This window comes from Phycodurus eques, chromosome 9 (genome assembly GCF_024500275.1).
Source record: "Phycodurus eques isolate BA_2022a chromosome 9, UOR_Pequ_1.1, whole genome shotgun sequence".
Classification (NCBI taxonomy): domain Eukaryota; kingdom Metazoa; phylum Chordata; class Actinopteri; order Syngnathiformes; family Syngnathidae; genus Phycodurus; species Phycodurus eques.
In genome coordinates, this window is record NC_084533.1 from 22,750,429 (window position 1) to 22,822,517 (window position 72,089).

At 40.5% G+C, this 72,089-nt stretch overlaps 1 long non-coding RNA gene across 1 annotated transcript; it reads left to right on the top strand.

Moving 5' to 3' along the window:
* The first annotated feature begins 5,666 nt into the window (after positions 1-5,666).
* On the top strand, positions 5,667-40,395 carry LOC133407890 (uncharacterized). The gene is made up of 3 exons (XR_009769226.1): positions 5,667-6,001; positions 17,066-17,131; positions 40,035-40,395. It is a non-coding gene; the product is annotated as an uncharacterized LOC133407890 (long non-coding RNA).
* Positions 40,396-72,089: the final 31,694 nt, after the last annotated feature.

Here is a 72,089-nt window from a genome sequence, read left to right on the forward strand (position 1 = left end):
CTTTTAAAAATAAATCAGTTTTTCTCATAGAAATTAAAGCAGTCATGTTATGGGTTTGAGGTTTTATTTGTTTGCGAGGCCGCAGTGGTATGCCTGTGAGTGTGTGAAAAATTACTGACAACTCTTAAGTCACGCCTTCTGCCTCTGATTGGTTGTTTTTCCTCAGGCCTGATAGTTTCTTGTATGTCAATGAGAGGTACAAGATGGGGCCAGGGAGGGACGATTTTTTTTTTCACTGATCATTTTACGAAGGCACTACTGTCATGTCAGCCTGACTATTATAACAAATTTGACCAAACAAAAGTGATATTTTGTTTGAAAATTTTAAATTTCCCCTTGAATGTTTGCGCCACACAATTATCATGATTGTTTTGCTCAACACAAAATGACATGATCTCGATCCAACATTATTTCTTTTGAGTGTGTTCAAAACATGTTTAAAAAAAAAAATCTTTTTCTTTTCAAAATTAACCCTCCTGTTATGTTGTGGGTCAATGTGACCCATTTTACAAGTTATAAATAGCATTTCGGTGTAAAGTATAATCAGCATGTTCAATACAAAATGTCAAGTTCACATATTTGCTAAATGTGTTGACATTGAAATACAAGCAAAGTTTATTGGGATTTTAGTTGCCCCATGTTTGCAAAATTCATCCAAGGTATGTCACTATTATAAAAAGAAAAACTGTACAGGCTGTTATCCAATTTGCAAAAATGTCATTAACAACCATAGCTATTAAAAAAAAAAAAGAATAACAGGAGTACCATACAGTAGTATTTTTCAAAGTTGTTGGAGCTGCCAAAGGCACTGAGCAGTGAAAACACTTGAATTGGGCAAAGAGCTTGAGTGGAAAGTGCTTATTTTCCTTCACTGTGGGAAACATTGTTTCTGCCAACAGCCCCCAGGAAGTCACAGCCACTCCAGAATTATTATCCGTGCGGAATCCTGGACTAAATGATAAGTATAATCGATCATTCATAATATATCCAAAGTGTGGCCCGTGGGCCATCTGCAGCCCCCTACCTATTTATTTAGCAGCCCTTGGCTTTGACTAAAAATCACAGGGCCTGCGTTGTTTAACTGCCAAGGGCGTCTACTAATAATATTTACAATAAAATTGGTTTTACTGTATATAAAGCTTGAGCCCACCCAAAATAGGACTGACCTCGCTACTGCTTATCACCTTTAACAGAACGCTCCGTTGTAGCAATTACTTAAAGGTACGGTAAACCTATCAAAAAAAAAAGTCTTGTAAATTTGACATACCACAGAGAAGAGTATTGTTAACAAGGCTGCCAAATTTGAATGAATGTGAGGCTGATGGCCCTAACGCAGTTGCACCGGACCTCCGGCGACTACTCCACCCACCGGCGGGGTGGCAAGGGGCCATCCAGTTCGCCGCTGCCATGCTAACGCCGTGCTTGGCGGCAGACGGCAGAGACATTGCAGCCCAAATAACAGAAAACACCTCACACTTCAAGGAAGCAATTTATTTAATTTTTTTTTCTAGTTGTAGGCAGCCCGCCACCCTAGTGAGGAGAAGCGGCTCAGAAAATGGATGGATGGATGGATGGATAGTCGTAGGCATAGTTTGATAGCTAACTGCACGCTGTAGTGGTAAGTAGGGGCAATTATATAGAATCACCACTGCATGGAATAAGGGTGCTTGGTAGCTATGCAGACCCTTTCCAAAAAATTTGAATATCATGGAAAAGTTCATTTATTTCCTTAAGTCCATTCAAAAAGTAAAACTTTCATAGATTATAAATTCAGGGCCCACAATTTAAACTATTTCAAGTATTTATTTGTTTATCTTTACATAATTTAGGCTTCCAGCTCATAAATAGATAAATGTTTCCATGATATTCACATTTTTGGGAAAGGGTCTGTATAGTGGGGTAAGGCCGACTCATGCCAGAAAGTATATGCCCCAGCCTGCGTGCGTCATTGGGCGAAAATTTAATTTCTAAGAACAAAACATTGAACTCCGTATAAATCATGTGCACAAAGAAGTCATAAATACATTTCAGACATCGTTCACAGTAACAAAAGTGTCTTTAGTTTAACGTTACTTTCTGTCATTGATGTAAAATTCAAAGATATTATACAACAAAGGTCAAAGGTTTATAATTGCGACAACATTGATGTTATTTCCGTGGGTCCGTTTACAACTGTTTCCATTGTGTGTTAGCATTAAGCTAGTGGACTTTTGTAAGATGAGGTTTGAGTCAATACCTAACGTGTAATTCTGTTTCTTTTATTTTGTTTGACAGTAAACATCAACTGGGACTGACAATTAACAGCTTGAAGCTAGCAATTGGCCTAATTGTTCATTCTACATCTACCAAAGTGCTTGCTTTTTGTGAAGTTCGTTGCCGCTGGTCTAGCGCTTGTAACACATATTTCTGCTCATAACTCAAGACAAAAAAAATTGTACCACTATATTGACAGCTCAGCATATCTTAACAGTCTGATATATTTGGGTGTTTTTTATTACGGATGAAGACTGTCAAAGCGGTAAATTTGTTCAAGTTTAAACAATATGACGAACCGCTTACAGCTCATTAACGCTTGAGAGAAAAAAATAACTCAAAGACAGCCATAACTGGGAGAAGAAAGAAATACAAATCCCCAAATAAGTGTCTTTATTTGGGCTCAAATGTGAAATATTCCGTTGCTATGGTAATATGGCAACGGCTGCAGCCCTCCTCCCAGCTGTTGGTGGGTTTTGTGTGTGTGGAGAGCAGGCCGGCGAGCCGAGCGTGTGCGCGTTTGTGTGCGTGCACGCGTGCATTGATGCCGCCTCCGTGCTGTGTGCGCCCTTTCAGTCTTCAGAATAGTGTCTCTACTAATCCGTGAAAGTTGCGGCGCTCTGAACCGGCGGCCAAGCCTTTTCCCACTGAACCGACGGCCCGGGCTCCGCGTTCAGGCTTCACACTTGATTGGTCCCTCCCGTGGCAGTACTCCCCTACCCGCTGGGCGTGGGCCCACCCCACCCCCCGCCCTCGGCGGGGCTGCCTAATCGGCTTCTCCTTCACCGTAATTGCCAGTTCTGCCTGAGCCCGGGACTTGAACAAACACACTATTAAAGTCTGAGCAAGCCAGGCCCTCACACACCCACAACGGGCCCAGAAGCAGGCCTCCGTTCAGGCCCTGACTCCTTAGTAGTACACCTGTGGACCTACAGAGACTGTCAACTGTTGTGTCGTCACGCACCCTCCAGGAGGTGATGTGTTTATTTGGGTGGCGCCATTAGAAGAAGCTGTGAGTGGTAACTATCTTCTTGTTGGGCTTCACCACTGAATCCACCCTGCAGGGACACAAGCCTTTGATATGTGACCATTTGAAACACACAATGACATCAGTGTGCGTGTGTGTTTCTGCGTGTGTGTGTGTGTGTGTGTGTGTATAAAAGAGGAAAAACACCAAGCTGATGTTGTGCAAGAAATGTGAGACACATTTGCTTGGCAGTCTCCAAAACCACTTTATTTTTCCAAAATCGGACGCAATATTGCGTACACCAGCACAATACAATAGATCCTATTGACAAAGTTTTGACTTTACAAAAAATAGACTAGACCGGATGTGTTAAACTCTAGGACCGCCACATAATTCTTTTGTGACCCATTTAAGTAAATTAAGTTTGTCTAATTTATGTTTCATGCTTATTTTGCGAGCAAAAAAAAAAAAAAAAAAAGAGTTATGAGCGCTAAATGGTGGCAGCGACGCAAAAAGTGGAAGATAGTGAATAATTATAATAATAATAAAAAAGAGGCTAAATGCTTGCTTCAAACAGTTTAATGCTTCTCCCAGTTGAATTTTAAACATAAAACAAAGCGAATTACATGTAGTATAACAAAACAAAAAAACAAAAAACTGGTTTTGATATGACGTACAGGGCCACTTTTATGCGATGCTTCTACAAAACACTACAACATTTTAATTCTGTTTTGAAGGACAGCCAGTGGGGCAAAAAAAGATTGATTCTTTGGACGAAGCAATTGTTGTAAATTCCCTATAATTGCTGCATTTTGTGCATGCGGTTCTTGGACGTTGCTGAACTTTATTTTACTTTACGACAGGCACCTTGTTGAGCAGCTAAGGGGTCCTTGGGAAGATGTATGGATTTCGGTCGTGGCAGATGGCTGTTATTGTTTTCTTTTATCAGTTATCTGGTGATGATTTACTAGCCCCAAAGCGTAATCGTCGCCAGTGTCCTGACTATATATATTTTTTGGGGGGCTGGACATCGGTTTTAGGGGGGCTATGGCGATTTCTGTTAAACATTACCACATACAACCAAATATATTTTTTTAATGCTTTGGTTACCTTTTTAGCTACAGTATGTAAGAATGTAGAATCTTCAGCAGGCAACATCAACTCGCCAGCCACAACTTGAGGTACACCTGCACAATCGATAGTTCCGTTGTAACCCGCTGCAAACTACAGTCACAATAATAAACGTATTGTTCAATGAGTACCTCTTTGACAGTGTCAATCAAAAATTACCACTATTTTATTTATAAAGGCAACATTTTTGTATGTGCATGTGTAGCTAATGAAGTGTCTGGTGAATTTACTTACAGCAATGCACAAAAGTCCTATAAGTCACCATAGTAACGCTATAATGACCACAAACAGTGTTTTCATTAGCAGATAGGAAAACCTGCTTCAAAGTGCCCAGCAATAGCATGAGCCCGACTCTATGAAATGTAAATGGAACGGAGACCAAGCTAATGCTAACACCCGTATGTGTCCTATGACAGTATTTCCTGTTACACAGTGTGAGCACTTTTGATACCTCTGGTCAAATTCACCCTATAACATGACTTTTACTAGGAGATTAACATGTGTTTTTATTTATTTATTAATGTTTCTTACCAGAGTCTTTTGTTTCACACAAATATCAGTATTTCTACTTAAATATGGAGTGTGAGTAGAGTTGCCACCTCTGCTCAAATCTGCCCTACAACAAACAAAATCAAAAATGGAAGAATTCAATTGCGTTGTAGCCACCAGGTTGTTGAAATGCGACGCGGGCTCCATGCGCCAGCGGTGAGGGAGCATATGGGAGCGTCCACGCAGGTGAAAGCCAGTGACCTGGCAAAGAGCTCCAAAGGCGGCTACACGTCAGACAGCGCCAGGCGTCCTGGCACAGGCCCATCCCAGAACCCGGATCAGACAGACACCCGCCACTCGTTAGCTTATTACTCTCTTATTAGGGACATTTTTGCCTTGCACGGATTGGCAGAGCACCCGCCAGCCACCCTCTTCACATGGCCCGGCCTCTGTCAGAGCTGATCAAAAGACATTTCTTCACATCTCCAAACGGCAGGGAAAGAGGAGAAGAAAAGAGCAAGAGAAGAAAAGAGCCAGAAGGGGGCATACTGCTCTCTCTCTCTCTCTCTCTTTCTCTCCCTCACTCTCTCTTTCTCTCTACTCTGGTTCTTTTGGTGAATGACTACTTTTCACAATGCCCTCTCTCTTCCACGCCCCATTTTCTTTTAATTCCTGGCACAAAAACAAAAAAGCATAACAGCACGTCCCTTCCGGTTTTGGCCATATCAAAAACAATTATCCTCAGGTGAAGAATGTGCCTGCAGAATTACAACAATTCTGAGGGAAAGGGAGGCGGGTAGGGGGGGAGTGCCATGTCCTCACAAATGGGACCAGCTTCCCAAAAGCAGGCAGGACCCCCTCGGTAGTGTTAATGAAAAGTGTAACTTTAGCCTCCCAGCTGTATGTCTCAATCTATAATCCTTCCCCAAAATCCTGGACATAGAGCCGCCTCCCGCTCCCATGGCGCTCCCAAACCTGGGCCGGGCCGGGCCCGCTCTGGTTTAGTCCTGTGTGCACCTCGCAACCTGAACACCATTTCGGGCCCGCTTCCGTGGACTCCCGCCTCCCTTCTACATATACCGCCACAATGGCGTGGGTGCGGTGACCCTGTGTGACAAGAACAAGGACATTTTGGGTGAAGCCCGGGGTCTCTCTGTGGAGGTGAGTCTGTGGGCTCACATGTCCATATGCGTGTGCATGCGCGCGTGTATGTGTGTGTGTGTGTGTGTGTATGGAGGAGGTAGGTGGGGGCACCAAGTTGCTGATTCAGCATTTAAGTTTGACTATCCGGAATGAACATTGTAGGTATCAACAACGTCTTTCTGACTAGTCATAATTACATTTTGAATGGTTGGAATTTTCATTCATGATATGTCATTGTGACTGTTCGAAATGACAGACAGAGATTTCTGTAATTCACTTTTGCCTCGTAAAAATGGAATTGCAGATATCCCCAATGCCATTTTGCCTCAGACAAAGGATGTCAATTTTGCCATTCGTGTGTGTGCGATTTCTCATGACAGATATCGAGATTTCAGTCTCAGATATCTTATAGTGAATTTCAGGTATCTGCAACTGAACTGTAGATATTTGTAACTCCAGTTTGAGATATCTGAAACTTTATTGTGACTAGTCATAATACCAGTTACAGATATCTACAACATAATTTTAAATCAAGAGATCTATAAAGGATAACTACAACTAAAATTAGAACTAGTCAATATCTCAAACTGGAGTTACAGATATCTACAATTTAGTTTTCAAATTGTAGACATGAATGGCAAAGTGACATTTGTTCGAGGTGAAATGACGTCGCAGATATCGCACATCACAGTTGTGGTGTAGGACAAATGTAGTTGAGGATATCTGTAACACATGTCCAGTCTAGCTGTTAAATGTTAACAGGGTTTGCCGTAGGGTAGCTGAATATATCACAATAGTTTTATGGAGTTGTAAGGGTCGTACCTGGGAAGTGACGAGGAGTTTGTGAGGCACTGTAGAGAAAAAAAAAAAATTAAAAAATCACACTGACAATCTGTGTGTGTGTTTGTTGACCAGCTCGTAGTCACGTGAGACACTACTGTACTGAGAGAGCGAGAGAGAGAGAGAGAGAGAGAGAGAGAGAGAGAGAGAGAGGAAAAAAGTATCATCCTGGCATCCCATGCCAACTGTGTAAGCGCGATTAAAAATATATTGATTTCCCCTAAATTATTCCAGCCATGTGGGAAAGGCGCAGGCGGTAATTGGAGGAATTATAACTAATTGATGGTGTCAGAGTGAATTTACACATTTGAAAGAGAGCGAGAGTATTGAGCTGTCTCCGTCGAGGAGGCCCGCCGTGCTTATGCCCGCGCGGCGTGACCCCGGAACCAGGGAGAGTCGGTCGGGTACGCCCTGCTCGAGTAAACGAGGCGAGCCGACCTGCGGCCGGCTGAATTTCAGCTGTGCTCGGCTTTCTCTGCACTCGAGTGGCAGCGAGCAGGTGCTTGACGGGCACGCTAGGCACACTATGTGAGAGCACCTCCCCTGTACTAATGTAGACAAAAGGGGAGGGGCGGGGGAACAGTCCACACATATATTTCAACATTTTACATCAACTCGAGAATTCCTGCAAAAAAATGACTAAAAAAAAAAAAAAAAAAAGCTGCCTGCAATCATAAAGATGAATACGGTATAAATCAATAAGTACTGAATAGTACTGAGTATGCATGATCATAGAATGCTATTTGGACCAATGCAAATGCAGACAAAATGGCCGCTGTTGCTAAGCAAACAGGAAAGAAGATGGAGCTAATGCTCTTTGAAGATTTACACCAAAAAGCGCCCCACCCCATGCCCTACGCTGCAAATAAAATAAATAAACAAAACACACACATGCGCACGCACACACACACACTCGCACAAAGTTTGTGTTAGCTATTAAATCGTCTCAATTATGTCCGCCGCCCACTATGGACCTTTATTAAATTTTCCTGCAGTGTGAATTTGGAAAACGGGCGTAAATAAAATAACACAAACTTCTCTATTAGAATGAGTGATTACATAAACAATCTGAGGCAGCCTCTTCAGTTAGGAGATGACTGTGATGTGACAGCTTCATAAGAAAGTCTGTTTGACTTGTCGCAGTTGAAAGCGCTTGGTAGCATGACACAAGGAAAGTCTTCAAACGCCTTTTCTCTCCTCCCTCCCCATGCGTAAGGTTAACTTTGAGTAATCATATGAGAGAGTTTTCTTTGTAAGCCTCATGGAAAGACGGAGGACTGCTAACTTTCTTCCTCGCTATACTTTAACTTTCCTCACATTGCAAGTGTGGAGGTAAATAGATTTTTAAAAAAAATATATTTTTTTTTAGGGGCTGCGTAGTTTGTTTCAAGTTCCAAAGAAACAAAGACGAGAAACATGTCACTTTTATTTATTGTCTCCTTTTGAGATGACTAACACAAATGGATGACAGTACTTGAAGTTGCTATTACATGATCTGTTTTCGTAATTAAATCACTGACTTTTAAATACTGTTTTTCACTTGTTGCACACTCATTATAGAGCAAAAAGATGTTTTATGTTGAGCAACTGTGCTAATAAGAAGATGGAAGAGCGCTGATGCTTGACTATCTCAACAGTCCAACAGATGGTGGAGGACTTTCATTGTTGCACACTGAGACGGGTTTCACATAAGCAAAACATCTGACTTGACTCACAATTGTTTTAGTTTTACTTTTGATCAGCGTCTGCGGCTCGCGTTTATGCTTGCGTACTAATAATTGTTGATGATGGGAGCGGCCAGACAAAAGTCTCTTGAAGAAGCAAATGAAAGAATCGTCCACCTTCAACGAGAGAGCTCATGAATTTCTTTGCTTTTATTTCAAGTTTTACAAAAAAAAAAAAAAAAAAACAGCAATTAAATTAATACAACTTGAAAAGAGATTGCAACTTCAACAAACTGTTACACAATCTACACTAATTTACACTGGATTTTTTTTTAAAAATGTAAACGGGACAAATAATTCCTTAATTAATGTGAAAATCCCAATTTGTCCATCTTTTGGAATTAAGAATTATATTTCAAATATGACACTTTTTTTTAACATTACAGACTTGATTTGAGTTCAAGTTCATGTGGTCTAAATTAAAAGTAAAATAAAAATTGTAATTCAGATAATGTTGCTTGCTCCGTAGATTTTATTCTAATGTTATCGCATTTAATAACATATACTCTTAATAGAAAATAAGCAGAATGGTTTCTTAATTAGAATAATGCATTTCATAATTTAATGACAACAACTTACTGTAAGTAGTAAATATTTGACACAATTCAAATATTTATATTTCTTAGGTATAGTATTTTTTGCATTTTGTCAAAATGTCTTGCTTTGTAAAAAGGTTCATTACAATGATGCACATACACTACGAAGTATTAGTAATAATCATAATAATAAAAATAATAATAATTTTGGTAGGACAAAATGAGTGTACAATTAACCAAAATCACTGCGCATAAGGAAAAAAATCAGTATTTAATTCCACGCTATTATTATTGTGTTGTGTTTGTAATTATGAGAGCGACAGACAAGATAATCAGTTTGAGCGAGCACATACTCTAATTGTTCATTACCTTTCGAGTTCTTTTATTTGAATCTCAACTTTTTCATTTAGAATGTGAACGTTTGGAATATAAACATTGAAAAAAAACTATGATCATTTGTCTCATCACTAGTGATGTTTAAAAAGAAAAAAACAGCTCTTTTGTAATAAAAGGGCTCCATGTTGGTCCAGCACAATTGCCTAACCTGAAGGATTTCAAATTTCGCCTTAATGAGCCCATCGCCATTTCACTGTAAAAAAAAAAAAAAAAAAAAAAAGAAGATTTATGAGACAAGTGTGAGATACTGATAATGAGAAAAATAGCAAAGATGTCCTCTATAGGTGTTCCAATTTCACACTGTCAAATTAAAGTCCCCTCATATTACAGGCCTATCGTGATGAAGCCTGCATTTTGCTCTCCAGGCTACTTTCTATGACATTCTTATAATTTAGGTCATCTCTATTTGTCAGATGAATTTCATCAAGGTGATTTGAATGAATTTGTTAAATACAATACAATTCAATGGAAATGCTCCTTCATTATGGGCTGTGTTATGACTGGCTGTGTTGAAATGAGTGAGTGCCGGCTGCTCGACTTTGTTGCCTTTTTGCTTTGTGTGTTTAGCATTAAAATGTGTTTGTCAAGCGAACGCTGTTGAACACATCACAACACTTGTCTGAGCCCCGGCGCTGTCACGCATCACATCACGCCGCTCGCTCCTGGAATGTCTGCTGCACGTCACTCAGCATTTGCTTGGGTGACAACAGGACTCGCACGCGTCCTTGCTGGAGGTGCTCGCTTGATGGACTTTGACGCATACACTTGCAAAGCCGGGAGATTCTGACGCTTTTAGCCCAAAATAAGTTTGCAGAAAGACTAAATTAGTTGTTGTTGTCCTGCAAAACCAGTTCGACAGCATAGTAACATGGCAAGTAGAGTTGAGTTTTGCATACTGTGAGAAATGTAAGTATCATATAAGCAGGAAGTTAAGTGCAAACAGGCCGTTTATAAGAAAATAATCAATGCTTAAGGTCAAATGTAAGTAAAAGTTTATGTTTAAGGTGAAAGCTTTAAACTTTGGGTTGGGTTCTTTTTATGTTCTTATCTCGCAATGCTATGGCCTGATATTGTGGAGGTTACAATTTTCTAATCTGGGAATTTAAAAAGTGTGGGGAAACCCTGCTTTAGACATTAAACATTACAATCCATGGCACAAAAATCTATGCTCCATATTTAGAAAACCATAGATATACTAGCGTTTATATTGTCCTGGAAATGTAAAACTTTTTTGTAAAAGTATAGAAGAAATCTACCTGGGTTAATTCAATTAGAACACTTAGGACTTGTGTTTACCAATAAGGAATAAAATAAAGGAAGACATACCTAGGCTATGCTATTTGCTGTGCTATACTATGCTATGCTAAATGCTATTCGAGGAAGACATACCTAGTCTATGCTATTTGCCGTGCTATACTATGCTAATGCTATATGCTATTCTATGTTATGCACAAATAAATTCATTTTGGACTGCTTTTTTTCTAAACATAGCCTGCAAATGTGCATTTAAAGTTAACTCAGTCTGTCATGACGCAAATTCACAGGGGAATTTGGTACAAAATCACCCAAACATTAAATGAAATGAAAATGCTACTACGCTAAGAGCATATAAATTATTTCTTAACTGTTTTTTTTTTTTTGGGGGGGGGGGGGGTTTACATGCTGCAAATATGCATTTTATTTAACTCGGAAACATCCAAATGAAATATAAATCCAAAAGATTTTCGAATAATTTTATTGACGGCTTTAACATGGATATTTGACTTCAACAGCCGTCAATGGCAATGAATGAATTGATATGAAGTTGTACAAAACATTTGGCTTTGGCTCATAAAATGGAATTGAGTCATTTGTTCTTTGTTAAAGAGAATGAAAGGGAATGGGCGTTTCTTTCGTCATGTGATGTGACTACTTTTGAATTAACTTCAGAATACTGGAGTTGAAATTAACACTTTTGCAGGGGGACTACTGTAGCAGACTATTCCCGAACTGGGCCGCCGACGGCGAGAGGAGGCCCGAACTCAAAGCGTTCGCTGAAGGGACAAGATCTTTTTCGGTCGTCCCGGCGAGGTGCGAAACCTCACCCTGACTTTGTAACACTTGCGAGTCAAGCACCGCTGCCAAGCTAGAACGTTAGCTCAACCCAATCTGTCACCAAATGGAGTGAAAAAAGAAATGGCGTGCCAAGAGCTAAAGTCTAACATCCCCACTAACACACACACGCCAACAAGCATCCACACACACACACACACACACCTCCTTATCTCCATTTCATTACACTTAGAAAATGGCTCATAAAAAAAATTTATTCATGAAGTTCTCTTAACACATTAACAGAATGGCTTTTTTTTTTTTTTTTTTTTTAAAAAGGGTCACTTAAGCTCTTTAAAGCAAAGTATCAATGCCGTTCTGTTAACTGCCTTAATATTTTAGACGTTGGAGAACTTTTTTTACGATTTATACAGCGCTGTAGTTTCTCAGTGGTTTTTCGGACCGCTCCTTTTCACGAGGAGGACCCGAGCCTTCTCACGTCTGCCACCCTTTTGCACCGCTCTGACAGTGACAGACAAGCCATCTCCGGCGTGTTGCTGACATGTTGCTTGGAGGCATGTGGCGGAGGAAGTTAAGTTGAGTTAAACCATCTTGTCCGAGAAGTACTAGCAGTGGGAAATTGCTTTTATAAATGTTTGTTACCCCCCACCTCCAGAAATAATAATAATAATAATAATAACTCAACTTTGTGCTTTATTATGCAACAATGACTCATTAGTCTAGACTTGCAATTTTACTTTGCATGGAGTACACTACAAAATATTGATTTACGATGCATCGCATCATTTCAGTATTCATACAACAGCATTACATTTAATGTGATTATTGTCTGATATGTATACCAATTTGTGTAGTTCTGCACTTCATTAATATTATTGACGTTTTGTTTTTTTTCCCCCAGAGGAAATCAATATTCCCCTCTCATGTACAAAATCTACTTTACCTTTCCAAAATGCTTTCAGTTCGTTTCTCACTCCTGACAAAAGTTAATTCAACTTTTCGTCGGATGCTTAAATTATATATTTCTATAATTAAAGACTTCATATTGTGTCTTCTATTTTTTGTAAGTTTAACACACAATTCTATAAAAAGTTATCTTCTTCGGATACAGTGATTGATATAAAGTATCACTGATAAGATTTCTTCCACGATATTGATTATTGTATGAATGATTATTGCATTGCTATCGGAATTGTAGGCAAAATATCATGAAATTATCTTACTGTTAACCTAATAGCAGAATTGCCCAAGTCATTTTAAACTTGCATGCAAATGTTTTTTTTTCTTCTTTATGTCTGTGCGGCTTGTCAGGTCTTGGAAATCCGTAAAGGTTGAATCGAAGCAAGTAAATTTCTTTTTTTGTTGTTGATTTTTTTTTTTTTTTTTTTTCTGGGTATTCCAAAAACATTCAGAAATGACGCTATAAAATAGGCTACCAATGTAAGAGTGCCTCTTTGACTCCAAAGTGGACATCTGATGTGTCATTGGAATACATTTTTGAGTGGCATAATAACCAGTTAGTTAATTCGTTAGTACTAATTGTAACTTTGCAAAATATAACAATTGTAATCTTAAAAAAAACCATTTGCGCTATACATAAACAATATCAAACTTTCCCTTCACCTGTTGAAAACATTTGTTAATTCTCCATCAAATAAAAGAAAAAATCATCTCCCGAAAGAACCCAGATGTGACCCTTTTATTAATATTTGAAATTGAGTAAACGTGGTGGATTTCATAGCATATCTGTGACAAACTACCTGCTGTGGTAGATAAAAGTAGCTAAAAAGGGGTGGGGGCGCAGTTTGGGATCAAGAGGCAGACTCCTCACTGGGATTCTCAACCCAGTTTAACACCATTTTGGGACATTTTGAACTGGTTGCCTGAAACTTCCGAACACTTGATATTGACTTACCAAGTTAGCTTTTTTGTTTTTTTTTTCACCTTCAATGTATCACTGCATTGATTTACAACTGAGCTTTGGTGATGTAGGCTGTTCTTGTGGTGATTTAGTAAACATTTTGGACATATTTTGTAGTAGTATTCGACGATAAATGACATTTTCGAGATGGGGATATTTTCGCAAATATAATAATATGATCTAACTCACACACTATAGGCGTAGTGAGTCTGAAAAATGTAGTGTTTTGTAAAAAGAAAAGAAAAAGTATCTCGCTGAGGAACAGTGATGCACATTGTGGGGGCTGATGAACACAAAACAGCACCTAACACTTTCAAATAATGAATTGTTACGACTCTTTCTTATCAATTTGTGTTACGTGAAAATGCAACTTTGCTTACTTGAGTATTTCTTCAGTCCTTTTGTGATGGTTTAATTGAAGCGATCCCAGCACGGGGATCAGTTGGTTTGACTTCACTTTTACAAAGGACGGGGGATTTCATTGACTTGCTTGGGTTTGTTTAAATCAGCTCTCGTGCGGTACAATGGGACGGACAACCTGCGTCCATTGAGCCGTGGGGATTCCGAGCGCCGACTTAAGCAGCAACCTGAGGTCGCGTTCAGGAGCAGCAAATAAATGCGTCTTCTTGTCCGTTTGGCTTGGAAGAGGAAAAATAATCTTTGGGAAGGGGGAGGGAAAAAAAAGAATTATCCATGGCCAAAATGAAACTGGCAAAGAATGTGAGGAGTGCATGTGGCAGCGGACTGCTTTATAAAGACATCTGCTGATTGCACAGTTTGGGGAGAGGCCTGCTACAGAGACCAGCCTGGCAGGGAAACGTGCAAAAGCGAGACTGCTGGAACAAGAGACGCTCACAGCCAGTCACCTTGAACATGAGGACGTATGTAAACCCACTGGACGCAACATTAGGCACGCCTGCACAATCCAAGCTGTAAAATCAATCCCAAATTTTGCCTTTACAAATACAATGTTTAGTTTGTCTGATGGGGTATTATAATTTGCAGCTCATTCTGAAAGTTAACAAGAAGATTTGAAACCGTTCTCAGGGTGAGTATGGTTGTGATACAGTAGACAGCTCGCGAAAGTTAATATTTAACCATATTTCATTTCCCCGTGCTTCATGTTTAGTTAAAGTAGATAGAGATTGTGATGGATAGATGTTTTTCCTCCAATAGATCATTTATTGCTAAAATAAGAAGATAATTCCTGAAAATGTGCAAAGATTGACAACTATGTAGTACTCAATTGTGAAGATATGATCAACTGTTTTTCACCATTTCAGTTTTCGTGATTTTTGGGGGGGTAAAATCGCTCAAACGGCAACCGGTGAGGCACTTCAGCGTTCGGCATGAGTCTCCTCTTCCCCGCATTATAAGAATTAAGCTATTATTTACAAGTCTGTTAGCTGGCGAGCTAGCTGGTTGCTAGCGCCACCGGCTCGTCGCTGTAACGACCTGCACGGGAGACAAAAGGCCATGCTCCACCCATTGCTAGGTAAAATGCATAATTTCCGTCATTTTTGGTGCGCCAGCAAACGCGGAGCGCAGGAACGTCGCCGGTCGACACAAAATATAAAAGATCAAATACTGAAAAATGCTGGATGAAATCGCATCCATTTTCCAGCGAGGCGTGGTTTCACACACTCAGCGGACACGGCCACAGCTTTCCAGAGACCGGTCGGAGTTTGTCAAAGTACAAACCGGAAATGCCTCCTGTAGATTTTTTAAGGAGTTTTTTTAGTGTAAACGTTTGAGAACCAACACACTAGATCCCATAGGTCCAGCCACATCACTCCCGTGATGTCGTCCTTGAACTACCTCCTATTTTAGAATTACAGTGGCATCGCTAGGCCTATTTTAGGGGAGGCTGAAGCCCCCCTAAAACTGTTCAAGCCCCCCCCCAAAATTATTTGTCAGGATGTGACTATTTTATCATCTTAGCCCCTCTAAAACCGATCTTCAGCCCCGCTAAAATAAATTGTGGTTTCCCCAGAATGCAGTAGAGGACTTGATTGTTTTGATTAGTTATTATTTTGGTTCTTGTATTCACTGCATCATATTTGTGACTCTATATTTTAACCATGTACAGCACTTTATAAATGCTCTCTTTGAAAAGCGCTATGTAAATAAAATGTACTTACTTCCAAATAATAACATAGCGCCAAAGGGGGCAGTGGCTGACAGTGGTTGCATATAGGTTGGTTGCGAGCGTGGCTGCATTGTACATATTTGAGTGTGGCTCTGTCGGAGAGTGGCCATACGTGGCATCCTAGTTATGGCAGATAATAGTGTGACAACACGGGAGCCGCAATCATGCAGCACTTCACGTAGACAACACCCACACCCTTCTGCCACGCTCCTTATACATTTGAATCACTGTTGACTGCACTTGCTGCCATCATGGACCTCCAGAGTTCCAAGAAGCAAACATTTCGGATTTAACTTTTTTCATTTAAGTTTTTACATGTGGGAAAAATGAATGGGACAATCACAAGCACTGGAGAATGACTTCAGTATGCTTGCACATCCATTCACCCATTTCCCCCTGCATAGTGTTAAGGGTGGGAGGTGAGATGAAGCCTATCTCAGCTGACTTTGGGCGAAAGGAGGGCTACATCCTGGATACTTGCGCAATCTTAAGAAAAGAAAAAAAAAATCAGTTTTTTTCAGAGAGAGTAGACACTGGCTGAAAGGTATTACTTTAACAGGTTTATGGTTGTGATTTTAACATACAGTGGAGCAAAACTGCATTGATGTTTCTCATGTTTTGATTCTTTAATATCTCTGAATAGGGTAACCACAAGATTAGAAACACCTTGCATATTTTTCTTTATGTCTGAAACACAAATATCGATAAATATATAGGAATATTGTTTGCTTGTTTTTAATCATAAAAACAATATCCATCTATTTTCTATAGCGCTAGTCGTCAGAGTCACCCTGGACTATATTATGATGACCTTTTGTCTTGATGGAACCATTACCCCTGTTTGATGGAAAATATTTATAATGAAAGTTTAAGTTCTCTATATTATTAAGTAACTGTATGCTTTACTCTTGCTGACTAGCTTAAATACTGACTAATGAAGAGTATGTTTGTGATTGGTGAATAGTTCCTGATTGAGTAAATACGAAGATGACAGTCTCCTAGATATTATTCAAGGAATTTGAACTCTATTACTCATACAGAATTAAAATAATAATAATAATAATAAATAGATAAATAAATAAATTGCCCCACCACCTTATGTCTGCCTCCTTGAACCAGGAATGTCCTGATAACAGACAAGCAAACTTTTTTTTTTTTTTTTTTTTTGATACAGCACTTGCACTGGATTTAGAAAAAGTGCATGTGTACCTAATCTGTTGTACTATACTGTGACTGCACTTGCAGATCAACAGTATTTTTGTACTCTGTCATTGAATTACGCCTGAGGTAGCACGTTGACAGAGCTTATGAAGACATTTTAAGCATCTGGTTCTCCCTCAGCTGAGCCACATGTGCTCCTCTGATCACTGTCTAGCCAGAGCACCGCTTACTCGTGTTTTCCTTGAGTCTGCCCTCTCTGCAATGACCTCTGACCCACACACTCTCCTCTGCTTTGTTGTACAGGTCAGAGTCCAAACAGACGCAGCCGGACGCACGGCCACAGTTTGGGATGCAGATGCACAGAGGCAGGTAGGTCTGCTCTAGGTGCCACCCTTGGCCCCTCCCTCAGGGATCCCCCACCGCTTCGCAGCTCTCGGGTCAGGTCCGAGGGCCCGGCGGGCTCCCGGCACAGGTCACGGAGGGCTCGGATGGCCCAGAGATGAGACGGCGGACTGGCATGAGGACCAGCGTTTGATGTGGCTCCAGACTGGGCTATGTTACCGTGTTGCTATGGCTTTAATTAGCTCCTGCAGCTGCTACTTTCTGGTTGGTGACCCCTGGTAAACAGTGAATCGGTCATCTTTTACAGGTCGGGACTGTCTCATGCAAGTCAGCCAGACCTGGCAAAAGTACTCACATTCTGTACTTTAGTCGAAATAGTTGTTTCGAGATACCTTCAAAGTCGATATGCCCCTCCCCCACCACACAAGAACTTGACTTCCGTCATTATCTGGCATAATTGCGACAAGCATTTAGCTAGTTAGCTTTGCCTACACCCTCCATCTTCCCTTTGGGTAGTCCCCAAGCGTGGTTGCTTTATTACGTCAAAAGTGCTCACACATCACGGACAAAGGGTGAGAGTACGAGGGGGAAAAAAAAAAAAGAAAGAAATCCAACGTTACATCCAGTGTGTCCACAGGGGCTTTACACTACCGTGGCCACTGTAGAGTGCCTCGTCGCCCCACAAGTACTTGGTGGGATATATTCCAGCTACTGGAGGATTTGAGCGATATATATACTACCCCAATTCCAATTAACGTCCATAACAGTCTGGATGGTTGTTTTCCTCTTTGGCCCGGAGGACACGACGTCCACAATTTCCAAAAACAATTTGAAATGTGGACTCGTCGGACCACAGAACACTTTTCATCAGTCCATCTTAGAGGAGCTCGGGCCCAGAGAAGCCGGCGGCGTTTTTGGGTGTTGTTGATTAATGGCTTTTGCTTGTATAGTAGAGTTTCAAGTTGCACTTACGGATGTAGCGATGTATTTACTGACATTGGTTTTCTGAAGTGTTCCTCAGCCCATGTAATGATATCCTGTACACATTGATGTAGTTTTTTGATGCAGTGCCGCCTGAGGGATCGAAGGTCACGGGCATTCAATGTTGGTTTCCGGCCTGGCCGCTTACATGCAGTGATGTCTGCAGATTCTCTGAACCTTTTGATATTATGGACCGTAGATGATGAAATCCCTAAATTCATTGTCCTTAAATTGTTCGACTATTTTCTCACGCACTTGTTCACAAAGAGGTGAACCTCGCCCCATCTTTGCTTGTGAATGACTGAGCAATTCAGGGAAGCTCCTTTTATACCCAATCATGATACCCACCTGTTCCCAATTAGCCTGTTCACCTGTGGGATGTTCCAAACAGGTGTTTGATGAGCATTCCTCAACTTTTTTTGCTACCTGTTCCAGCTTTATTTGGAAGTTAATGATTATTTGCTAAAAACAATCAAGTTTATCAGTTTGAACATTAAATATCTTGTCTTTGAAGTGTATTCAATTAAATATAGGATGAACATGATTTGCAAATCATTGTATTCTGTTTTTATTGATGTTTAACACAACGTCCCAACTTCACTGGAATTGGGGTTGTGTGTGTGTATATATATATATATATATATATATATATTTTTTTTTTTTTTTTTCACACCATCTTATGAATTATAACATTTATTTTTTCCATAGACACTGTTCAAAAGGTATTACTTTAACAGGTTTATTTTTGCGATTGGAGAGATATGTTTTGTTGTTTTTCTTTCCCCAGGATCTCAGTGATTCAAAATCTTAAGCGGGATTAACACAACCTCTCTCGATTTCAGCACATATGTGCGTGTGTGCATGTGCGCGTATGCGTGTTCTTTCAACAGGCTGTCTGCCTGTCACACTAATTAACTGTGAAGTCACTGTTTCGAAGATATGGATGGAGAGTAGGAAAAAGGAACAGCCTCTCACAGTGTTAAAATGACCACAGCAGCTCCTCCACAGGGTGTGATCTTCTGCAAATGTGTTGTTAATATATATATATGTACATGCAAAAACTACTTGACCAATTTCCACAAAATGCTGTGAATAAATTGGGAGTTCAGATTCAGTTGATGATTTATTTTTGTTGACTTTTTCGACATTTTCCTTAGTTTGTAACTGAGTGATGCATGACAAGTCAAAACTCTGGTGTTGCTGGAGGCAGGTGTATATGAAAGTGTATGATTTGTTTATGTGCCCTTATAGGAGGTCTGCTCGCTTGAGTGACATTATGGATTATTTGTATTACCTCTGCCAAGCACAAATAATGACTTCACCCCCCAAAAAAAACATTCTTAACAGATTTCCACAGAACTCTGGGAAGGGATCTAGAGGAAACTAAAACATTTTAGTGTAATCCTGAACAGATGATCCAATTGCATTGTTATACAGTGGAAGCTCTGAGGTCAACCATAATCCATCCTTCCTAATTTAGACATATTGTACTGAGAAAGCAGGACAATGACATGTACAGTGGAGAATTGACACCCATTATTATTGCATTAATTATTTATTTATTTATTATCGGGGATAAGCGGGGGATAAACTGCAAATACGCATTTTCGAGGTTGGTTTCCCCAAAAAAAGAAAGAAAACAAAGAAAACAAAAAAAAAACTCCTGCCTCGTCTCGCTTTCTGATATCATAATACGACAAAACATGATATCTTTGGTGGATGCCAGTTGCGTCACAGCAGGACATAACTGCGTGATTCGAGTTTGCACATGAATGCACTGATCCAATACAATTTTAATCTTGCAATATTTCAGGAGTTTGGATGTTCAGGATGCTCTACATTAAGGCCACCAATAGAACACAGGTGTTGCTGAAGTATGCACTCTTGTTGCATGCAGTGTTTCCCAAACTATTGACTCACAACACATATTTGACACGAGAGAAAATCTCACCGGTAGAGTCACTAGACGTCACTGGCAAAGCTTGACCAACAGAGGTGCATTATTTTTTTAGTAAATACTGTAAATAATGTTCGGACCAATTAAGTGAATTTGGATAAGATCTCTCACGGCTCATTGGTTAGGAATCTATTGGTTTGTGGAAATGCTGCTCAAGAGTTCTCCCTTCCCAAAGACGTGTAAAGTCACCACCGGAAATGGCCCACCGAGGGTTAGCGGCTAGAAATTGATCTCAGATTAGCTGAGTGCGAGTCATCCGCTCGTCTCCTTTGTCCCTACCAAGTTGGTGGATCTCGACTTAGAATTGCTTAAAAGGGAGACTTCATAGCTGGCTAGAGCATACTAATACACTGGACTCATTAAATTAATGGGAGCCTGATTCCCCTTATACTCAATGTGCACCGTTGCCCTTTGAGTTTGCTTGGGCTAGAGGCTGCGCAGCACTTTGAAAGCCCTGACCGGCATATTGAGCGTGTTTTAATAGAAGCCTTTTGAGACTCCTGGTAAGATGCACAGTAACTCTTCGCCTTCAAGTCCCCGTACCTCTCTGTGTGATCTCGTCACGTCGACACTCTATACTTGGATTGAGGCCCGGAGACAGGAAGGGGGACCGAGCGCGGTAAATGAGGCCAGAGGTGTCCATATCTGAGCAGAGGTTATTCTTTCATGGAGATGTGAATCTTTAAGACATACGGCTCAGACGGCTTTGATGTAGAAAAGGTGCTCGGGATAAGAGCGACTAAGAGGGCTTACACGTGGACGTTCAGTGCGGTCGCCTCCAGGGACAAGCGTGCAGCTTCTCGTTGAACCGTCGTTCTTAACGCTGTTGATTTAATTACTCTACTCGGCCACAGTGTGTAAGCACTGTTAAATATATGGGAGTCCCTCGTAGCGTCATTATTAAAGTCACTGTCCGTCTAATGGGAAGACACGCTGAGAATCGTTCCATAATGCAGAAGAGCCGCAGGAACGCAGAGAATTCGGCGATTCATTGACAAAGGTAGAAAAGGCTTCATTTCCAAGGTGTGAAGGGCAAAGACAAAGTGGGTTTTGAAAATAGCTATTAATATAACGGGAAGAAAAGAATATCAATATGACTTTTGCATATTTGCCCGACAGCTGTAAGATGAGGCGGTAAGACAAGAAAGCTAGGGAACTCACATTACCATAACAAAGAAGAAAACAAGTAAGAATACAGCCGGCTGATAGTTATCTGACCCAAAATGTTAAGATAAACAAAATTATCTCAATATTAAATGATTAGGACGATCATATCTTGCATTTAAATAACAGACAAATGGGTTTACACTCGCAGACAACAACATAAAGGTACACCTGCAAATCTAATAAGTGCTGTATGAAGAATTCTGCCTTTACAAAGAAGAGCAAGCAGGCCTTCGCCAAAGCCGAAAAATTCCGATTTGGATCCGCACCATCGCATATCTCCATCTCCCAGATATGCCAACATGTTGTCAGGACATCGAAATCTAATGGGATCCTTTCTCCCACCACTCCGAGAAACAAAAAATACAGATTGTTTTTCCACTTTAAAAAAATTAATAAGAATTGGGAGTTTTCACCTTCGTCCATCGACCATCCACACTCACATTCACACCTACCAAGTTTTGGATGATTGGTTTCAGGTCCAAAGACTACTATGCTAAATTTTCATGGATGTAATTGTTTATCATTGATGTAGGAGTTTACAGTAATAGTGGATTGCATCATACTGAGCGCTGTTTCTAATTTTGGCTGTCTTATTGGGGGAAAACTATTGGAAACAGCTCTCAGTGTGACGCAATGCTATTCTACACAACAGCAAAACACAACCGCAATAATAAGCATATTGTCGAATAACTACCCCTCAAGTCACCAGAGGTCTGGCATACACTGAAAATAACATTTTACACGACTCTCAACGTTATCTAAAAAGTGAGAGGGTGGGTGCAACACTCATATTCCCATGGGTGTGGCAACCCTGAAAAGTACTACTATAAAAGAAATAATAATAGATAGGTTTTATAGATATGCAAAGAAATCACAACTAAAAAAGTCATCATAACATAATTTAATTCAGTTTCAGAAGTTCCATTCTCTGCTCTACGTCAAGGTCCGATTTCAGAGGATATCGCTATGATCGTCAAGTAAACACTACTCTAAAGACTATCATCTTATAGTTTGCCCTTGTTTTGGTTTTGAATGCGGGGATCTGCTTATTGTAGTGTCAAAGCTATTCAAAGAGATAAAGAGCCGCAGGACACCCGAAAATCGGACACCCGAAAATCCTGAAAACTCAAGAATTATTTACATTATCACCTTTAACACATTCACTGCCATTGACGGCTTTAGGAGTCAACTATCCATGTTAATGGGGAAGGCTGGCAGTGATTAACAGTAAGCTTTGATTTTTTTTCCAATAATAATGATGATATATCGTTGCAGTTCGATGAAAGCGCAAATCTATGAAGTCTCTCGGACACTTGAACGGTCTGAGAATATCGTATAACTCCACCTCTTCTTGACTCTGCGGGATCCTCATGGCGTTATGTCACCTCAAGATTGAAAGTCTATGTTTTTTTGACAAAAACAAGTAAAAATAGTTGGGTTAGATACATTTGAGTATGCCTGTTTTTTAAAAAATCAATAGCTGTAATGCTTCGTTGTAGAAGGAAGCGCATCAGCCGCGAAGGTAGGTTTGCGTGGAGATGAATTTCCAACTATGACACTGTCTATTCAGCTCATCATTCTTTTTTTTTTTATTGCATCTCTAATGGCTCCTACCCCTTTAAAATAGAGTGTGGGAAGATGATGTAACCACAGTTGTTAGTTTTTCTTAATATAGTCTTAAAGCCTTTTCTCTTTCCGGGGGCTCACAGTTTTTGATGGGCATAGCTGGCCAAATTCAATTTGTGATTGAACATCATTATGGGGAGGTGCTGTGTTGATGTAATATTTTGTTACTTAATGAGTTGGTTTTAGTCTTTTAAATACATTAAATTTGAAGATTGTCAAAGTGGCCCATGCGTTCTGTTTTTCTGAATACTGCACTTGGAGGAAAAACTTTGGACACCCCTGCCTTAGACAGTGTCAATTTCAAACTGATCATGATGATTCATAATGTTGATTTTGAATGTAGGACCAAAAAAATAAAATAAAATAAAAATAAAAAACATACCCAAAGACAGCTTGCAGTAGGATTGCTCGTCTGTAAATAAACATGAATACAGGTGAAAAATGGCAGCGTTGCATCATGCAAACACTTCCTAAGCCTTTACGTGTGATGAATATCCACCATGTACAGTAACCTTTACAGTTGTGCCGTGCTGCACTGCCGTCTCTTGCAGTAATGATTCCTTCGAGCCTTTGATCGCGGTCCGATAGCACCACGGCGGCAACACAGCTGCGTATACGGTTCATCGTTGATCGTAACAGGCAGTCAGCATGCTTACATGCCTCCCACTCCAGAGCGCAATTTATTCTCATCACAAGAGATGCAACTCGCAGTGACGAGGATCCGTCGGTCGCCAAGGTACCTGGCAAAAATGCAGAAGGCGGCCAGGCGGGGGTGCGTCAGGGATTTGATGCAATCAAGAGGGGAAGGGCACGGTTAGCGGGCAGGTTTACAGCCACGTCCGCTCCCACTGCGACGTGGCACTCATCTTCGCAACACTGTGCCAAAAAAGAGGGGAACCGCGCTGAGATCTTATCCCGCAGAAGCCAATTGCCTGCACCAAAGTTCTTCCTCCCAGAGTGTGGCTCAAGCACTTCAAAGTGGAGAGCCGTATAGAGAGCACGATTCATTTGGCAGCTCATGTTGTCCGCCTTCAAAAAGCCAAAGATCACCGCAGACGCTCGGCAGGGCTGATTTGGGCTTCAGAGAGGGCAAAGAATTTGGCTGCAGCTTAGGGCGCCCATCCCCATCCAGAGGTGGGCTCTTTTTCATCTGGGCGCAGCCTTAGCGACCGGGTTTGGTGACTAGGCGCTTCACAGGTGGGAGTCGGCCTGGGTCAAAGAACCGCGCTTGCTAAGGACAGGATTTGCTGCTGTTATTTTTCTATTAGGGCAGAATTATGCTAAGCCTTCAGAGGCCATCTTTGTGTTGCTATGGCAGCCCATATTTCCTACCGGGTTGTGACCTTGAGTGACTACAGTGCAAAGCCAAGTCGCCCCCGCACCCTTTGAGGATTAGAAGCAGGGTCTCTTAGTTATGCAAAACACCTCTGATATGATTGAGCCTTGAATGGTTGAATGACAAACTTTATTGAGATTGCTTCTCTTTTCATCTGATTATTGTCACTTGATTATTTCCAATCACTTGGCACGGCTTCAAACGACGCTTTGTTAAGGACCACGCCGAGCTTTTCTTTGCCGCCACCTCCACAAAGCTCATATATCGTCGACCGTTTGAGGGGCAAAAAGCGTGGGACAGCATTTATCAAGCAGAAATAAGGCAAAACATCGCTTTAGAGGTGAAAAGAAAAATATCCGCTTCAAAAATCCAATTTATATAAATAGTATCTGGTGGACCGGACAACATATCTTTCGAGATCTCTTTAGCACGTACTTAAATCATCACAGATGGGTAAAGTCATGAGTACTTTGGGAAAGCAACTTTTTCTCTGGGTTTCTGGCCTGTTGTCCACATGTAATCTTCTTTTTTTGGGGGCGAATTTTTGGAATAGATGGACCAAGGGTGAGGACTTATAGTATTCCTCAATTGTATTATGCTAAAGAGGATGTTTTGTGCACAAAAATCTCTCACTATATTGAGGAGTGGTGGAGTCAAAATGTGTCAGCAAAGAAGTCGATGTCGGGTTCAGAATTTTGTTTCTTCTTTAATCAATATATACTATCGTTCACGTTTTACAACGCTGCAATTGTTCCAAGGTTTTGTTATTTTATTGAAAGTCAAGCAGTTCAAGTCCAATTAAGAGCTTGAAATGATACAAAATTAAATAAGTAGTGAACTGCCAGAGGTTGGGGGGGGAAAAAACAGCTAAGCTTATCCAAAACTGAAAGATAAATGTACATTTTTTTAAATGATATAAAAAGGCACAGTCTCCAGACTTAAACTCCATCGAGCTGGTTTGGGATGAACGATAGCTGCCTGAGGTGGCTACTTTAATGAGTTAAAAGTGCAAAAATACACTTCGGTTTGTAGGTTGATTCTATGATTTGTTCTGGGCTTTCATTTCACAGTAAAATGAGAAATTGAACTGACCACAATCACCACAATGACCATGAATTTCAATTTTTTTTTAAATGGTTAAAATTCTCAAACTTTTGACCGGTACCGTACATGTGGACCAAAATTTGAATCAAGAAGCAGTTACTCGTTACCATACATTAGTAGGCTTACTTTACATCGAAATGTTTCCACAAAATCTAACTAGTACTATTATCAAAAAATGTTTTTGAGAACTTTATAGATGAATAAAGTCAATAACTCATTTTCAGTCCTCCTCATACGCTCTGTCATCGCCGCCTTTACTGAATAAATTAACATTTATTATGCACACACACACGGCGTGACATCCGACCAATCAGTGGAACTGCTTTAATGATCGAACGCTATTTCATCCTGGGATAAACAATGATCAAAAGCAACTGAAAAGCCAGCCAATGACGGTACAGTCAGGCTACGCAGCAAGGCGGGACTTAATTAGAAACCCAAGTCAAAGTGAGAGGAGCAGCACGTGCCAACTGAGTGCATGGAATTGCGAAACTGCTCGTTCCAAGTGGATTCATGTGTTCTGGGGTCGTATTTGGGCTTTTCTACTCACGGACTGACAGATCCGATCGCCACTTTTCATGAGCCGTAACACAGGCTTGTGGTCAAGATGGCGTTGTTGATAGAAGAGCTTCACTTCACCAGCACATTTTTATTAAACTCACAAACTGATTATTTCAAGCTGTCTCAATGACAGCCACGTTAAAAAAAAAAAAAAAAAAAAACATGCACTTTTTTTTCACTCCTAACTGATGATTTCAATCTGCCTTAAAAATGTGTTGTTGTTCTTTAAATAAAGCTATTTTTCTATTTGGTTGTGGCTTTTTGAGAACACGCAAACTATTTTAGTTAACATGAAAACAGACATTTGGCAAAATTTCAATTAAATTAACTTTTTTTTTTATCATGAGTTTCTTTTCCTGTTGTCGCATTTTCCAGAACTTACTTTCGTGAGGCATCTGATATATTGGAATGTACAGGTTGCTAAGGCTCTGAGAAATACTGGACTAAATAACTATTATGTGCAGTACTTGAATAATACATTAATATGTGTTATTGGTGTGTCAGACACTCTTTTATTGTACAACATACATGCACCTGTAAAAACCCCAGATTTTGTATTTTTTTTAAACGACCATAACATCTCCCAAACCCATGGGAAAATGTTTTACGGTCTGCTGAAATCAAGGCTGAGCTTTTTGTCCATAATTCCAAAAGGTATGTTTGGTGCAAACACAACACAGCTCATCATTAAAAGTACCTAGTACCTACAGTGAAGCATGGTGGTAGACTGTTCAGCTGTTTCTTAAGATGGAATTGTTGTTGGGAATTATGAACTGTTCGAAATCGCAGTGCGTGTTTGCACAAAACCTTCAGGAAGTAGAACATATGTCAGAAAAAGCCTACCTGAATATCTGCAATTTACTTCGGGTTAATTAGAGGCAATGTAAATGGTGTCGGGTTTGTGATGACACTATGGAGGGAATTATGAACACTTCGAAATTGCAGTCTGTGTCAACAGAAAATAAATAAATAATTCATGAAGCATAAAAATGTCAGGAAAAGCCTACCAGGACATCATAAACATATTTTGGGTTAATCAGAGGCACTTTAAATTGTGGCAGGTGTGCACTGACTCCCTTTTTTAACATTATTTCAATGGTTATTTTTTACTTATTGTTCCCCCCGCAAAAAAAAATAATAATTATGTTTTAATTCAACTGAGTTGTACAAGTTATAGGTCGCCCCACCCCAAATAAAGTTCAGATGTGGCTATGGAAATGATTTATCTTGGTGTCATTTTTTTTAGATGACAAAAACCTGGCATTTGAACAGAGGTGTGTAGACTTTTTATATACACTACATGTTCAAGTGTATCGTCATGAATTTACTTTTAAGTGATATATATACGTTTTAGAAGTATAAAAATTAGCCTGATGACAATTTAGTTAGTTAAACTAGTTTGTTGCTTTTGTTACCTTTATAGAAATATATTATATAAGGAAAATAATTTTTGGGGTGGATTTAATTGGGGCGGAGCGGTGACCGACTGGTTAGCACATCTGCCTCACAGTTCTGAGGACCGGGGTTAAAATCCCAGCCCCGCCTGTGTGGAGTTTGCATGTTCTCCCCGTGTCTGTGTGGGTTTTCTCCGGGCACTCCGGTTTCCTCCCACATCCAAAAAAAAACATGCATGGTAGGTTGATTGGAAACGCTAAATTGCCCTTAGGTGTGAATGGGTGCGCGAATGGTTGTTTGTTTATATGTGCCCTGCGAGTGGCAGGGTGTACCCCGCCTCTCGCCCGAAGATAGCTGGGATAGGCTCCGGCACGCCCGCGACCCTTGTGAGGATACAGCGGTACAGAAAATGAATGCATGGATGGATTTAATTGTACTTATGGTTGAGCATCCCACCTGTTGCTTGGGCTTACATGGGACGACATTTGATTATGCTTTTTCATGTAGACTTTTTTTTAACGCAACACGTGTTTTAGGTTGTTTTGTTTTTTTATATGCTGGAGTGGAAAAATTGTGTCGACGTAAGCTTGTACTTTACAGTTTCGGGCTGTACCCAAAATCAATACAAATGATTTTGTCCACTAGATTTGTCAGAATCCGTCCAGCTGTTTTGAGATCTTCCTTTAAAGCTGTTCAATGTGAGATGAGCGCGTGAGGAAGCCACTCACAGCTGCGAAGGGAGATGACGCTTTGAAGGTACGACGATTGACACGATTGGGATCGCAATGCACAACAGGAGGCGACTTTGAAGGGGAAAAGCGAGCCGAGTGTCAGCTTTCACATTACAAACGGAAAACACACGTGGAATGGACATTAAACAACGTAGCAACCAAAGTCCAAACTCGGGCTGGGGGGGGAAACATCAATCGGTATACTTCTCATAATCTCTTGTGATTGATTATCAATATACTAGCGGCAAATATTAATAGTTTTTTTATTGACCATGCAAGAGCTCAAAAGGCATTCCGACACCGTGATTATCTTTTGAGGGTCACGGCTCTTCCAGATGGTGCGATTTAAATTAGAGATGTAAACGTAGAGTGAAGAAGAAATGAATTGTTTGTATGAAATTATCAATTATCTGCAAATCTGCATTTCTTTTGGTTCATGTTTACTTAAGAAATACTAAACGTGTAAATTCCCTTAAATTGTCGCGTCTTCAGGAGCCACCAAAGATGACCATAGCCGATCTTTAGGCTTTGTTCGTAATAACATGCAGTATGTCCTACAGTAGTGGCGTCCAAACTATGGCTTGCGGGCCATTGGCAGCCCGTCATCCATTTTATTGTGGCCTGTGGCATGTACTAAAAATAGCATTGAACACAGCCCGCAACCCTAATTTTCCCGACCTCGATATATCGCCATATGCAGCACGCTGCTGGCTTTGCTCGTCTTTCATCTCCAAAGAGGCTGTGTGACAAGAGGATTCGCTCTTTGCATCGTTCCAAAGATGCCAGCGATAAAGAAATTAATATTCCACAAGTCCAGGTTCAAATCATCATATCATCCCCCCCGTAGTTGTCGCTGCGCACACAAGAAGTCCGCCAACCAGTTTTTTGGGGTTGGTCACATGACGTTTACGCATAAAAGCCAATGTGGTACAACTGTGAATCTTGACAATACTATACTGCACTTGGTGATAGTATTACGTATCATCATTCGAGACTAAATGTGGTGAAGCAAATATAGCATGTAGTGATTTTCAAAGGTAAAGTTAGTGATTCTAAAAGTGTATTACACTCATAGAAGTTAATAGTAATGCAAAACATAGCATTTCAAATGCCATCTAACAACCAGACTCTAATTATTCCTTCCCCCTGTTGTATTTAACTTAAGTACATTTACATTTCATCTTGAACTATTTCTTTTATAAACATATATTTACTGTAGGTGGAATTGTTATTTAACTTTTGTGTGTTATACATTTTGTTTATTTTTTTGCTCTATTTAAGTGAAATGTTAATATTCAAACTGGGAATAATGTTACAACGACTTATAATAATAAAATAATTAAAATGAATCAATACCTCAGTACAGATCAGTTTTATTTAACTTTTAGTTTCAATACCTTTTTCATTTAATCCTTTAAAAAGGTTTGTTAGGAACTGCTTGTTTTTCAAAATTCAGTTACAACTTTTAACTCTTGCACAATATGTTTTAATTGAAGAATTTAAGTGCACTTTAATTTCATTTTCCAATAAATGTAATTTTTAGGAATAAAACATCTGATTCATTGTTTTATGAACACAATGGCCTACTATGCCAATGTACAGTATTTAATTGTTGGTGACAAAGGGGTTCATGGAGAACTAAGTATTTTTTTTACGTACATGGTGTAAAAAGGTTTAGAATGACTGGGTTGCACCATTGGAAGTTTGACTTCATCTTTACGTGCATTTCCATCATATTGTATGATGTTATCGTAATACTACTGTGTATCTTGTTAACATTTTAGCGTGGCCGTTTATTGTGGGCAGCCGAAAGTACCTGTGTCCGATCATGATCTTGATATGCTGATTAGACGTGATTTGATGTAAGGAGATATAAGGAGGCGAGCTCACGATTGCGGATGTAGACAGACTTGCAAACAATATTGGAGAGAAATAAGGTATTTGTTTACACAGAAAAAGTCTGCAATTATATTTCTGTCCAGTGTATGATGCCTACCTGTCGCCGTACCAGGAAGGTCCGGATCTATAAGCTTTACCGTGTTCTTCATCTAGACTTTGCTGCATAGTTGTTTGTCATCGTTATAAAGTCTTGTCATGTAAATTACATGCAAACTCAAGAAACCAAGATTTGTTGGTTTTTTTTAAACCCTAACATGAAAAATAAAGCAGCACCGCCATCGCATCAGAATCTCGTTGGCAGTTTGGGAATTGATCAGTCTCAGTCCCGTGTCACATCCCCGTCAGGTGGCAGGTCTGCGTCAGATTTTGTGACAGTGACGGTGCTCCAGAGAAGTCCCCATGCAGCCACGCTCGCTCACCACCAAAGTGCTGTCGATCATCTTATTTTTGACAAACTCCTCACGTGTCTCTCAATCTAATCGGACTTTGAGTCTTCTGTAAGACAAAGACAGCTCGTCGTCTTCCATGTGTGTGTTAGTGTGTCTGCGTGTGTGCTCACCACCCAATAGTTCTTTTTGAGTTTGGTTTGTTCAGCCAAGTTTGAAAAACATGACAGTCACATTTTAGCTGCTCTGATGTCACAACCGTATTTTTATTCCTAGCTTGAAAGTTCAATCAATACGAGGTTTGCTTCCGCTTTGATGTGAGGTCTCCAGTGAAGTGATTTTTTAGCATGCTACCTGCCTCTGCTCTTCCCTGTCACCCACCCACTGCAGATTGCAAAAAAAAAAGAAAAGAAAAGACTGAAAACACAAGGAGCTGCCAAAGCCGCCTCGTTTACGCTTGCCTTTCATTGCTCGTGACTGGAATTTTTTGGAAAGACGCAAGGCCATTGGATTCACGCAGCGGCGTGACAAGCCAAATGTACAAAGTGAAATATTCATTAAATAGTCTCATAATGGAAACATGACTGAAGTAGAATGGTTACCACCAAGGTCTGACAGGAGACTTGCATGTACACTATGCATGAGTTTCGGCAAAATTGAAAATGTAATCCTCTTTTTTGCCTATTATGTTATGAACACACAAACAAATAGTGATGAAATATTGGTCGAGGTCATTTTTGTTTATTGCCATCAATTGACATTTTTATTTATTTATTTATTTTTTACCATCCAGCACACATGAAGCATTTCCGGTAGAATGGTGGTTGGGTACGAGTTTAACGGTGTCCGTTTGTTACTGGGACGCCATCTGATGGAAAAAAAATAACGTCATTCTTTAAAAAAGGTTTTTTATAATAGGTGCAGCCAATAGATGGGTGTTGGTACTTTGAGGTCAAAAGTTCATCAAAAGTTATTTTTTTTTTTTTTTTTTTAATATGAAGCGTTAGCTCCTCCAGTCAACACTGCGGTTTGCAGCTGTGTTCAGCATCAATTCGGCTTTGAGTTTCGACACGTTGGCCGTGTTGTCGCTATGCTTTTGCACGGCTAGCCGAAGGTAGCACGCCAGCGGTTCCCAAACCAGGAAGCATTGCATGCATCCCAGCAAATACATGAAATGTAGCCACATGGCATTTATGCAAGAAGCATGTTGACAATAAGCACATCACAGTGATTCATATATACCTGTATATAAAGAAGAAATAACAGCCCCAAAAAATATTTAGATAACAGGACTGTGCTGTTAAAATTTACCACCCATGACCTATACTCATATTTGAAATATGATCAAATGTACAGAAAAATAAGTGAGTAAACATACGTTTGGCCTTCACATGGTCTGCAGAAGATCTGAATGATGCAACTTCATGTGGACGGTGTGACTTGTGGAATATTTCACAGTTTCCGGTTACCAGGATTCAGTAAAAACGACTAAGGTGTGAATTTAAACGTAATTATTTTTTGTTTGTTTGTTTATTTGTTGTTGTTGTTTTAATAAAATTGACTTTTGTGTATACAACTAGTTGGCTCTCTGGGGCTCCTGCATGTCAAACGTAATATGTGCTCTGATATTCCTTTACCAGTAAATGGGTGTGCCACGCGGACTATAAATACTATGCATGTCATCTGCAACAGTTGTTTAGATTATTTCATCCATCCATTTTCTGAGCCGCTTCTCCTCACTAGGGTCGCGGGCGTGCTGGAGCCTATCCCAGCTGTCATCGGGCAGGAGGCGGGGTACACCCTGAACTGGTTGCCAGCCAATCGCAGGGCACATACAAACAGACAACCATTCGCACTCACACCTACGGGCAATTTAGAGTCTCCAATTCATGCATGTTTTTGGGATGTGGGAGGAAACCGGAGTGCCCGGAGAAAACCCACGCAGGCACGGGGAGAACATGCAAACTCCACACAGTCGGGGCCGGGGATTGAACCCGGGTCCTCAGAACTGTGAGGCTGACGCTCTAACCAGTCGTCCACCGTGCCGCCTTTAGATTATTTGTTAAATAAAAAATATATATACTGTAATTTTAAACAGCAAATATATTTTTAAACAGCAAATATATTTAAAGTACTAGAATTGGGTTGAGTTACATATATACATAACTTTTGATCTGTACAACCCCCCCCCCCCCCCGCCCCCCAAAAAAATGAGTTTTAAAGTTTACATTTTGCCTCTGTAATGACATGCTGCGTTCACTTTGTGTAGCAAAAATTATGTAACATTGTGACGTTGCATGGAAGTGAAACGTCATCTGATCAAGATCAAGTAATCTTGTTTGCGGTCTATGACGACGACAGGAGACCCCCTCCCCCTCCCCCTCCACCTCCACACACGCACACCTTAAAAAGAGATCAATTCGCTGCTGCCTCAACTCCGAGAGCTCGGATTTAAACGGATTAAATATTAGATTTCAATTTATCTGCCTGCGACAAAGTAATTACCTCAGCCTCCCATGGAAAGAAAAAAATGCAGTTATGGAAAGATTTAAGCACACATTTGGGATGAAGTAAAATAGCTCTATGGCAAATAAAGCGCAAATGTGGGGTTTAAATGAAAGTCATTATTAGCAGGTATTGGGGGTGGCGTTGCAGCTTCCAGATTTTGGAGCCTGGAAAGTCAATCTGAAGCTTATTTGAAAAAGGCATCAAATAATCTTACATTTGTTCCCCTTCCCTGCCGTGTAAAACAAACACTGACACATTTACAAACACAATAGACTCACGAAATAGGTTTAAAGGTAATTATATATATATATATATAATGTTATGAAAGTGATGTCCGTGAAATATTTTTGTATACAGGGTATACAACCCATATACCTAACCCTAACCCATATACATAAAGGTACCTATAGTATTACTATAATGGCCATTGCATCAATTATATTATGGTAATTAAATCTGATTTAATGAGTCACGGCCATAGAAGACTAAAGACAAGGATCATATTGTTATTTTTATTATGATTATTACGTCTCATAATCTTTAAGTGTTGCTTGCGTTAACTGGTTTGTGTCCAGTTTTCACTGAGGAAAAAAAAAACAACAACATTATGATTCTCATTTAAATAAATATAAATTCCCTCCTAATTACCTTAAAACTGTTTAAATGAATGTTTAGGAAACTACGTCTTTTTAAAGTTTAAAAAATAAATAAAAAAGATTCGTAAATCTCTAAATCGAGCGAGAATGCTGTTGCGTTCAAATGAAATGGGAAACGTGTAAATGCAGGGGCGGAGGCCGTGTGGACGGAGTCCACAGGGCCTTTGCATTGTGCACTTTGGTTGGATTAACCCCCGCTGGTTTTTGTTGGTCGTACTGTGTACACACACACACACACACACACGCACACACTCTGACTCCGCGCTCACATGTCATGTTGGGGCCGAAAAACTTGAAATAAGTTTAGTGGTCACGAGTTTAATGGAGGCCATTGAATGCATCACGAACAATCCGATTGGAGTTCACACGTTGGAAAACGGTTATGACGCTTGAAATAACGAACTACAGAAATAAATGTTTGCCCCCCCCCCCCCCCCCGTAACTGTCCTTAATAATACTCCATAACTGACTCCATAACGCTATGGAACCCCAGTTTAATTGTCTCCTTAATTTTTTTTTTTTAAGTGGAGATCAATTGAACACGTCACCCCTGCGCTATTCACATGAACATTAAAAAAAAAGCCTATTCGTGATCAATTAAGTGAAATGAACCCGTTAAGTCAAATTTCTTTTATAAATTGCAGAAGTGAATATTAGTAGTAGTATCGAGCTTAGACATAAGTGTATCAAATATGATGAATGAATGAGTCAAACACACGTGCGACTCGCTTGTTAAACGAAAATCGGATCAAATGTGTTTTTTTTTTTTTTTTTTAAATATATATATAAAATAGTTTCATGCGCATGCTTTCTCGAACTTAAAGATTTTTCTCAATAAACACAATGGAATACATTAATCAATACACCCGCGAACCGAGTGAGGATAAGCGGTACTGAAAAAAAGCGACATGACATATACATAAAGGTACTTGTGTGCGTCTTTTAACTGAAATAATGATACATATTTCATTTATTCAATTACAAAAAATATATATCTGTTTGGATTAAACGGGTTTTTTTTTATTACTGAAAACAGGCTAAGCGGTCCAAAAAAAAATAATAATAAATTTCAAAAGTGATGGATACGTTCAAAGGCCCGTCATCGGACACGGCATCGGACACTTCATTAGGCACACTTGCACACTCAAACTAGATCCAATACAAGAGCTGGGTTGGAGGGAAGAAAACAAGAAAGAAAGAAAAACAACAACAACAACAACAAAAAAGATGCTTTTACAAAGACAATAATACTCGTGGTTGATTGACACTCATATGCATGAAACCACTTGTATTCACTTGAACAAAACTAAAGAAGGAACAGTAAGGCACAAACCGTGAAATTCATAGAAACCAATCAAAACGGAGCATTATTATCTTTGTAAAGGCACAATGTTTGATGCAGCTGCAACCTCAAAAGCATCCTTGAATATTAAATTGGATTTATAATCATTAATTATTAGTATTAGTATAATCATAATAAAAATAATAATAATTAATTATTATTATTATTATATTCTAGCCATCATTTCGTTAAATCGTTCCTTGTAATATTACAAAAACAATGAGCTGTTTTTTTTCCCTTCTATCATTAGAGTCTAAATTATTATTATTCATAAATAGACATGTAACATTTCAGGTGAAAAGTTGTTTGCTCTATTAAGACTTGAATAAAAAGTTCAATTGTTATCATCATTGAAACATTTGCATCAATAGCACATAAATGCCTGCGGGCTGGTCCATGCACGTTTAATTATGAAAAACAAACATCCAGCACCATTAAACCTTCGATGTGGCCCCCAAATAATATGTTTTTTAAAAAACAAATTTCACATTATCTCCTGACTTTGATTGCGCATTTGAAATGAGGGTTGGTGATTGTGAGCACTTTGAAAGAGTCATTTCAACACGCCGCGATAATCTCTTCAAACAGGAGAAGTTGTCACCGGGTCATCACAAGTTCTCATTTCCTATTAAGTGTTTTCAACAAGATAGACACATTAAAAAATAACTTCATGCTTCCTCTCACCTCAGCGGGGTCACAAACTGGGCCGGGGGGCTAATTGTCTCTAATGGGAAGTTCCACAAGCCAAATAAGAAACAAAGCATCGGCAGTACTGTAGAAGTTTGTTTTGTCTTTGTCAAAGTGTGAAAACCAGGATTGGTAAGTAACAGGGCGTTTGCTTGTTAACAGCCATCCTCCATGGAAGTGTTACTGAATGTGTGCGCCGCAGACAAGTTTAATATTTTATATGCACAGATGGGTTAAAAAAATGTCTTTGTACATACTAAAAAGCTTGAATTTACAATATCCCCCCGGGGGCTTTTTCTACCTGTCCTCGGAGATGAGCTACTCCCTCCTGTCCAAAAATACAGGGAGAGTCAAAATAATTCTGCAACTACTTCAAAGTGCACAGGAGCCTCCTGAGTCATTCAGGGGGATAAATAAATAAAAATACATAACTAATTGCATGTTTCAAAGCCAAATCTTAATTTATTGGGGGGTGGGGGGGGGGGGGGGGGAGTAAAAGATAGATAACACATGGGTGTGTTTTCATCTTCATCAGGCTCCAGTTTGGAATTTGAATGCTCTCCATTTAACTGGAACAAACTAAGCAACATAATGTCTATATTAATAAAATCCTAATTTCTATAGTGCTTAAAAGGGAGTCAAACTGTCAGTATAACTTGAAAGTAGCACATTAGTATTACAATATTTGAAAAAAGAAAAAAAATCCCCTCTCTCTGACCCCATCTTGTACCTCTAATTTAGATTTTTAAGGAACCACCGCGCCCGAGAAGAACAACCAATAATAGACAGAAGGTGTGACCAACAAGATGTCCATCATTCGCGGGCACACCTTGGTGCTGACCTGTTACCTTCGGCTTCAGGAGCTTTGCTGAAACAACAGCAGAGTATCGACCTCCAGAAGAAAAGAAAAAAAAATGCCCATCCCTTGTTTGCTAACAAATGCGATAACTAAGTAAGACGAGCAAACAGAAGCAGAGCAAATCCAGATTCAGAAACGACACAAGATTTCTGCTCAACTGGTGAATTCATCATTTCTTTTTGAATTTTAATTGAAGGTACAGTCTCCCCCCAAAAAATAATAAAACTTCAAACTGAAAACATTTAGACCTCTCTATATCTGCAGCGGGGCACAATTGCCCGTGCAGGCTAGACGCCTGGTCTAATGCAATTTTGGTGAATGTGATCAGGGCACGAGCAGACAGGTACTGAGCTCCACGAACACATTTAAAAATGCCAGGAGTTATCAAAAGCTCCTTCTTGCAAGTCATGCTATCAATGTAGCAGCCGTGGCGAACAATAAAAACAAAACTCGTTTCACATCCTTAGCCCTGATACTGTTCAGGGTTGCAGCGCTCTGAAGCCGAGCACAGATGAAATTGGACAAAAGACGCACTACACCCGAGACTGGTCAGCAGTCAATCAAAAGGCAGCATCAAACGCCCACTTCCTGCATTGCCAAAATGTCGCCAAGAAGATTCGTGCATCATTCACTGAGATGAGAAGATTAGCAAGACCCAAGCCTATCTTGGCTCGCTACTCACCAAGCATACCACCACCCTCACTCTGCAATCCAGCACTTTTATTAACCTTTTTGTTTGCAAAGTCCAAACTACTTTTTTGTCAAACTTTTACATTTTCTGCCCCAAACGACTCGAACATTCCCCATCGTTTAAAATGTTCGTGGGGGATACTGTACATGATTGCTGCAGCTGTTTTTAGACCGTTTTGAACCTTTTATTCACCATGTGCTGAGATGTAAACTAACTGTGTAACTGTGGCACGCTGTACAGTCGGTTGTCAACTTATTTTGTATTTGTAATTATTTTGCTTCCTTTTACTCTGCTGTCTGCAGTCAAATGGCAATCTGTGCACAATTGCGCTACCTGGATATAAACAGGTTAAATAAATATGAATTATTATTTTTTTTTTTTAAATGCCCTAAATGCTTAAACTCACTAACTGCAATTAACAGCTAATTAATAAATATATATATAAATATAGAAAAATATGGGCGGCACGGTGGACGACTGGTTAGAGCGCGTCACAGTTCTGAGGACCCGGGTTCAATCCCCGGCCCCGACTGTGTGGAGTTTGCATGTTCTCCCCGTGCCTGCGTGGGTTTTCTCCGGGCACTCCGGTTTCCTCCCACATTCCAAAAACACGCATAAATTGGAGACTCTAAATTGCCCATAGGTGTGACTGTGAGTGTGAATGTTTGTTTGTTTGTATGTGCTCTGCGATTGGCTGACAACCAGTTCAGGGTGTACCCCGCCTCCTGCCCGATGACAGCTGGGGTAGGCTCCAGCATGCCCGCGACCCTAGTGAGGAGAAGCGGCTCAGAAAATGGATGGATGGATATAAAAATATGTGTTGGATTCCACTTACTATTTTTGTGGAAATTTGAGTTTGCATTACAGTATTGTTACTGTTAAAAAAAATACCTCCCTTGGCATAACCCAAAAAATTTAAGAAAGATGAAACAAAGAAAGCGCTTTTGAGGGAATATGAGGAAAAGTTTCTTGAACTGCAAGGTCGTTATTCTTTTCATATATATATTTTTTTTTTTATTAGATTTTTTTTTTTTTGCGTAGCATGGCTTTGGAAAGTCCACGTATTGCATCAGTGCGTGATGAATTCTTCAGTTCAAGCGCACGGCAGGGTCATTAAAAGTAGACAGTGCTGAACAGTCATTTGTACGAGTCTAATTTTAACTCCAATCATGTCTGGACTGGTATGTGCGCGCGCGTGTGTGTGTGTGCGTGCTGCGGAATGTTTTGCGCCTTTTGTACCTTGCAAGTGTGTTTGCTCATATGCGTGCCTGCATGTGTGTCCATGCGTGTGCGGCCTATTACTGCAGTTTAACCCCCGCGTTCCCCTGAACGCACCATTCTTCCTGCAGCATCCTCCCCTCCCCTGCCCTCCCTCAACAGCCTCCCCACCCCTTCACTTTTGTCCTAAGAGGGCAATTAAGGAAACAAACGTTTTCCCCAAGATAAGCTGATGCCAGCTTTGCATACTAATGCAATGCCAAGTGGTTACAAATAATAAGTGCTCTAATTACCAGCACTGTTTTCAATCAGAAATTGCTCAATTTCCCAGGATGAGGTCTGCATGGCTGGATTAAAAAAAAAAAAAAAAAATCAACCTGAGTGAGGAAAGAGACAATCATCTCCATGTGCAGCGTCCCTGATTTGTCGTTTTCGTGTGCGCGCAAACAATCAACTGATGGACCCTGCGTGGTGTGACCCTCTTGATGGCTAGCGTCCCCCGCACCAGTCAGGTGAGAGTTCCTGTCAGGGAAGACAATTATCTGCCCTTTTATATAACCTGGCCATGCTATTGTGCAGCACGCGAGGCGGTGATGAGCACAACGTGGCGCCGCATCCCCTAGGTGAGCAATTTTGGTGCAATTGTGATCATCAGCGCAAAGCAGGGGCCTGCTCATTTATTAAGCAATTTCCTTCTGAGGGAAGTAGCGGGATGGCGCTTTTAATTTGCCTGGGGATGGTAAAATCTCTTTTTAAAAAAAAAATAAAATAAAATAAAAAAAATAAATTACTACACACGTCACACCAAAAATAGGAGGAAGTTTGACATACGAAGACACGAGGGACAAATCAACTGCAAAAGGCCCAAAGGGTTTAGCGGGGGGGCTAAGCGAGGGGGTTTCACCGAGCACAGGACCATTTTCATTTGCCCAGGATGCACACATGCCAAGGAACTTCATTTACTAAAGTACCTGTAAAGTGAAAACAAAAACATCTTGCGAACGTGACACATCACAGAGAAGAGTGTTGTTAAGAACCCTATAATCTATTTCTCTCTGCAACACGGTGAACAAATGTTAAGCATGTCTGGCTCACAGTTCTGAGGTTTTGGATTTGAATTCCAGGTGCTCCGGCTTCCTCCCGCATTGCAAAATCATGCAGATTATAGACCCCCCCCCCCACACACACACACACACACACACCACCACCAAATGCCCTCACTTCAGAAATGCTCTGGCGTTGACACTGATCTCAATTATCGGTGTATCCTTTTTTGGGACTTGAGCCCCTTCCCCTGAAAATTTCTGTGTACGTGCCTGCTGACAACCACAGTGTTTTGCTTTCGACAATTTACATCTGGTAAGACACAGAACTTTAAATAACTTTGTTTTGATATCTAATATGCAAGATGCATTAGATATCGTTCCTATTGAATTTTCATATTTCATATTAGGCACAAGAAGGAATGACGAGAGCAGTCCAGATTATAATCCATATTTAAATATGGGTTACAATTCTTATCAGGTAAAAATAGTCATGGATGGATGGATGGGTGGATGGATGGATGGGTGGGATGAGAGAAGATACAAGACCAACCTCTGTATCCACCTGTTGCCATTCATACAGTATATCAGAATAACTTTGTGTTAAACTAAAAAGGACCAGCTTTTGTAAGTTTACTTTTTGACATATCTACACTTCTTTTTGTGACATTTTTGTTTGGTGGTGTGTCGAACATGTCAGATGTGTGCCTTGGCACAATGAAGTTTGAGAAACACTGGACTAACCTAATAATATCTCTGTAACACCACTGACTCTCTTTACAGGATGAGCAAACGAGATCGCCCTGAGCTGACCTTTAACTTTGGCGGCGGCTAACGGCGGCCTGGCGCCCGATCAATGAACCGAGCACGCGGGCTGCCCATCCCATACCCCGTTCGCCCGGGCCAGGAAGGAGCGAACGCTGCCAGAAGCCTCGACACCAAGCCGAGCCGTCCAAATTGACTCTCGCCCGTCCCGCGGGGAGACGGTGGGGACGTCGCCTCGCCCTGCCACGTACGAAAGGACAGCCAACAACAGTGGATCTCTGCGGCTAATAATCTACTTGTCAATGTCAGAATAGATCTGGAAAAAGCCCAGTGAAAGATGACCACTTTGTGTAATAGTATGAAGCCAACACGACACTATCAAGGCTATTAAACAAGGTAAAACAACAATGTAACCACTTTTTCTATACGACGCCTGTCTAATAATCAACACGTCACAAAACCTCCGTCGACGTTGTTGGTATGCACTTAAAACGTTACCACAGGGTATATACTAAGTATGTTGTTGCATTGCGTTCTCCTGTGTGCCTGATGTGGTGCTCGGTGGGGTACTTTGCTACCCAGATGGCACGCTGCTGTAAACCTTTCATCACAGCAGCCTTTTCATACACACGCACAACAAAAAGAAAAACTACACCAACATCATATTTATGGTGCATTTTAATTGCGTCAACATCAATTCGGCACCAGAGCGGATAAAAATATTCCTTCCATATGTGGAGTAAAGAGGGAAAGACAAAAAAGATATCATCCGAAAGCTTTAGCACAGATTGTTCTTTTTATTATCATTAACAGTAATGTGATGCTGAGGCCCCATGTGACCTTCTCACAGCGGCACCTCATTTCCAAAGTCATTCATTAGAACAAACAGAAGGCGGGCAGCGGAAAGACGGCGTGGGGAGTGAGACAGAGAAAGGGAGAGGGAGAGACGAGTATAAAACAAATGAGATTGTTCTTATTGGAAGAAGCACTTTGAGACTAAGAAAAAAAACAATACGATAAAAAAAAGTGTGATATTTGGAGATGTCACGCGGAGCTCGTGATCCAGTTGTTGGTTTTGTGCTACGAAGTGTAATCACAGTTACACTTACTGTCCACTTTGGATTTCGAGGCCCACGGGGAGTCTTGGAAAATGGCTCTGGTTTGTTAGGATTGAGATTGTCCAAGCAGGCTGGGGAGGCTCTCATCAAAAAAAAAGAAGAAAAAAAGAAAAAGCTTCTTGTGCCTTCCTTCCTTAGACTGATATACATGCAATTGTCTCCACCATGAGTCATCCCAGTTTGTCCAAAACGCTAAAGGTCATCACGTTCAACTAAGCTCCCCCTTTTCCCCTTAGAGGGTCCCACGTGAGTCTCTGCTGATCTCCAACCCCTGCTGGATCTCATCAAGAAAACTCCATCTCTATATGTGGTAATGTACACACACATAAGTTGGGGGTAAAATAGTATGTGGTCCCAGACTGGGGCGGGTGGGATGTAGGTGGGGTGGTGCAAGGGGAAAGGAAGGGGAGGGGGGGGGGGGCAGTGTGGATCCATCGGAGTGGTGTGACAGACTCCCCAGCCTCCTGGTAGGATTTGTTGGAATGTGAGAGAGGAGGATTTTAGCACCAGGCGAGCCACGCCAGAGTGCCGCAGACTTCATGCCATCTGTCTCAGCCTCCATGCTCTCCTTGCCAAAACCCGTCAGACCTTTATTTCCGCTCCCTCCAGCTCCTTCTCATCCCTGTTCACAAGAGGAGCAGACATACTGAGATCTGCTAATATACTGGAGGGAGGGATGGAGGGATGGAGGGGGGGTGTAGGCTTAGTAAACAGATTTAAAAAAAAAAAAAAAAAAAAAAAAAAAATACAATTGATTAATATGGACTTTTTCTTTGGAGCAGCCAATAAAAGATTTCACAGGGATATAATGTGTGTTGTGCCATTAGAGAACAATTTTTAGTTTATTTACACCCACAGGACACTTCATTAGGTACATCCAGCCAAGCGAATCCCATGCAACACAAGAAATGTAATAGAGTCTGTCAGGTCAAAGACAAATAATCAGAGATGGTAGAGTAGCAAAACTACTTGAGTAAGAATAAGTACTCAGTGTAAAAACTACTCTTGTACTGAGTACCTGGTGAGTAACTTCTGATTTACATTATTTTTTTTTTCAATCAGAGCATGAATGCCGACTTGAAAAGAAAAAAACAATGGAAATAGGAATGTGCCAGTTCGGATATTGCTCAACAATATCACTTAAACTAAAATAATAATACAACAAATTAACATAAAATTCAAATTAAAATTAAGCCACAAAAAAATTGTCTCAAATAAAGGAGGCCGTGGAGAGACAATGTTTGCACCCGTGAAACAGCACGAGTTCAAAGAGGAGTTCTTGTAGGCTGAAATGTAGATATTTTTAGGCAGACAAATGACAGCCAATGATATAGTTGTTCGTTTTCGCAGTCTGCAAGGTAAACAGATTGCAATGTTGTTGTTGAATGCAGAAAAAGTAGTTGTTTTTTAAAAGAAAATTACTCAAGTAAGAGTAAAACGTCGGAAAATGTGCTGCATTAAAACTATTCTGATCACGAGTACAAGTCAGCCAAAACATGACTTAAGTAAATGGAACAGAGAAAATGTCATTTGTTACAACCAAACTCCGACAGTAATAATTTCGACTCTCTTTCTATTCAAATTGGAATATAAAAATAAAATGTGAAAAAGGTTATCTAGTTTGATAACCCTAGTTTAAGACTTCGTAATACTACAACTACTACTATTACTACTGCTACTACTACTACTAAGAATAATAATATTAATAATAATAATAATATAAAATGTCTTTTGTTAGCATAATAACATAACTGTCCAAGTCATTTTTAACTTAATGTCACAATATAAATGAAAAAATATCAATGTGCTTGTTTTTTTTGTTTGTTTGTTTGTTTTTTTCTTTATGTCTGTGTAAATTGTCAGGTTGACTCAAGACTGCTGGACTCTTCTTGTTTAATTATTTTTTTTCCCCCCCTTATATTTCAAAAAATTTTCTAAAAACGACTTGGGAAATAATGCTATTAGGATAATGATTGTCATTACATTTTCATTGAATGCTGCATTCATTTTATGAAACAAATTCCGGTGTATGCAGAAGGCGGGAATCTATGTCGGATGTATGATTTTGATATTGTCCAAATTAAGATTGTTTGTTTGATTTAGCTCTTATAGAGGAGATCACTAGATTGTGCATGTGTAGCTAAGGTGATAACGCATGTAGTTTAAGTGAATTGAAACCTTTAACCACACATTATTTGGAGTTTTAAGAATGATGTCACATCGTACCAAAATCAGACCAACTCATTTACACCTACATCTGCAGGATTTTAAACACTGACTATCGATCCATATGCATTCTAAGGGCGTAGTTACATCCAAAGCAGATGTTCAAATCAAATGCCTCCATGGGAGGTATCTTCTCCCAGTGTGGGTGTCTGGGGAGAAGATCACACGGCCAAAGCAGCTCCACTCACTCAGTGTGTCCTTAACCTGCTCGGGGAAGGGCGGCACAAGGCGAAGGCAGCGGAAGGCAAACGCAACCTTTGTCCAAAGATGCCCAACACCGGGTGGCAGGAAGTGGGCAGGAGGCCCTTCGAAGCCCACCCTCTGGCCTGTGAGCTGCGACGGCCTCGGACGGATCTGCACATCACGTAGACGCAGAGGATTATGGGAGGGGAGGCGTGAGGAAAGCGCCCTTCTCCAGCATCATGCCACACAACAAAACAGACATTTATTTGAGGAAGAAAGTCAAATACATTAGCACTGCACATCCTGACATTCTGTAAAATAGCCGTGCTTTCAGAGATGTGAACAGAAAAAAACCACCAAAAAAAAACAATCATTCTCATGGAATAGTGCACATTTTGAGAGGAACTTGAATGAATACATTATATTCCTCCACAAAATACAACCACAGATTGCAAGTGAATGACTTGAGAAAGTGTTTTGCAGATATTGTGGGCCTGGAATCATCACAACCAAAAGAGAGCTTTTACACTCCTACATACCAGACTGAGAGAAGAGAATGCACAAGAAAAAAAAAGAGAGAGAATGTTGTGGAAGCTCCAAAATTGCCAGGATTGCTTTGAAACAATCGCGATATAAAACATCAGAGCAAATATTGAGCAGCCATTGTGTTCCTGTTTTTTTTTTTCTTTTTTTGTCCAAAACGTTGAGAAACTATAAAGATTTTCAGCTCCCCTTAACTAGGGAATAAACGCTAGCCATTTATCGAGGAGGGCGGCCACAGGAGATGAAGACATGTCTGATCTCTACGGCAACCAATAGCGAAGCAGTGCTCGTCTCTCACCGCCCTCTGATTGGCCTTTGACATCCCCCCTCCCCCATCCCCACCCCACCCCCCGGGAGCTCCCCTCCCTGCTCATACCTATAATAATCCCACCTCCCTTTAGACAAACAGGCCAATCCCAAGAGCTGCCTGGGATTACACGAGCATGGAGCTAGTTCCGGAAGAGGAGGGGGGGGAAAAAAAAAAAAAAAAGGAGCAGCAGAATCTGATGCAGTGGTGTTCACAGAGTCGGTATGGCATTATCAATAAAGCATTAAAAAAAAAAAGTCAGCACATCAAAGCAGACAGGGGGCCAAGCTATCACACATGAAAGTAGCGCACTATGGCTTAATGTTTCCTAAGGCGTGTTATGGCAACGGCGCCTTGATTTGAAATGTGTTGTGTGGAAAATGGATTTACGGGAGCGAGGAGAGCAAGCTCGGTGTGGTGTGCACGCCGCCATTTCGAACCTGAGCTCACGGGCTCTTCAAAGTCTCCACCTGAGCCGTAGATACGGCAAAGCAGCGATTCCCAAACAGTGTGCCTTGGGAGATTATCAGGCGTGATATGGAGTATTATCCAATTTCCCTTGATTAGTATGAATGTTATTTACTACAAGTAATGTATTTGTTCATCTATCTATGCCTATGACATATAGTGACAGGCAGATGAGTCGATATCTTTGAGACGTCCCCTTTTCAACCAAAAGAGTGGAGATTTATTGTATTAAGTCGATGTTAAACTGTCAGAAATGCAAAATTTACATGAATTAACTGCAAGCACACAATATATATGCAAACAGCAAACTATGTTAGTTTGCTGAGAGGGTGGACATTTTTGGCTAATGTTAGCATTTATCACTGAGCAACATAATCCAGTTAGCAAACTGACTGTGTACTGTTGAACAAACATATTTTGAAATCCAGAAAGGTTTTCATATCGATTGATGTTTCACGATGACAGAGTGGAGGTGCTAAGCCCGACGAAATCCAGCTACACATATTCCAATTTTGAAACATGAGTATTAATATGTATTCTACAGCCATCCTCTGTTTCAGCCTCCACTGAATAAAAATAAAATGTTGGTTGTGAAAACATCAGAAATGTATTAAAGGGGCATTTACCCATAATGACAGGGTTGACAGCTATTTCAGGGACACATGAAAAATTGTTCAGTATGATTATTAAAACAGAATATGCATGATCAGAATGACTCATTTTAGCAAATAGCGTTGTGGACCAAAAAAAAAGAATTTGATTTATTTGCATTCTAACAGTTATTACACACATTGAAGATAGCAAAACAATATGTGTGACATGCCAAAATCTCATACAGCCAATGAAATAAAAATGCTCTAAAATGAAAAAATACATTTTTCAAAAGATTTATTATTTTACTGCTAAGTGTGCAAATGTTTGTTCACTTATAATAAGACCTGAGAGTTTCATTACTCTGCTACATTGTCACAATGACTGGGTGGGTCTGATGAGGACACCAAAGGCACTTTAGAGTGATATTGTCCCAGATGGTAGAAGTTGCATAATTAACCTGCTTATCCACTTTGGGTTTTTTTCTAATGTAAAATACGTACTTTGGCTCAATAAAGTTTGGGAATCACTGCAATAAACTAAAGCTACACATGCATACCTGTACATACCTAGATAATGTGTAGGGAAAAAAACACACATTATAATTACAATTTCCAGTTTGCAATGATCAATGAAGTGGGCAAAAGATGTTATGCTTGATTACGCCATATACGTTATTAGCCCACAGGGAAAGCCTGGCAACTTTCCCATCTCTCCACCATCGCCAGGTAATTATCCTAAACTAGACTTCCTCTGGCGTGTGCCACCCAAGGCCCGACCACCTCCCGGCTTTCATTATCGGCACCGCGGCTCGCTAATGGCTTGACAGCATCCCCGCCCAGGCTGCTGGCAAACACACACTGGGGGAAAACCAAAAATGAGGAAGACGCAAGCGGGAAAGAGAAGAGCAGGAGGAGCGGGAGTGACATCGACTTTCGATATTGACTCCAGAAAGTTACTAAAGTTAGAGCAGGGGTTGTCGAATACACAGGAGAATTTTTTTCAAAGGGCCACTGGATAATCCTAACATCATTTAAACATAACTACCAAGTGCACTCCTAAATGCCATAGGACCTGTTTATTCTTTGAACATTTCACCCTAAATATTCATCACCTGTTTAATAGAAAGGACCTTAATCAAATTCAATTCAATATTTATTCATGGTCACTAGCTGGCGTCTACTGCTTCCGCTAACAACAGAGAGGCACTAATTTTAGTCTTGCCAGGTTAATGATTTGGTCATTACATGTAGCAACTTTTCCAACCACTGTAGGAACTATGTTTTTCAACAGGATACTAATTCCTGCTTAGAAACAGACAACATGAGTAGATTTTTTTTTTTTTTTTTTTTTTATCTCCACGTCGTTTGGCGTTTGAAAAGAAAAAGAGCTCGGCAGAAACCAATCTCAGCATCAGACGCAATGAACATCAAGACATGTCGGCCCTTTATACGTTGCAAAAGATGAGATTGAGCAGCATGTTGGAAATGTTTGACCAGAGTTTGAGTTTTCAAGCCGCAAATATTTTGCCGAGGCCCGCCTCGCATCCAAATTCAGATGGGATAGGCTTCAACTCACTTGTGACCCTCATGGAAAATAAGAAGTATTGAAAATGGACGTATATAAAAATAAAGACGTCTAAACTACACTTTCTTTGAGCAAGAGAGTCTGTTTTTGAAGCAAATCTTTCAAAATTCTTCTGAGAACAGATGAGATTAGAGACATGACCTCATAGTACGTTGATATGAACTCGAATCCACCAATAAATGTTAGAAACAGTGTATTACTCTGAATGTATATTCGAACATATATACAACATGGCTTGGGTACCAGTTTTTAAGGGATAAGGCACAGAAAAGATTGGGTTGTGATCATTGGTTTAGCAATGAGTATTTCTGTCAAGGTGGTAACAATTATTATTTCTTCCTCATTTTGATTTAAAACCATGAAAACTAGTTCACGTCACTAAAATTAGAGGAGGTACATCTCTCAATTGTATTACCCAAACAGTATAAAGGCAACGTTTACAGTACATGTACATAGACCCGGCCTGTAGTGCTGAATCGTACGTCGACGTTGCAGCCATATTGGATGTGTCAAAGTGACTGTGATGATGCCTCGTTCATTTGCTGCTTGGAGATGTTGCAACCGTTTTACACTCAAAGGGATTTGGGGATTCCCAAACACTGCCAGATACTAACACCAATGACTGACATTGTCATGTGTCCCTCCTCGCTTGCCGTACTGGCAGTATACCAGTCTACCGCAGCATACTTGCTAAGCTCTAGTTATTTCCAAATACATACATGTTTTACAGACATGCATCCATGTTCTTTACTGCTTATCCTCACTAGGTTCGCATGCTGCTGGAGCCTATCCCAGCCAATCGCAGGGCACATAGAAACAAACAACCATTCGCGCTCTCATTCACATCTACGGGCAATTTAGAGTCTTCAATGAACCTAACACGCATGTTTTTGGGATGTGGGAGGAAACCGGAGTGCCTGGAGAAAACCCACCCAGGCACGGAGAGAACATGCAAACTCCATGTGCGCGAATGGTTGTTTGTTTATATATGCCCGACGATTGGCTGGCGACCGGTTCAGGGTGTACCCCGCCTCCCGCCCGAAGATAGCTGGGATAGGCTCCAGCACGCCCACGACCCTAGTGAGGATACAGCGGTACAGAAAATGGATGGATGGATGGATGTCATACCATTGCACAATGCCACAAAAAAACCTTGCAGATTCAAAACGTGCGGGACTGTTGGGCCAACATAGCCGTATTCGTCACGTAGGCCTGCGCAGAAAAAAATCACACCAACACCCAATAAAATAAAATGAAATTCACATTTTAAAAAAGTTTATTTTTAGAGATCCGTGCCTCAAGTTGGGGGGCAAAGCACCTTTGTGGGTGGGCACGGCCCCCTATGCCCCCCCCCCCCCCCCCCCCCATAGCTACGGATGTGGTTTTATTAGTGGTATGCAAATAAAAGAGAAGCTGGCAGTGGGCCTTTGCTTAGCTCTGAATTTCGATATGTTGTTTTTGCAGGTTTAAAGAGCTACATATAGAGTGGGGGAAATGGCTTCAAAGTGCCAAAGAAGTGACTGGTCGTGACTGGAAATGGCGAACAAACAACGTTTCACACCATCGTCTGCTGTTGTAGAAGCTCTCCTAGAAAAGCATGTTGAACCGCAAAGTTGACTGGGTTTGCTCTGTGAGCCTCACGCACATGCGCACCTTGCCTGTTTACAGCAATAACCTCACAACATACAGACGGACTGGGGGTGGGCATTCACTTTCACTTCGTCTTTTTTTTTTCTTTCTTTTTCCCCCCTGACAAGTGACACCCTGACAGTTGGAAAAGAAACGTTAGGGCTCCTGAGCAGATTTCTCAGTTACAGAAATAAAACGTGTTGAGTTAAACAAAGACACAATTACTTTTGAACCCCGATGAGAGCACTGACAAATGACACTCCATCACCCCACCCCCTCTCCATCTGTATACCATGACTGTTTGTGGGGTTGGTTTTCTTTTTGGGCCTCTCTACAGAAATGTCATATTGTTAAAAGGTGATAAATTTATATGGCACAAACACACATTTACGTCTTCAAAGTGTTGCAATCATACAAATTGACACATTGAGCTGCCTTGCTCTAAATAGCCATACGAGCTTTGGGCGCTCCATCTCCAGTAAATGAAGAGGAAAATTACTAATTAAAAACATTCACATACTAAGAATGCTACAAAAAAAATGTTTAAATTCAACTCAACTTTATTTATAGAACACTTTAAAAAACAACCACAGCTGTAACAATACTATACATAAGCTCAAACATTATAATAACAAGAATAATATGGGTTCCCGATTGGGTTCAATGGAGATGACGGTGGCTGCATCAAAATGCGTAAGGCGCTTGGAGGTTTCTGCAATTAAACCTTTATTTTCTATGACTTCGAACATAGTAGTTGTTTGGTTTTATAGAGTTAGGACGTGCAGCTTTGAATGATACCATTTCAGACAGTCTACCAGTGGGCATGGCGCTATTATTTTTGTCTAAAATCACAGTTGACGACTTTTGTTTTTGAAATCTTCATTTCATCACTAATCACAAGACAAGAAGAATTAAAGAGATCCCAAATGGCCTCAGGGTGACAAATATATTCCAATGGTAGAAAGTGCTGAAAATATATTTACTCTTATTTTCTATTTTATTTTACGTACTGTACGAAGCCTTGCATTTCAGGCGTGTGTATCAACACGGCGCTAAACAACCCCCTGGGAGTAAAGTGTTATCATATTCGGTTTGGTAGGAGCAACAGCCCATGGAGCGTGTGTTAAATGCATATTTAAAACATGCTCATTGATGTCCACTTTACTAATTCCGCTTTGTCTGCAACACTAAGAAGTCACTCTCAAATTGATGTCATGTAAGCGTTCGAATGTATCTCGAATTATGTCATGAAATATGGATGGATGCATAGATTGACACAGCGGATGGATGGATGGTAAAAAGTGCAGCATGGTGTTTGATGTGGCTCAAAAGTTTAAGAAAGATTCAATTAATGCAACTAGGCTAAAATCGAGTAAATGGTCCTTTAATTAGGACTATATAAGATCAATTATGTCATCATAAACTGTTTTCCAAGACGGATAAACTTAATAGTAAGACTTTACTGGAGTCTGATCTCTATTTTTATTTCCGTAAAGACCCTGTAAAGTGAATTCAGAGATTTAATTTTTTTAATGAGATAATTTAAGATAATTGCTGAAAACGTGCAAAGACGGAACTGTTTTTCGCCATTTCAGTTTTCTTGGATTTTTGGGGGCGTGGTTCAAACGGGGCCCAGTGATGCACTTGGGCCCCGACGTGGAGTCGTCCCTTCCCCACTACATGAGAACTGAGTGCCTTCATTTGCATTAGCGACTATCCGGCACAATTGCGACGTGCAGTCAACTAGCTAGCATCTTCCCTTCGGTAGTCCACTAGAGTGGCCACTTTAGAGCACCTCATTGTTGGCCACGAGTGTGCGCAAATCAAGGTGAGAAAAGTGGAAGTGTCAGGAGGGATGAAAAATGTTGCACATCATAATAGAGATATTTGATTTACAGTTAACCGTTAAACGAGGCGTGGTTTTAGCGCATTCAGCAGACACGCCCACAGTGTTTGAGAGCAGAGACCACAGCTCGATTTTTCATGATTTTAAAGCCTCATTTCGTACAATTAGTTTTAAATATTTCAATTTGGCAGGGTTGTTAACAACACTTCTCTGTGGTGTGTCAAATTTAGAAAACATTTATTTTCACTTGCTTATTTTCACGAACAACAATCAACAATCTCACCAGTCTTCGAAGGTTATCATATTTTACGTTCACTTTCAAGCACAATCAAAGCTATATTGGTTTCTGGAAATATGAAATTTATTATAGAACATAGGAGTTATTTGGTTTTGTAGGTTTAGGAAATGCAACATTGAACGATGTCGTGATAGGCAGTTTGTTAGTAGCCGTGGCTCGATTCATGTCGAAAAGGCTGCTTGTCGGCTTTTGTGCTTGAACTCGTCTTATCTTCTTAGAACCTCAGTAACACAACTAAAAGTGGGAAGTAGATGCACATTTGCGTGTGGGGGAAATTTAACGACGCCTCTTGCAAAAAAAAAAAAAATTATCTTCTTCAGGACTGCCATGAATCATAAACACGCTATAAATAAATATGCAAAAAAGGATTGCAATGGGTTTTGGGGAGGAGAAAATAATGTCTTCAAGAGATATTTTTTTTCCCCTGTTCCTTCCCAGAAGAACCCGTTTGTAAAAGAAAAGGAAGTTCTTGAAGGTGCGAGGTAAAAGGAGAACCCTCAGAAGGCTGCCTGAGAGCTAAAGAGTCTGCTTCTACTATCGGAGCAGCTTTAAAATCATCGCTCTGCTGCATTATAAACGTTAGTTTATCGTGCGGCACAAGTGTTGGTTTCTGAGTCACCATAAGGTGCCTTTGAGAAAAAAGACAAAGAGTTCGAGATGTTCCATTTAACTTCATAATGCTTGCATTAAGTCGACGTTATGCTGTTAGAAATGCGTATTGGTCAAGATCCTACAGGTTGTCATGAATGACCAGCAAGCAGATAAGGTGCATACAAACAGCAAAATATGTGAGTTTGCTCAGGCTAGACATTTTTTGGCTAAAGTTAGTATTTTATGGTGGACCTTCATTTAGCAACATGATTTATGCACTGTTTATGGGTATCGTTTTAAAACCTATGGTACAAATCCTGCTGTGTGTTATGGTCTTGTTATAGCAGCAGCAAGTCAATCACATTTCACCCTATGCTGATTATGTCCTCATCCGATTGGTATGTGCTGTAATGCATTTAATCATTTAAAAAATAAAACATTTCAACTCCGAGACATGACTCAGCATTCTAATGCAATTTCCAGTTTCTACATAAGGGTCTTTTTATATAATAATAAAATAAATGATTTGCAAATTATAAACACACAACTGCAAGACATTTACAATGCTTGTGACTCCTTATCTGTGAAGGTCAAGTTGTTTTAAAAGTGACATTGTGTGTTTATCAGGGCGTCAAGGGCAGTGGATTTTTTTTTATTAATAAGCAACATCCATTTATTTCTAAGTAAGGTCAAAGCAGTGGAGCTAAATGTAAATCTTATGCAAAAAAAAGTATTATTAAGCCCTTAATGAGGGCAATTTAAGGAGAAACTGCTATGATGTTAAATGTGTCAAAACATGGAAAGATTTATTACCACAATATATTTTTGAGTGTTTGTTTCGCTCCAAGTAGAAATTTTCTTGCAAAAAACTTACACTTTAATGTAGCTTATCCTTGATCGCAATATTTGTCAAAGATTTTGTTTTCTTCAGCCCTACAAGCATTTATGGTTATGTGATGAGCACACAGGATTATTTGAGACAACCTACTCATTCCAACTAAAGGACAAACTTGTTTTTGTGTAATTGGCGCAGCGTGGAAGAAAACGACATACTCGCCTGTGCAAGGTGTGCTGGTGCTTTGCCGACGACGGGGGAGAGTATATTAGGCAAACAATGGGGAGCATTAAAACGGGCTGAGTCAATACACCCCACTGGGCCGCACGTCTTCCCGCCAACTCGAAGAAGTTCGTTTCGGAGGGTCTGCGGCACCAAATAGAAACATCAATTACCGTAAATTACAGCAAAACAGTCTGTAACACTTCAATTTGTTTAATCTCTTTGGATGAAAGGCGAGCAGAGCAGTGGCGCAAGATAACATTCAATAGCCCTAAGATATCTCTCCTCGCTTGTGTTCATGCACAGAGAAAATCGAGGGTTTATTTATGTCTTGGTTGACTTGGAAAGCATTATTAAAGCCTCGGAAATACTACTTGAAAATGTTATCCCCCCCATCCCCCTTGCAGCACAGCTTACTTTCAATGCACACTATGCACATGAATAGCCAAACGCCACATTAGGATCACTCTGAAGATGCTCGTGACGCAATAACCCTGCCACTGGAAAATACTCAGTGGGCCCTCACTCTCAATTTGAAATGAGGAAAGCGTATGGAGGTAGTGAAGTCTGAATGAAATGTGTCGCTTTTAAAGTGAATGAATCTTTACGAATTCAGAGAACTGTTGATGAATACATTGTACGTATTTGAAGATGATTGTTGAAAATCAAAGAATGAGAACTATGTAGTACCCACTCATGGAAATATAGGGCTACATTTTCATGACTAGTGCAAATCAGGCGCAGCGCGTGGCCAATATAATAATAATACTGATGATAACAATAATAATAATGCATTACATGTATTGACTTCTACAAGGCTTAAGAATTGGTTGGTTGTGACAATGTTGTCACGGTGTGGAAAAGCCCAGCTTTCCCAAGCTCAAACGTGGTTATGTGCAGGCATAAGAAAAATGCGAGACAAAGTAGCATCGAATTATCAGGTGGGAGTGGGGGTATTTGATTGACAGTTGACGGTTGAGCGGGGCGTGTTTTCAGCGACATCGGCGGACACAACCACAGCATTCAAGGGCAGAGACAAAGGCTTGATTTTTCACGATTTTTAAACCTGATTTTATATACTTGGTGATTTTGTAATCATTCACATTTGGCATGGTGGTTAACAACACTTTTCTGCACCATGTCAAATTTGGTAGACATTTATTTGAAGGACTTTAAGCTAAAACCCAGGGAGACCAACTCCATATTTGTTTTGCATTTTTACTTGGCCAGGTGTCTGTTTCTTCCATCTCTGCACCAAATGTAATGGGGGCAAAGTCAGATTTGAATGTGTTTGGGACACACTGGCTAGACCGTCGATAAGAGATGCATCCTGGAAAACAATTGGCAGACGGCCAGATCGAACCATCTCAACCCAAATGATGGGTCGACTATCTAATCAGAGTCCTAAAATGGCTGTAACAAAATCACAAGTTCCCAACAATGGCCAAAAAAGTTCACCAAACAATAGTTGCTCCCAAATGCGACCGACACAATCGTATGTAATGCGATCAAAACGCATTCTAATGGCATCAAGTGTACAGAGGACTAATTGCGGCGATCAAAATTGAGGCTTTTCTCTCACCAAACTCTATCCATTTAAACACAAGCTTAAATACTGAACAAACGACCTATTGACCAAATTATCGGAAATGACTTAACTCAGTTACATTTATAGATCACTTTAAGAACAACCGCAGATGCAACAAAGTTCTGTATATCAATGAAAATAAACCTACTACAACTGAATATAATTTGATAATAAAACAGTAATCAAGTTAAAAAACAAAAAAAATTAACGAGACAAAGTCGGGTCTCAAGTCTCATTCTGTGTTGAAGACCAAGGACTAAAAATGAGTATTAAGGTGGGTTTTTTTAAAAATGTGCAGCATAAGGCCTTGTCAAGTTTGCACCATAGTTTGGAAACAGCCGCAGAAAATGCCCTGACCTGACCTTCGGCACCAGGCAGGAGTGAAGGGATGGAGCACCTCAGAGACAGAGAGACTATTTTGAGATTTGAAAACAAATAGCAGAATCTTAAAATGAACTCTAAAGTGCACAGGCAGCAGGAGGGAGGCCAGAATAATAGTTAACAGGTAAATTGCACACTCTTCACGTCTTTTCATAAACCTAACTAGAGTTTAATGGGAAGCTTAATTGGAATTCTTGGATGCTTCAAATCATAAAAAGGATTCTCTTTTTATACTTAGGTTCATTTGTGAACAGTTATTTCCTTGACCAACTACAAAAATATGAATGTGGAATTTAAAAGGAAAAAAACAAATAAATACAGAATACACATCTCCATGAGTATAAACTACAGTATTGTGCTGTGTGCTTGTGAATGAGGATTGCACAGTGCAAGGCAGAGATTCAAGTGAATTTGCTTGAAATCGGATTGTTTCATTTGACAATTGATTTAATTATGCGTGTAAGTTCCCTGGTATAGACTAACTAGGCGTGGGAATCAGATTCTGACGAAATATTGTGTTTTCACGATATCTCAGTTTTGCAATTAAAGCTTGAAAATGTTAATTGTAATTTGAAATGTTTGGGTAAAAAAAAAACAAAAAAACCAAAAAACGTTTTTCCATTAAATGAAATGGATTTAATTATTTTAAAAATGTATTATTATTATTATTAAATGTAGTATTTGGTGCATTAGTAAATGTTAAACGAAAATAAACAATTGATGTTTTCTGAATGAATTCAAAATGCAGTACAACACTAAAAGTAAGTCAGAGCAGAGACTAGCTGATGCTAGCCATGCTACATTTGTTAGCCGAGTTATCTGCCTCGATAGCGAGTCTGTCGTATAAATTTCACCAAATGCACACATGCTAACTCTCGCAGCTGATTGTAAACGTTCGTTTCAAGAAAGCGTTATCGTAATCCATTAACGTTACCATGAATTTGTCGAAGGGAGATGGCTGGCGCATATCCTTCCACGACGAAGCCCACTACCTGAAAAATTCCCAAAAGAGCCAACTTTTTCGTCACGGGGAAAAGTCGTAGGTGCGCTGACTGCTCGAACCGAAAACGAGAGGGGGAGAGGCTGAGTCACTTTGCCTAAATTGATGACTAAAAAAAAAAAAATTACAAAAAAATTTTTTCGTTGAATTGAAATCTGAGACTCACCTGCATTTTTCAATTCCGACTTTGAAAACGTCCCTAAACCAAAGTAAGCCTTTGTTGGGGCAAGGTTGAAACAAACCAAACTGTTGGATCTTTATTTGTCATTATCACCATTACTGCACAAAAAATAAATAAAACAAGGCTCAAAAAACCAAGACCAACCAACCCTTTAGATTTGATGTAGAAACACACTTGCGGTGCGTATAAAAGCTAAAATAAGACTTTAATCAATCTTTGTGAAAGGTAGCAAACATCCAAGGACTTGTCATGCCATGGTTGATTATTTAAGAGCGGTGGTATTGGTTGCTGGGGATAGATGAAGATTTGTCCATTTCGGGAACATTTGGAAAAGAGATGAGGAGGGGGCGGCGGGCGTATTGGCTAGGAGTTGGCGGGGGGCCGGACTAAATGAAAGACAAATGCGAGTAGTGCCCACTCAGCTATTTTCCCAGTCAAGATCAAAGGCGTGCCGGACCGGCCGCTCCACGGGAAACTTGAGATGGGTCCTGCCTTTGTTTGCTGTTGCTAGGCGACTGCCGCGAGGCTGAAAGTGTTTGCAGTGGGGTACCAACATCAAAACCATTTCCAATATAAATTTTCGAGACAGCCGCTTCTTCGTGTCCTCGGCTCTCCATTTAGTAAACGGGGAAGAAAGTGACGACCGCCGATTGGTCTTTCTTTTAGGCATGGAATCGTCAATGGAGTCGATCCAGAACGCCTTCTAAACACACCACCTTGCGCAAACTAAATACAAGCATCGTGAAATGAGATTAGCACATTTTCCGTCCTCGTGGCGCAACAACGAGGGGAGTGGGGGGGCGGGGGGGGGGGGGGTTGGACTGAAACTTAAATATAGCTTGATGTATTTATAAGCTGTGGTTCTTGCTTCCCGGTGAAGCTAATTAGGACGCTGTTATCTATTAATGGGCCTCATGATAGTAACGGTGGCTAGACATGTGTCACAGAGACCTCATTACATATCATTAGTTCAACACTCCAATAATGTCTACACCTGCTGAGCATAAGATAATGACTTGGCCCCCCTGATATTTGCAGGACGATTGTCTTGCAAGCCAAGCACCACCAGGAGGGCGGAGAGCTGCATGAAAACGGATAAAGCTCCACAATGTGAAACACGCCGCCTTCTATTTGCTGCAATTTACGGCGGGTACACCGAGCAGCGTTTTGGCCCGCTTTGGACCACGGAACTCAAATAAACCGGCGTTACAAGCTTGTTACTAACCAACGCTCGTTATCTTCTGCTCGTAGCATCCTATAGGACGGAGATAAGAAATGGCTAATATTGACGGAAGCTTACGTTCCAACAATAGTCCTGCTATTCCTGTCCGCTTGTTGGCTGCTGCGGAAGTCTACAAACGCACTACAACAGCCTGTAGAGCAGTTCCAGTTACACGAACACTTAGCCCCCATTTTTCGACAAATGTCGTTGAAATGCACCTTTTACTTTTCTACAGGTTGGATCAGGTTAGTGAGGACCAAATGCCAACACCATTCATCTTCCATTCCATCTTGTGTTCACATCTCAAATTGTTGCTCGCAAGTCAAAGCAAAAATCACAGAAAACTTTTACTGATTTTTCAGTCATCTGTATTTGACGTGAATGGTTATTTTTTCTGACGACTTTTTACTTACTCATTTGAAAAATTGAAAATCTATATTCCTACTTTCTGCTCCTTATTTTGTCAAAATAGGCTTGTAACGTTTTTACAGTGTAAAAAAAGATGTGCATAGAGAGAGGTAGAGTCAACTACGGTTGCGATCTTGAGAGAGATCTCGGTGTCTTACAAGGCAGAGAAAACAGGGAGAACAGCGACATGGAGGAACTTGAACCGCAAGCGCTGACGATGATGACGCAACAGATTCAGAGAAGCAAGCTATCCCTCATCCACAGCTTTATTTATTTTTTTAAGAGAATTATTTCATTGTCCGCTCCAAGAATCATTCTTGGCCAATGTGTTGCATCTTGTGCCAGTCTAAAAAAAAAAAAAAAAAAAGCACCAACTTTCGCCATTCAAAAATTCTGTCTAATCTGAAAAAAAAAACAGGTAAGGTGTATTTTTTCAGTGGTTATTATTAGCTAATTTAGCTAATTTGTGTTCGTCATTCGATTTCAGGCAATTTATATTTTGGCAGTTTTGAATAAAAAAAACTCACTTAAGAGAGGCTCTGGACTGGACTAAATGAATTGGCTGGCAATTAAAAAAAAAAAAAGGCTGGTTTTCAAGTTGAAACTGATCGTCTGCTCAAGGAAAAAAAACAATACATGCAAACAAGATTACGAATTATGCTGCTATTCCACTTATGTAATGAGCATTTTACTTTTGACTGAGATGCCTGCAGCTGTTTTGTGAATGAAATAAACATAACCCAAATTAAATGCATAAGGAAATGCATTTTTTAGGAACGCTGGCTGACAAATTGGCAATTTAAAAAGTAAACAATGTTGATTCCCTATTATTTTTGAATGAACTCATTTATTTATCGTTGACAATTTGGGATCTTTGAGTGTTGGTGACAGCGCGCCCTCCAGAATATGCCTGATTTATATTGCATTCATTTATAGAATTGAGCACATGGCACAGTGGAAGAATGTTGACATGCTGGCAGCCAACAGCATGTGTACAATGTGTACATTTCTATACATTCCGCGGCGAATATGACGCCGAGCTCTTGGAACGCTCAAAGTGCAATCGCCACAAAGTGACCTTTGTGTCTGGAACGCCGAAGATTAGAATGGTGCTCTGCCTGCCTTGTGTTTTCACTACTGGAGCCAACTGGCACAGCGCAGGCGTCCTCTCCCCACAGCTCCCAGTCTGCCATGATGACAATGGCAACATGTGAAAACGACAAAAAAAAAAAAAACGCTCGCGAGCCAGGAGAGTTTTCTGCAGGAAGCAACACAACTGGTCCGTTGCTACTCTAAGGAAAATTGTTGTCTAAGAAGTGACACTGACAGGACTTTAGACTACATGTCGGCTTTTAGCTACACACTGACTTTATTTTAGAGGCACTGGAAGTGCAAAGAAAAAGAGTGTTAGGGAAGATTCCACATGTTTATCCTCTGACGTACTGACTGCATTTCCTTCAAACTTCTACCAGCCAAAAAATGGCTGGCGTGCCTTCATTTAAACTGCTCGATAATAGTGTGTGTGTGTGTGTGTGTGTGTGTGTGTGTGTGTGTGTGTATGTGTGTGCGTGTGTGTGTGACTGATGAGTCAAAATAACAATGATTCATCATCTCAGCTTTTGGCTGCTGCTGTCTTGATGTCTTTGGACCCGCCCCCTTTTGTGACATCATCAGGAGCACGGAGCGTGCCGCTGCCCAAAAATAAAATACTTTACCACAGCAATTCTTGGTCTTACAATGACTCACGGAAGTAGAATACTGAGTTGCATTTAGGCTGTGACAAAAAAAAACAAAAAAACAAAAAAACAACAAAAATAAACAAAGCAGCAGCAACAGACTTTGGCATGTGTGAAATGTGTGGTTTCAGAAGTGTGTATGCAACTCGCGGTATCCCTTCACATTAATCAGTACACAAGAAGTAGCTCTCAGTTTCAAAACGGTTGATGACACCTGACCTAGACTAAACATTCTTTTTGTAAAGAACATTCTTTTTGTAAAGAATGTTTAGTTTAGTTTTTTATTTATTATTGTTATGATAGTCACTGATGGTGTAGTGGTACACTCGCCTGACTTTGGTGCAGGCAGCGTGGGTTCAGTTCCCACTCAGTGACGGTGTGAATGTGAGTGCGAATGGTTGTCCGTGTCTATATGTGCCCTGTGACTGACTGGCGACCAGTTCAGGGTGTAGTCCGCCTTTCGCCCGAAGTCAGCTGGGATAGGCTCCAGCGTCCCGTGACCCTAACCAGGATAAGTGGTGTTGAAAATGGATGGATGGATGGATGGATGGATATTATTATGATGGTGCTGGCACTGCTGGTGTACCTAATGTTGTGCCAGTGAGTGGCGGAAATATCACAGACCCGCCACCAACAGGCCACTTTTTCTCCCGAAGAATTCTGTTTTAAAATGATCAAAAAAGTCAAATCTATTCTTAGATTGCCTTTCCCCCTCAGTGTGATATATTTAATAAATGATCAAGAGTAGAGCTTATGAATAATGCGGTGCCATCACTAAGTGTACATACTGTAACTTGTATAATATATAATAAAATTACACTAAAAGAGCTTTGAGGAGGGGGCAAAAAGAGGAATGTATAGCATTCCATACATGTGCTTAATAATGTAACATACATTACATATTATTAGCGGTTCGTTTACTATGATCATTGTATAATTCAAGAGTTAAACAAAATTGGCCTCCGCGGGCGACGGTAGCTTAAAAAACACAGCAACGTCTGACCTCTGCGCTGCTGTTGACTGCTGCCTGAACCCTCAACAGCCCCACTGAGACAATAAAATGGCCGAGTGGCTATTCAACGGAAGGCAGACGCTTTACGGCGAGCCCGGTGTGAAAGAAACCCGCAGATTGAGGAACAGTAAACATTGGAATTCTCTCGGCCCGAGGTCAAGCGGCCGAGTTACCTCTCCGGGCTCTCCCATGAGGGCGCCCGCAGGGGGAGAGCCCGAGCAGCACGGAGCAGTTGTGGCCCTTCAGATGAAAACAAAAGAGCCGTCATGGTGAATCACAGACCTCGGACAATAATTACTAACTTGATTTACACCAGGAATGCCTTTAGTTGCGAGCGGGGGACATTATAGTTCGTCTATTCACTTTGTACCATTGTTCCACACGATCGATTAGATCGATTAGATCGATAGATAGATAGATAGATAGATAGATAGATAGATAGATAGATAGATAGATAGATAGATAGATAGATAGATAGATAGATAGATAGATAGATAGATAGATAGATAGATAGACAGATAGACAGATAGATAGATAGATAGATAGATAGATAGATAGATAGATAGATAGATAGATAGATAGATAGATAGATAGCGAGCTCGCAAGCTAGATAGAGAGCTAATTTTCATTAATTATTCATTTTGACAGTCCCAGTGTGAATGTGATTAGTCGTTCCGTAAGTGTGCATGTCCTGCAACTGAGTCGTGACCACTCCCGGGTTTAATCCAACTTTCGTCCGAAGTTGGCTAGGATAGGCTCCAGTTCGTCATGATCCTGAACAGGATAAGCGGTCAGTGTAGAAAATGGATAGATAGTTATTGAATTTAGGTTGTTATTTTTTGTTTTGTTGGATTTATTTTGGTGTGGTATGTGAAAAGTGACCTGGTAAATTTTTAGTGTCAGCGAAGTCTTTACGAAAACATTTCTTAAACAGACAACACTAATGGGAATGACTTATTTTTAATTTTCAGGAGGACTGTGTTCGTTGGTTTGTTGTGGTTGAAGCCACCGATGCTTACGTTGAAATATGAAGATTTACTTTCATTTTCCCATTTATGTAAGAAAGAACATGAGAACATGTAACATTCGTTTCAATAAACTTGTAATAGGAATACAAATTTTGTTACCAATTTTTAATGCTTGATTACGTTGTACCCACTCTGTATGTAGTTATGTATTCAGGTTGTTAATTTTCGTTCATGATTTATTTTATTTTTTTGTGAAACCTGCTAAGATTAGAACACAGGTGCAGTAGAATTAGTCATGTGTTAAAAAAAAAAAAAGGATACAAGAAAGTGGGTTAAGGCAGCCATATAGCATTTATGTTGTTCCAGAATCCCGACATGACTTTTTTTTATTATTATTTTTTTTAAACATCATGTGAGCGTATTCCCACATGTAAACTCTTGATTAATCCAACAAGCAACATAGGAGCCATCTTAAGCGTGATCGGTGCATTATACTACATGGCAAGTTTAAAAGTCTTGATCTTTTCAAAGTGTTGTAGGAGATGATTTGCTAGGCTCTTTTCAAGTTGACAGTATTAAAACGCATAAAGGAAAGCGGGTAAGGGGAGGGGGGATAGCTAGCTAGGCTGACGTCACGGGCCGGGAGTCACCCACCGTGCGTTCGGCGTCGCCAAGTAAAGACTTATCCGCAAAGGAGTTGGGGCGCACAATGCGTGCGGACAGAGCGTGAAAGTACTATCATCATCAGCTCTGAATGCAAGAAAGAAAACATATCTGCCACAAAAAAGGGAGGCTCATTCCAATTCAGCTGCGTTGTTAGGACAACGAGAACCATCCCTCAGATGATTAGTTCCACTTCAAAAGAATTTACTTTCCGCGGTGGAAACGTCCCCCTTTTGTATCCTTACACAGGGGTTTATCAGGCCCAAAGACGAATCGTATGTCTAGTCAGCCTGTTTATTATTCCTTCTGTTCACACTACAATTGTATTAAATAAATAGAGCAACGCTAACAAAGGCCTATTAGCCCATAAACATGTCCTTGCACACACAAAAAGAGGCAAAATCAGTCTGTGCTAAACAATTTAGGTGACTGTGAAGGCGAAATAAAACACACCTCTTAGGCTTAGAATGTCCTGACACTGACACCATGACACAAGCATGTTGTGTTGCGCCATGTTTTGTCTTACCGTCGTTTGTCATGCGTGTTGCCAAGAAGCAGCAAGGCCAGGGACTTTTTTGATGACTTTTCCTCCCAAAAACGATCAACGAAGCGTCCTTGTTTGTCTCTGTAAGACAGCGAATGTGTGTCTTTGGTTAAAAAAAATAATATGAATAATAATATCAATAATCCAAACTATCATTCCAAACATAAGTAAACACAGAGTTTCATGTCAGGAACCACCAACGTGGCTTATTCGCACACGATTAAACTCGCGTTTGGTGCCAATTAAGTCAGTATGATTGCTATCAGGTGATTAAAAGCAGATCAGAAGCAGTTGGAGAGGATACATTGATTGTCTGCAAGAGACTCGATTTGAATGCAAAACACAAAGCTCAGCTGCTTGTTCACAAAAACAACACGCAAAAACAAAACAACACGGAAAAGGAGGCACGGGAGGGGGGGAAGAAAACAGAGTGGAATCAAACGCAACTGCTTAAAAGTGACATTGACTTTGCTTTGAGTGCATGTTTATTTACGAGCTATAGCACCAACATATCTGTTAGTATAAATACATGTTTAGAAACTATATTGATGCACGTGTTTTGCATTTAGAGTCACACTATTAAATACATGATACAATTAAGCAATAGTCATCCTACACGGGATGGGCTCTTTTAAAGTGCAGATCCAATCACTTTGACTCAGGTGTCCCGTTTTAATATGCTAGTAATGTGATTTCCAGAAGGTAATATGTGGGTTTGGCTTGTACTCCATGACATTGAAATGTGTTCATAATTTAATCTAAAGCCAAGCTACTAAATGGACTGCTAGTTTCACTTTGCTGTACCAAATAAACCGCATGCTCAAATTGTATAATGCACTGGAATTCATAGAGTACTTATCTTTGAGATTTTTATTTTTCCCACATTTCGCAAAGGAACAGCACATATCAATGAACAGCAGTGTGTATAAAATACATGAGTAAGCAGGGTTGCTTGTTGACAACCGTTGACCCTTAGTAGCTAACATTCAAATATTTAGTCAACCCATTATTAAAAGCTAAAACATGCCGTATAGTAAGTAAGCTTAAGAAACGTCAAATATAATGTTTAACCTGCAATTGGCAGAATGCGTCACTAATAGCGTAATACTCAGTAGTACTCAAATTTCGTACGTTTTCTTACCATGATCTCAAGGGAGTAAGTTAAACAAATTGACACCTGATGACAGAGCTCTAGACTGCCCCTAAATGGTTGCATTTTTCATATACTCACGCATATGCAACCAATAAATTGGCCTTTTTATTATTATTATTAATATCAAATAGCAAATGTTTTGTTGCAGACAAATTTCAGTTCCACACTTCAGCCCAGTCGTTGGCGATAATGCACAAATGAGCTGGTTTGCCAACTGACATTACCTCGAAAAGAAGAAGAAAGCAGACAACTGAAGACTGCGATTGGCTAATGTGTCAAAAGAGGCACGTCTTGGGGCAAACTCACGAATCTACAGGTTTCACATAACTCTTGTAAACTAACAATGGCGAAGAGGACTATCACTGCTTACTTTCTCCGACTTATTCAACAGAGATGTTGGCATGTGCCAGTGATTTCTGTAATTCTTCAACTGACACTCCAGGGTTCTTTTTTACCTCATTGAGCATTCTGTGCTCTGCTCTTGCAGTCATCTTTACAGGATGGCCACTTCTTGGAAGAGAAGCAACACGGCTGAACTTTCTCCATTTATAGACAATTTGTCTAACCGTGGACTGATGAACAAGACTTTTAGAGGAACTTTTGATACCTTTTAAAAAATAAAAATAAATTAAATATAAAGTCCTGACCTCGACCCAATTGAGATACTACATCTCAAGACTCTTGCAGAACTGCAACAGCTTTGTAAAGATTGTAATTTACTTTTGTGTGTATGTATATATATATATATATATATATATAATTGTACATGAGTTGACAATGAGTTGCTCTGAGAGCATTTTCGTATTATGGTAATATTTATGCTGTTACTTTACAAACAATTGTAGTTGCAGTTATTCATGAAGCACACATTTATACTTGCCAATCAAATCCACTGTGTTCCACACAATACAGTAGATGCACATTCCGGAAAGAGATCTCAGCATGACTAAATGTCAACAAGTGAACTTTGCATGATGCAAATCGGCCTCCTGTTGCCTCTTTTCCAGCTCCAGGTCAAATGAAAACTTTCTTCTTGTCTGTACCAAAACTCCACTGCTACGTAATTTCGTCAAAAACTATTATACAGCTGCAAATATACAGCATGCTGGATGTTGTCGTTTGACCACATGGCCTTTTTTTTTTTTTTTTTTTTTGGTCAACTGTCTTACATTATGTGGAAATATACAAACTTCTAGTCTTGAGTACCCCTCAAAAAAAAAAAAAAAGGAAAAAAGATGTATCCACACTTTTTATTCTTTTAGTGACTACTCCACAACAACTCATTGCTTCTTTCATCTGGCAAATTAAAAGCTGTTTTTACGAGATAATGTGTTTCTATTGCCAAACTATTTAACCGATTTCTGATATCTCAAGATTTGTTCACATGTTACTTAATTTCTCAGTAAATAATGCATGAATCTTAATGGCAAAAATTGGGCTAATGCGGGAAGTGGAAGATGTCCAATTTGGTGCTGATCCAAATTCAGATTGTGTGGTCTTTGAAGCTCTTCGCTCTAATATTTAGTGCCATTGTAGTTTCCTTGATAGTTCTAGATTACAGTACAGTACATTTGTGGAGTACAGCATCTTTTAAGTGCAATACATTTGCATCTACAAGCATTTAATAAGGTAATTTTTTAAATTTAATTTTGATGCTAAATGCATTTTAATTAAATCATTCTTTAAGTACAGTTTTATTTTCCTATATACAAGTGCTGTGTAAATCCTCAAACTGAGCATAATGTGACAGTGGCTAACAATAATATTAAATACAGTGGTGCCTTGAGATAAGAGTTGAATTAGTTCTGTGATGCTCATAACCCAAAAGACTTGTATCTCAAATCATCATTCACCAGGTAAATGAATGGAAATGCCATTAGTCCGTTCAAGCCTTCCCAAAAAAAATAATATTTGAGTTAGTTCATTCACTGTCTTGTTTGGGACACCAATGCAATTAATTAGCCCATCTACGGCGTTTTTCATTTTGTGTTAGCATTAAGCTAAAGTGATGACTCTAAAGCAAAGCGATGTGGTTGCTTTAAATACACGACGTGTAATTCCCTTTATTTGTATGTTTAGTGGCGGCACGGTGGACGACTGGTTAGAGCGTCAGCCTCACAGTTCTGAGGACCCGGGTTCAATCCCCAGCCCCGTCCGTGTGGAGTTCGCATGTTCTCCCCGTGCCTGCGTGAGTTTTCTCTGGGCACTCCGGTTTCCTCCCACATCCCAAAAACATGCATGAATTGGAGACTCTAAATTGCCCGTAGGTGTGACTGTCAGTGCGAATGGTTGTTTGTTTGTATGTGCCCTGCGATTGGCTAGCAGCCAGTTCAGGATGTACCCCGCCTCCTGCCCGATGACATCTGGGATAGGCTCCAGCACGCCCGCGACCCTAGTGAGGAGAAGCGGCTCAGAAAATGGATGGATGGATGTATGTTTAGTTTGATAGTAAACGTCAAATGGGAGCGTCAAACAACTTGAAGCTTCTTTATTTGAAGTATTGCTCACTTTCTGGCGGTACGATGGCCGACTGGTTAGCACAGTTCAGAGGTCGCCGGTTCAAATTAAGGCTCCGGCCTTCCTGTGTGGAGTTTGCGTGTTCGCCGGCGTGGGTTTTCTCCGGGTACTCTGGATTCCTCCCACATTCTAAAAACATGCACGGTAGGTTAATTGACTCTAAATTGTCCGTAGGTGTGAACGCTCGTTTGTCTCTTTGTGCCTTGCGATTGGCTGGCGACCAGTTCAGGGTGTACCCCACCTCTCGCGTAAATTCAGCTGGGATAGGCTGTAGCACACCTGCGACCCTCGTGAGGATTAGCAGATGGGCGGATGTTCACTATCTGCCAAACCGCTGCTTGTTGTGAAGTGAGTTGCGTTGAGTTCACTGCCATCATACAGCACTCGTATCTCAAATTTCTGCTCACAACTCATCGCAAAAGAAATCACCTAAACAATGTCTTGTACGTTGAATAACTCATAAATCTGGTCACTCTCATCTCAAGGGACCACTGTATACTTTGCAGGAATAAAATCACATTTTTAATGAACACTTGGGACTACTACACGACTATCTTTTAATGTTGGTGCCCACTTGGAGAGCCAAATATTTTTTAAGGTGGTACTGGGTTGAAGTTGAAGAATCACTGCCCTAAAGCATGAGTGCAGGAGAAAAGAAAAGCTTCCAGCTGCCCATATTTTTGAATCTGTAGCTGCTGAGGCGCACATGTGTGAGCGCGGGTGTAATTTTAGCTGTTAAGATGGTGCTAAAGATCAATAGGATGTTGTCGTTAGAGAGGGAAACACGAGTTGAGGTGGCATCGCAGGTTGTCACGTGTGATGTTTGCGCTAAAGAGGCGCCTGTAAACAGTCAGCAGCTGCACGCCGGTTGATGAAACGGCTCGGGCCCGCATGAGGTAATAATCCCGGCCTGATTCAAATGAGATGCTATTCTCCTACTCTGGGAATTCAGCAGTGGCACCAAAGCAGAGGAGGAGGAGGATGTGCACCTCAAATGCGACTATTAATAGAGCATCCACTCTCTTAACTTGGAATCTATATTATTATGCGCCTTAAAAATGAGATCGACTATATGGGTCAGTGGGATTTTCTCCAAGAGTGGAGGGAGGGGGGAGATGCTCATTGCTGACAACAGATCTGAAGGAATTGAGCAAAATTATATGAAAATTATTTGAGCAGAGCTTTAATTAACAGACCTGTTTTGAACCGATTGAAGGGGAGCCCGCATCCGCGCCGACGCTTATGAGGGGATGGCATGCCTCATTATTTTGCCCGACTCCTCGATTGTCTAAATAGGCTTCATCGTATAAATAAAAGCACGAGTGACGAGAATGTTCAAAGGAAAAATTTATTTGGGAACGTCGAAAATGATCAAAGAGACTCGTCTCTCGTAACCTCCCTGGTCCGCGAGGGCCTTGACACATGGGCACTTCCATCCTTACACACTGGGTTTCATTTTTAACACTCAAACTCCAACAAGCAAACAGCTACTCCACCCTCAACATCTGTCTCTCGCTCTCTCTCGGGGGACCACAACACAAACGTATTAGACTCCTCACTGCACAGGCTGCCCGCAAGTGACTGCAGTTATTAGCAGTGGGAGGAAACAAAAATAAATAAATAAATAAATAAATAATTAAAAAAAACAGCCGCAGTTGTCATAAGATATGATCAAATGCAATGTAATTACACAACATTAGATACATGTGCACAATCTAATGAGATCTCATACAGCAGCCACAATTGAACTATTAAATGGATCACTTTCACTTTAGATTGGGTATTAGTTTTACAATTTTATATTTTTTATAGTTTATTAGTGAGGTTGCAGTTTCCAGTGAAGAAACATATTGCTTTCATATTTTAGCGACTAATGTACACGCTGTACAACATTAGCACATGCTACAATAATGCACATATGGCTCATTAATAGCTCTCTGACAATGTCAATGCTGTTAACGGTATATTGGATCTCATTTGATTATGCACGTGTACCAAATGAAGTGGCCAATGAGACTGTATTAGATGATGCAAATGATCAGCGATGAATTTGCCGGGGATGATTAAGACTATCATGGCCTGTGGCATCAGTTCCCCACGTTGCACAGGGCTTAAAACTAACCAAAGTCATATCGTAATGTACACACCTAAAATAACATGCCTCTGCACTTCTGTAACTTATTTGGAATTATTCATGGAACCTTCGACGCAGTGGATTAGGTACAGTACATTTAAATCTGCAGGAATATTACGCAAAGTTAGTAAATACTGTATGTATCTAATCAATGTCTATCTTTAGGAATTGTAGCTTTTAGAGAAATTCACATGCAGACTATCTGAATTACATAATTGATGGTATTGCTAAACGGTAGAGGTGGGGGACACTAGTCACGTCAGCCTTATGTTTGTAAGTGGCAGGTTTTAGGACTCAGGACTTGCTGAGCTAAAACTTATGAAAGACTCTGCTTGATTTTGACTTGGTATTCATGAGAATGGACCTGAACTACGAGTTGACAAGCCTTTCCTATTTACATTTGAAACATCTGCATTTTCAAGCTCGTGGGTCATTTGTTTTGTCTTTGAAAGAAATGTGTTGGGTTTTTTTGTACATTGCACACAAACCTGGCAAGCACGCGGTAGGTATGCTTTTATGCAGCGTCCAGCTGCATTTTAGGCCTATATATGCCTTTTATTAGAATTTTTTTGTAATTGACGTTCATGCTTTAATTTAAAAAATAAATAAAAGCAGATTTTTCTCCCCAGTTAATCAGTTTTTTCACCGAATACTTAATCTTACTCAAGTAATTATTTGGAGGCCTACTGTTGACTTTTATTTGAGTCATATAATTGAAAGTAACAGTCCTCTTGAGTACAATTTGCGGCGAGTCTACCCACCTTTAGCCAGTACTTGGGTTAAGCAACTCATCAGTCAGGTTTAATTATTTAAAATATTTTGTTAATATAGTCAGCCAGAGCTGTGAGGAATGCAAAGTCATCAATGTGCTTTCACCATCGTTCCTGTCATATTGTGTTGCGTGTATGTGTTTGAACATTCAGGACAAAAGTCCCGTTTTTGTTTTAATTCCTCATTTTAAAAAAGACCATTCAAGCAACAAGTTTTTCCTCATGTTTTTGAGAAAGCTACAGCTGGCTAGTAGTGTGGACGGACTGAAAGAGTGGCAACAATGGGGAACCGAAATGCCAGAATTTTTAGGCTCAGCAACATACAATAAATTAGTATTTTTTTTAAAGCACTAGTTCATTTTTGGAACAGTGAACTGAGCTCAAAATTTTGAATAATGAACTATGAACTGAACTAGTTCATTTTTGGAAAGGTGAATTGAACTTTGAACTAGTTCGTGTAAAAAAGAAGAACTTTCCCAACACTTCTTATACTGTAAGTCTGACTCAAGTCCCCTACTCTGTCGCTCACTACCAGCATGCCTCTCTGACACATAGCCATTAGCATATCTCCAATACAAGGTCAGGCTGCCCTATTGATTACCGCCCACTCCGCCACTTCTTCTTAGCCACTGCGAAATCCGTCAACCGGGCTCCTCAAAGCAGCGCCAGTCGCTAATTACTCTCTCGCACTCCCCTTGTGCTCTCGGTAGCCGTCGGCTCGCGCTAAAACTATTTGCGTCAATAGTTCTTTAACTTGAGACCAACCCTAAAGACACAGCAGTCAGCCTGGCTTATACTATCAATGACAATAGGTTACCGTGAATTTCTTCCCATTAAATTCCCTTTGTGCCAGCACCATGCTCTTTAGGGACAACACCACATTTGTCCTCTTCATTAATGTCACTTCCCTAAAGCAACACATCATCACAGTGCAAAGCTTGGTCAAACTGTAATTGAAAAGGCCCAAGGGGAATTCCTGAGGTTTTGTACCATGGGAGAGGTTAGGGGAGGCTGGGAGGGGATATACCCCCCCTCACCGTAGCTACTCTACATCCATCAATGTTGAGTTGTACCATTGGGGGTCTCTAGGAAATAACACATACAGAATCATGTCAGGTCCACCTCAATCTGGCGATGAGTCTGATTCGAACAAGCTCGGCAAATGGACCCACTTCAAGAGGGTCCCGTGATCAGAAACAGAATTCTTCCTTCAGATGTGGACTTCACAGGCTTGATGACACAGCCGCCTCGCCATGCATTCCGCAACAGATAAAATTAAACACTCGCGATTACGCATCGCTTTGAAAACTCCTGGATCATGATCAGTACCTTTTTTTTTTTTTTCATGTCGAACCTCAAACAGCAGAGATTTAATAAAGTGTGCAAAAGGTATACCACAACTAAACTGTCGCTTAATGAAATGTGATAGTTTTGAAAAGACAACAGGGCTTCTTTGCAATGTCCTTTTTTTTGGTCAAATCTGAGGTGTTGTGTTCTTTAGGTGTGAAGATCAAAGCATCAGAAAAGCCTTGAACAAATGCTTCAAAAAAACGCATTCTGTGAAATGTGAATAATGAAGCAGCGACATTAAATTGTAACCGATAATTTAGAAATGATTCCTCAGAAGTGTTAAGATACAAGTGTGCGGATTTTTAAAAATAAATAAATAAATAAAGAGGGGTTGTTCTTGCTCCAATCGCTACGAGGTGCCCTTGCTGGTGAAAAGGAGGGCATTGAAGTTCCAGGCGGGGTGGGGGGGGTTGTCGGTTGTGAATTATATGCATGCACGCTCCCAAGCCCGGATAAATGCAGAGCGTTGCGTCAGGAAGGGCATCCGGCTTAAAACTTTGCCAAACAAATATGAGCGTTCATCCAAAGAATTCCGTACCAGATCGGTCGTGGCCCAGGTCAACGATGTCCGCCACCGGCGCCGTCAACCTGCAGGTGGAAATTCAGCTAGTGTGGGTCGAAGACGAAGAAGAGGTGGAAAGCGGGTTCTTCGGCAGAAAGAGAAGAGGAAAGCACAGAGCCTTGAACTGAATGTGAGGACTTTGAATGTTGGGACTATGACAGGAAAATCTCGGGAGTTGGTTGACATGATGATTAGGAGAAAGGTTGATACATTGTGTGTCCAGGAGACCAGGTGGAAAGGCAGTAAGGCTAGAAGTTTAGGGGCAAGGTTTAAATTATTTTACCATGGTGTAGATGGGAAGAGAAATGGAGTTGGGGTTAATTTAAAAGAAGAGTTGGCTAAGAATGTCTTGGAGGTGAAAAGAGTATCAGATCGAGTGATGAGGCTGAAACTTCAACTTGAGGGTGTTATGTATGATGTGATTAGTGGTTGTGCCCCACAGGTAGTATATGACCGAGGGGTGAAAGAGAAATTCTAGAAGAAGCTAGACGAAGTAGTTCTGAGCATCCCAGACAGAGGAACAGTTTGAAAGATGGAGGCATGCACTGGAAAACAGAGGAATAAAGATTAGCCGAAGTAAGACAGAACATATGTGCATGAATGATAGGGGTGGTGGGGGAAGAGTGAGGCTACACGGAGAAGAGATAGCAAGGGTGGAGGACTTTAAATACTTGGGGTCAACCGTCCATAGCAATGGTGAGTGTGGTCAGGAAGTGAAGAAACGGGTCCAATGGAACGGGTGGAGGAAGGTGTCAGGTGTATTACGTGAGAGAAGAGTCTCTGCTCGGAGACAGTGGTACTAAAGAGACAACAGGAAGCAGAGCTGGAGGTGGCAGAAATGAAGATGTTGAGGTTCACTCTCGTAGTGATCAGGTTGGATAAAATTAGAAATGAGCTCATCAGAGGGACAGCCAAGGTTCAGAGAGCAGACTTGGATGGTTTGGACACGTCCAGAGGAGAGAGAGTCAGTATATGGGTAGAAGGATGATGAGGATGCAGCTGCCAGGCAACAGAGCTCGAGGAAGACCAAAGAGAAGGTTGATGGATTCCGTGAGGGAAGACATGAGGGCAGTTGGTGTTCGAGAGGAGGATGCAGGAGATAGGCTTACATGGAAAAGGATGACGCGCTGTGGCGACCCCTAAAGGGACAAGGCGAAAGGAAAAGAAGAGTATTGCTTATCAAAAACGCTGGCAAGCACGGTCAAGGTCCTTTTGGGTGACTGGTTTATTCATGGCACGACTTAATCACGGCGTACATCCTGAGTCGCTGCGCTCATAGGAGACCATTAGAGTAGTTTTCCCAGAAAGTGTGCCTCATCACCTACTGTCAAGCACTGGGTGATATCGGCTAAAGGCACGAATGATGAAGGAGGGGAAGAAAGAAAAAGGGCATCTTTTTAAGAACCATCCACAGGGGCAAACTGCAATGCTTGAAAAAGA